The sequence below is a fragment of the Mercenaria mercenaria genome, chromosome 11, assembly GCF_021730395.1.
Source record: "Mercenaria mercenaria strain notata chromosome 11, MADL_Memer_1, whole genome shotgun sequence".
Classification (NCBI taxonomy): Eukaryota; Metazoa; Mollusca; class Bivalvia; order Venerida; family Veneridae; genus Mercenaria; species Mercenaria mercenaria.
This window is the reverse complement of record NC_069371.1, coordinates 8277776-8349864: the sequence shown is the minus strand read 5'-3', so window position 1 is coordinate 8349864 and position 72089 is coordinate 8277776. Positions and strand designations below refer to the sequence as shown.

Genomic DNA, 72089 nt, shown 5'->3' with positions numbered 1-72089 from the left:
TATAGGTCAGTCTTGGAAACACTCAGGAGAGCCAGTTGCCAATTCACATGCGAATAACCAACTGCCTACTGGTAGGCAGTTGTTATTCGACATTATACGGACAGTCATTGTTTTGGTAGTATATTAGAACTGATAAAAAAATCATTCTAACCCTGGTTTTGTTCTTTTATGTTAGTATTTTTTCTTTAAATGCATTCAACAGTCTCAAAATTCACCAGGAGAGCCAGTTGCCAATTCGCGATATGTTTTAGAAAAGCCGATTTTTCAGACAAATATGAATAAAATAATTCAATTTTATCAATTTTACATATATTTTGTTCTTTCGTATCAATATCTGACACTTTCAACGTATAGGTCAGTCTTGAAAACACTCAGAAGAGCCAGTTGCCAATTCGCGTGCGAATAACCAACTGCTACTGGTAGGTAGTTGATTATCCGACATTTTACGGACAGTCATAGTTTTGGTCGAAATGATAAAAAAAATCAATCTATTTCCTTGTTTTCGTTTTTTAATGTTGATATTTATTCCTTTTAATGCATTCAAGAGTCTCAAAATGCACCAGGACAGCCAGTTGCCAATTTGCGATATGTTTCAGAAAAGCCGATTTTCAGCACATATGAATAAAATAATTAAATTTTTAACATATATTTGTTCTTTCTATCAATATCCGACACTGTGAACGTATGGGTCAGTCTTGGAAACACCCGGGAGACCCATTGGTAGGCAGTTGGTTATTCGACATTTTACAGACAGTCTGTGTTTAGGTCGAAAATGATAAATAATTCATTCTTATCCTTGTTTTTGTTCTTTAATGTTATTTTGTTTCCCTTTAAATGCATTCAAAAGTCTCAAAATGCACCGGGAGAGCCAGTTGCCAATTCGCGATATGTTTCAGAAAAGCCCTTTTTCAGACACAATGAATAAAATAATTCAATTTTACATATATTTTGTTCTTTTCGTATCAATATCCACACTTTCAACGTATAGGTCAGCCCTTGGAAACACTAAGGAGAGCCAGTTCCCAAATTTTCGCGGTGCGAATAACCAACTGCCTACTGGTAGGCAGTTGGTTATTCGACATTTTACTGACAGTCATTGTTTGATAGAACAGGGAAAAATTTTCATTCTAACCCTTGTTTTGTTGTTGTTTTATTTAGTATTTATTCTTTTTAATGCATTCAACAGTCTTAAAATGCACCAGAGAGCGAGTTTGCCAATTCGCGATATGTTTCAGACAACCCAAATTTTTCAGACACATATGAATAAAATAATTCAAATTTACATATATTTTGTTCTTTTGTATCAATATCCGACACTTTCACGTATAGGTCAGTCTTGAAACAATCAGAAGAGCCAGTAGCCAATTCGCGTGCGAATAACCAACTGGCCTACTGGTAGGCAGTTTTTTTCGAAAATTTTAAACAAACAGTCATTGTTTTGGTAGACATGATAAAATATTCATTCTAAACCCTTGTTTTGTTGTTTTTTTTTATGTTAGTATTTATTCTTTTAAATGCATTCAACAGTCTCAAATGCCCAGGAGAGCGAGTTGCCAATTCGCGAAAATGTTTCGAAAAGCCTTTTTTTTCAGACACATATGAATAAAATAATTCAATTTTATAATATTTTTTCTTTGTATCATTACCCGACACTTTCAACGTATAGGTCAGTCTTGGAAAAAATTTCAGGGAAGCCGTTGCCAATTCGCGTGCGAATAACCAACTGCCTACTGGTAGGCAGTTGGTTATTCGGCATTTTACTGACAGTCATTGTTTTGGTCGAAAATGATAAAAAAATCAATCTAGTCCTTGTTTCGTTTTTAAATGTTAATATTTATTCTTTAAATGCATTCAACAGTCTAAAAATCCCACCAGGAGAGCCAGTTGCCAAAATTCACGAATATGTTTCAGAAAAGCCGATTTTTCAGACACATACCATAAAATAATTCAATTTTACATATATTTTGGTTTTTTTTCATATCGATTCGGGACACTTTCAACGTATAGGTCCGTTTTGGGGAAACATTCAAGAGAGGCCAGTTGCCAATTCGCGTGCGAATAACCAACTGCCCACTTTTGCAGTTGGTTATTCGGCTTTTTAAATTGACAGTCATTGCTTTGGTCGAAAATGATAAAAAATCAATCTAGTCCTTGTTTGGGTTCTTTAATGTTAATATGAAATTCCTTTAAAATGCATTAAACCCAGTCTCAAAATGCACCGGGAAAGACCAGTTGCCAATTCGCGATATGTTTCGAAAAGCCAATTTTTCAGACACGTATGAATAAAATAATTCAAATTACATATACTTTGTTCTATTGTATCAATATCCGACACTTTCAACGTATAGATCCGTCTTGGAAACAATCAGGAGAACCAGTTGCCAATTCGCGTGCGAATAACCAACTGCCAACTGGTAGGCAGTTGGTTATTCAACATTTTACAACAGTCATAGTTTTGATCGAAAATGATAAAAAAAATCAATCTAGTCCTTGTTTCGTTTTTTATGTTAATATGTATTCCTTTAATGCATTCAACAGTCTCAAAAGCACCAGGAGAGCCAGTTGCCAATTCGCGATATGTTTCGAAAAGCCGATTTTTCAGACACATATGAATAAAATAATTCAAATTTACAATATTTTTTCTTTTGTATCATTACCCGACACTTTCAACGTATAGGTCAGTCTTGGAAACAATCAGGAGAGCCAGTTGCCAATTCGCGTGCGAATAACCAACTGCCTACTGTAGGCATTGGTTATTCAACATTTTACAGACAGTCATAGTTTTGGTCAAAAATGATAAAAAAATCAGTCTAGCCCTTTGTTTGGGTTTTTAATTTTAATATTTATTCCTTTATGCATTCAACAGTCTAAAAATGCACCAGGAAAGCCAGTTGCCATTCGCAATAGGGTTTCAGAAAAGCCGATTTTTCAGACACATATGAATAAAATAATTCAATTTTACATATATTTTGTTCTTTCGTTTTCGATTTCTGACACTTTCAACGTTTTAGGTCCGTTTTGGAAACATTCAAGAGAACCAGTTGCCAATTCGCGTGCGAATAACCAACCGCCTACTGGAGGCATTGGTTATTCGGCTTTTTTAACTGAAGTCATTGTTTTGGCCGAAAATGATAAAAAAAATCAATGTAGTCCTGTTCCTTTTTTAATGTTAATATGTATTCCTTTAAATGCATTCAACAGTCTCAAAATGCACCAGGAGAGCCAGTAGCCAATTCACGTTATTTTTCAGAAAAGCCGATTTTTCAGACACATATGAATAAAATAATTCAATTTAACATATATTTTGTTCTTTCATATCAATATCCGACACTTCCAACGTATAGGTCAGTCTTGGAAACACTCAGGAGAGCCTGTTCCCAAATTTTCGCGGCGAAAAACCCAAACTGCCTACTGTAGGCAGTTGGTTTTTCGACTTTTTTTACTGACAGTCATTGTTTTTGGAGAAAATGAAAAAAAAATTCATTCTAACCCTTGTTTTGTTCTTTTATGTTAGTATTTGTTCTTTTAAATGCATTCAACAGTCTCAAAATGCACCAGGAGAGCCAGTTGCCAATTCGCGATATGTTTCAGAAAAGCCGATTTTTCAGACACATATGCATAAAATAATTCAATTTTACCTATATTTTGTTCTTTCGTATCGATTTCCGACACTTTCAACGTATAGGTCCGTCTTGGAAAAACTCAAGAGAGCCAGTTGCCAATTCGCGTGCGAATAACCAACTGCCTACTGTTAGGCAGTTGGTTATTCGGCATTTTACAGACAGTCATAATTTTGGTCGAAAATGATAGAAAAGTAAATCTAGTCCTTGTTTCATTCTTTAATGTTAATATTTATTCCTTTCAATGCATTCAACAGTCTCAAAATGCACCGGGAGAGCCAGTTGCCAATTCGGGATATATTTCAGAAAATCCTTTTTTCAGACCCCATATGCATAAAATAATTCAATTTTACATATATTTTGTTCTTTCTATCAATATCCGACACTTTCAACGTATAGGTCAGTCTTGGAAATACTCAGGAAAGCCATTTTCCCAATCGCGTGCGATTAACCGACGGGTAGCAGTTGGTTTTTTGAACATTTTACAGACAGTCAGTGTTTAGGTCGAAAATGATAAATAATTCATTCTTATTCTTGTTTTCTTGTTTTGTTCTTTAATGTTTTTTTTATATCTTTAAATGCATTAAAAAAAACACACAAAAAAAACAACAACAAAAAAAAAACAAACAAAAAAAACCAATTTACTTTACGCCTTAAAAATGGCATCAACAATCTTACTGCTACACGTACGCGTCAACATTAAATCGCTCCTATTTAATATACGCACTATTGTTGTTCAAATATACTGACTAAAAGTTAGGGTTAGGTTTAACATAGGTTTTACTAGTGTACATTCAATGTATGCGTAAACCCAATGCGTGAGATTTAATGCCCACTACAAGTAGGTAGTTGTTTTTTTGCACGCCACAGCCCCTCCTGAATGTTTCCAAATGAAAGTGTCCCGATTTTTGATGTGTAAGTACAAACTAAATGTTTAAATGGATATATCTAAAATATTGAATACTTCTATGACTTTCGACCGAAATAGTGAATTTTTGACAAATAAAAATAACCAACTGCATACCAAAAAAATTATCACATGGCAGCAAGTCACCAATTAAAATCCTCGGGGAAAACAAAGCTGCAGGTCAAGTTCAATAACACCGTTCATGAGATCGAGTTTCAAACGTTTCAAGTCATAAATCAAGCTGGGCGAGGAATCTTAGGTCATAAATCGGTTTTTGCTAATGGGGATATTACGCATCGGAATTTAAACAATGTGCAGAGTTCATCCGGGCTGAAAATCTGACCTGGTTAAAATGCCTAATTCATTTCAGGACAGGTTCAAAGGCATTGTAAAATTGAAGATTTTCAGTTAAAGGCCGACCCAAACCAGTTGCTCAACCCACGAGAAAATTAACCTTCCAAATTGGAAAAAAATGTTGAAAACGGAAAAAGACAAAAATAAGGATAAATAAACAAAAAACTGCTTCCTGATAAATGCCGAAAAAACAAACTGTTAGAGAATTTGTAGTCTCATATTGTTATATCCACAAATTAACTACAAAAGAGAAAAAGGGTTGTATATTTTTCATTGATTATTAAACGAATCAGTGATTTTGTTGTATGTATAGTAAATTGTAAAAAAAATCTGATATGCAACCATTCATTTGTACGTGTTTCATTTTTAACCATAATTAAATGTAATTTAATTCACAAGTTTTGGTTAATTTCTTCGATATTTTCAATAACTAAATAGTCGAGTTGAGGTGTTTCAAATTCATGATTTATATATAGTCTACTATATCATAATGAGCTGCGCCATGAGAAAACCAACATGTGGGTATGCGACCAGCATGGATCCAGACCAGCCTTGCCAATTCCGCGCAGTCTGGTCAGGATCCATGCTGTTCGCTAACCGTTCCTCTAATTGCAATAGACTTTGAAATGAACAGCTAGCTTGGATCCTGACCAGACTGTGCAGATGCGCAGGCGGTCTGGACCCATGCTGGTCGCAAACACACTATGTTGGTTTTCTCATGGGGCAGCTCATATAACAATGTTTTTGTTTTACACATTCCTTCTAATTATTTTACCACTGTCCAGTGTAATTACCAAAGTTGACCACTGCCGTAATCTATAGTCCCGCTGCTGAGTGTTAATGTCCATTTTATTGTCTTGGAGTAATATTAATGACATGCATCGTCCCTTTGCAATCTAGGACCTGATATATGATGTGATAAATGCACTTCCGCATTTGACCTATTTACACAAAGACCATAACAACTCTATATAATGAACAATCCACTACGCATAATGACATAAAAGATTATTTATCAAATATCCTCTTCATTTAATTTAATAACGACTCTATTATACGGCATCGCAAGCTTCGTATGAGGATTTTGGGACCGTTTTCTTCTTTTTAAAAAGATCCGCTTTATATAAAGAAGTACTTACTTTATGTAATGGTATTTGAACGAAATCCATGTAAAGAAATATGATTATATATAAGGATGAAACCACTTAATAAAAAAAAAGTTTGCACTTTAAATAATGCCAAATATGCAAGCATTTCTTTGTTGCAAAAAAAAAATTTTTTAGTTGCTATTTATATTTTTCTGTTTTGTTGCTTCTATATAATAAAGTGAATAACGTGTGTTATTGATATTGTCAACCCAAAAACTGAATTTCATCCGAGCCGATGCAGTGAAGGTGTCATTGATATTGTCAACCTGAAAACTGTACTTTCACCCTGAGCCGATGCAGTGAGGGTGTTATTGATATTGTCAACCCGAAAACTGTATTTTCACCCTCAGCCGATGCAATGAAGGTGTTATTGATATTGTCAACCCGAAAACTGTATTTTCACCATCAGCCGATGCAGTGATGGTGATATTGATATTGTCAACCCGAAAACTGTATTTTCACCCTCAGCTGATGCATTGAGGGTGTTATTGATATTGTCAACCCCGAAAATTGTATTTCACCCTCAGCCGATGCAGTGAAGGTATTATTGATATTGTCAACCCCAAAACTGTATTTTCACCCTGAGCCGTGCAGTGAGGGTGTTATTGATATTGTCAACCCGAAAACTGTATTTCACCCTGAGCCGATGCAATGAGGTTGTTATTGATATTGTCAACCCGAAAACTGTATTTAAAACAGGGCCGTAAATATCAATAAAACACTCACTGCCATGTATTATTTAAATAATATGGGGCGTTTAAATTGAATCACAGTTTTCTAGCACATAGTATGATTATTTAGCTATATTAAAGCTCGTCATTCTCGACCAAAACAATGACTGTCAGTAAAATGCCGAATAACCAACTGCCTCCCAGTAGGCAGTTGGTTATTCGCACGCGAATTGGCAACTGGCTCTCTTGAATGTTTCCAAGACGGACCCCATACGTTGAAAGTGTCAGAAATCGATACGAAGAACAAAATATAAAGTAAAATTGAATTATTTTATTGCGTAGTGTCTGAAAAATCGGCTTTTCTGAAACATACGCGAATTGGCAACTGGCTCACCTGGTTCATTTTGAGACTGCTGAATGCATTTAAAGGAATAAATATTAACATTAAAGATCGAAACAAGGACTAGACTGAATTTTTTATCATTTTCGACCAAAACTATAACTGTCTGTAAAACGTTGAATAACCAACTGCCTACCAGTCGGTTAATCGCACGCGAATTGGCAACTGGCTCTCCTGATTGTTTCCAGACTGACCCATACTTGAACGTGTCGGGGAATGATAACAAAAGAACAAAATATATGTAAAATTGAATTATTTCATTTATATGTGTCTGAAAAAAAGGCTTTTCTGAAACATATCGCGATTGGCAACTCGCTCTCCTGGTGCATTTTGAGATGTTGAATGCATTTAAAAGAAAAAAACTAACATAAAAAAAACAACAAAAACAAGGGTTAGAATGAACATTTTATCATGTTCACCAAAAAAAATGATGTCAGTAAAATGTCAATAAACCAACTTGCCTACCAGTAAGGCAGTTGGTTATTCGCACGCGAATTGGCAACTGGCTCTCCTGATTGTTTCCAAGACGACGTATACGTTGAAAGTGTCGGTATATTGATATGAAAGAACAAACTATATGTAAAATTGGAATTTATTTTATTCATAAGTGTCTGGAAAAAAAAGGGTTTTCTGAAACATATCGCGAAATTTGGGAACTCGCTCCCTGGTGCATTTAAGACTGTTGAATGCATTAAAAGAAAAAATACTAACATAAAACAACAACAAAACAAGGGTTAGAATGAAAATTTTATCATGTTCTATCAAAACAAAGACTGTCAGTAAAAAAGTCGATAACCAACTGCCTACCATAGGCAGTTGGGTTTTTCGCACGCGAATTGGCAACTGGCTCTCCTTTGTTTTTCCAAGACGACCTATACGTTGAAAGTGTCGGATATTGATACGAAAGAACAAATATATGTAAAATTGAATTAATTTATTCATATGTGTCTGAAAAAAGGGCTTTTCTGAAACATATCGCGAATTGGCAACTGGCTCTCCTGGTGCATTTTGAGACTTTTGAAAAGCATTTAAAGGAAAAAAAAAAACATTTTAAAAAAAAAAAACAAGGATAAGAATGAATTATTTACATTTTCGACCTAAACACAGACTGTCTGTAAATGTCGAATAACCAACTGCCTACCAGTAGGCAGTTGGTTATTCGCACGCGAACTGGCAACTGGCTCTCCTGAGTGTTTCCAAGACTGACCTATACGTTCACAGTGTCGGATATTGATATGAAAGAACAAAATATATGTAAAATTGAATTATTTTATTCATATGTGTCTGAAAATCGGCTTTTCTGAAACATATCGCAAATTGGCAACTGGCTGTCCTGGTGCATTTTGAGACTCTTGAATGCATTAAAAGGAATAAATATCAACATTAAAGAACGAAACAAGGACTAGATTGATTTTTTTTATCATTTTCGACCAAAACTATGACTGTCCGTAAAATGTCGGATAATAAACTGCCTACCAGTAGGCAGTTGGTTATTCGCACGCGAATTGGCAACTGGCTCTTCTGAGTTTCTATCGATCATTGAGAAAGCTCGTTATTCATTTGAGCGCGATTTGCGAAAGACTGAAAAAAGCTAATATCAAATAATGACAAATTAAAGTAATGGACATCGGAAACTTCCTTGAGCGAGTTCGAGTTGTAATGGGATCGATCACTAGAAGTGTCACAGTCTCAAGATGCTTTAGACAGCGCCATTGTCCGGATGGACGTGTTGATTAGAAATGTCAACAGAATGACTGTAGCCTATCCCGGATGAGTCCAAATAAATTGTACTCGAGAGTTGAATATCGTTATACTTTTTTGTCGATATCCCCCTCCTCTAGGTAGACAACGTGAAATATTAAAATGTAAAATCAGTCTACCCGAGGTCTCATTATTTAGACTAATCCCGGATGTGCAAATATTTTGACCGGCTTGTCAGAAGCCATGGAAGTAGTACAACAGTTAAAAAGGTTTGTAGATTATAATTGTTTTTTCTGTCAAACTGAATACATGGTGACTAGTAAGAAACCCTTCAAAAATGCCCATCCCATCCACAAGTGGCTACCTCTAGATCCGGAGTCTAGAGGTCCGTAAACAACCCGTACTGGGCAGGCTAGAGGTCCGGTAATCAATATACATGTACTATTATAAACTGTAATACAGTACCAGCGTATAAGGTAATTGCTGGTAAGGTAATTTCTGGTAAAAGTTATGATTAGTTGTCATAAAGTTGCCTTTATTACGTTTATTTTTGTAAATATCTTATGTATAATTAGCCCTCACTCGAGTTCGATACATATATTTTGAATATGAAATTTTAACAGCGATTTCCGGTAGTCGCCGTTATTTATTTCCTCTCACTGTTATGCGTTTTGAAAAAGTAGCTAAAAATCCTATATGACAATGGGAAAATCGGAGTCTTCTATGACAAAGAGATATCACTTGCAAAGGCCGTGCAGTCTGTAGTTTAAAGTTCAAATTATGATGTCAAAGAAGTAGTCTTGAAACGTCATGAGCGTATTCCTGAGGCAAATAGTACCAAATGACCCATGCTGAATTTGCCCGAGTTAAACAGCACTTATTTGATAGTTTGAGTACCTTAAAGAAGATTGTTTAATTCATTATATGCTGAGACAGCTAATGTTAAATTAAGAATTTAAAAGGTGTATTGGCACCGAGGCTTCATCCTTTTTACAGGAGGTTCAAAATTGTTGCACAAATTCTTGCACTAAAAGGTCCACACATACAAATATACATGCACGTACGCACGCACGCACACGCAAAGCAAAGCAAGACGGTGTCCAACTAGTTTGTTCTTTGTGCCCACTTGTTTTATTTTTTGTTTACCGCTTTGTTTATGTGTTTCTTGATTATTAGATCCTGAAGTGTGAGGTTGTTCACTGTTCAAGGTTTCTGACAATTTCTAAACGATGTTCCCATTTTCAGCGTGCCTTTTGTCCGTAGAGGTTTATATGTTATGTATATTGTATTGTGGTGTGCACTGGTATACCGACTCCACGTTTAGATGTTGAATAAATATTAGATATTATTAAACATTTTAATTTGAACATTTGGTAAATTTCGTTTAATTTGGGACCAAAGGAGTAACAACGACTAAGCCGTTTTAATTGCCACGTTTTCATCAACAGGCGTAAGACGAATCCAAAGCTAGGCTTAAACAGGCGTAACCTGGTTATAACAATGAGTACAAGTTGTCAAACAATACATGTTTCTAAAGTAGAAATCAATATATTTTGCTAGAATGTGTTTTGTATAATGATTTATCTGAAAAATCTTAAGCCGTATTTTTATTAAAAAAAAAGACCGAACATACACAAATCAACTGAATTAAAAAAATCTGAAAACATAACTTACGTCATTAGAAATATATCGCGACGTTGAAAACAAAAAGTCTTATGTTTTATTGTTTAACCCACGATGAGTAGTCTCAATTCAAATTTCATATTTTTTCTTTGTAATTGCACTTCTAACGTACTAGAACTAAAATACATAATCTCCTGTCACAACTTTGCATTTGTTAGGAAAAATTTTGTGAGACTAAATACTAAAACAGCGAAACTATTTGACACAGCGAGGTTTATTTCTCATGAATGTACCCTTTAAGCGTATATCCGCCATCGACAATCATTTTCAGAATGTGTTGATAATTGTCAAGTTCAAATGTATTATGTAAAGGGTATAATTACGACTTGATATTGAATACATTTCTGTCTGCCCATATTACATTTCGGCCCGTATAAGTAAACAAATTGCACGGACGGTTGTTTTAATTGTTGAAATGTCCTTTTTTACCCATTAAAATCACAGCATCCGGGATCATTAACTCTTTTTGTTCACTTCATTGAAAACAGAATCCGGGATCATTAACTCTTTTTGTTCACTTCATTGAAAACAGAAACTTTTGTAAACGCATCTACCCGCTCGGTTGCAAACGACCTTTAGAACATATTTTATTTTGTTTTCCCATACAAATCACAATATTTTACGGACGAATGTAATTTAGAAATATTATATATTTACGGATAAACGCTGAATAGAATCTCTATTTTGCAAATGCGTCTACCCGGATGAAATTTTATTCATTTTAATTCATATTTACCGGTTTCTATAGCTTAAGTGTCTTGCAAACTATGCAAAGCCTGCAATAGCTGTATCATGTAATGGATCTTGAGTATACATGCAATGATATGTTGATATAAATTAAAACAAATATAGGCTGTAATCCCGGATGAATGAAATATTTTAGTAGAACCTTTGCAAGCAAAGAAAATTATACCAGACTCGATTTAATTAAGTATAATAATGGGAGGTAATGAAATATATAACACCCCTCATGCCCCCTTATACTGGCTTAATCGGAGTTTACGCCCACCTTGCGCAACCAAGCAGACATAAAACATACTTGGTTTAATAAATTCTGACCATGAAGTAATGAAATGTTGTGTACAACCCTCATGCACATGAGTAGTGAATATTTTCTTTGTAATAGGGTTTAATATATTGTTCCCAAGTTTTGCAATAATTATCTTCCTTGAAACAAACTAGCAGTCATTTTGTGTGTCGAGTTTCTAAATATATTATAGGGATAGTTTACAAAATTAGCCAATAACAAAATAGTAAAGATATAAAGACAGTAAGTCTTGGTATAATTCTTTAAACATTTAAAGATTACATACATTATGTAGTAACAATAAAAGAAACTTATTTATCAATCAATAAAATTTCATGGCACTGTGAGGAATTTTTCCCTAATCTGTAGTAAGTTTAAGGTTAGGAATGACCCTCAAAATGGAAGCTTGGAGAGATAATGTTTGCAGTGTAAGAAGCATCTATGCAATGATTATTCCAGATATGCATTTGTCTGTCAAGCAACAACTTAAAATAAAAGATGTTTCTTAACATAACTGGTTATTTAACTGAAATGTTTAAATTCTTTATCAACCCGAACAAAATACTCTAATGTAAAGGATATGAGTCTGCCCTGACCTAGCTGCACGTTTTTTATCATAAATTGTTACTTGAAACCTTGAAAACATAATATAAAGATGGTAAAGGGACAAAGGGTCGCCTTTATATACGTTAGACCAATCTGAGATATCGCCATTAAATGTAACATAGGATCCAAGGTCCTTATCCCACTTGATCCATTTAAGCTTTGTTGAACCGTAATTTTCACACAAACGAATTCGTTACACGTGTGAAAATTTCGTACGAATTCCTCACACACTGAGTGACAAATACGTACGAATATGTCACAAGCAGGTATTGTGAAATTTTCGAGCCCCATTTTTAGCCACCTCTTAGTACCAACGAAATTTTCACAAATATGTCACACATGTGTGAGGAATTCGTACGACTTTTTCACACATGTGACGAATTTGTGTGTGAAAATTACGGTTCAACAGAGGGTCAGAATAGCAGAATAGCAGAACAACAGCAGAATAGCAGAATAGCAGAACGACAAATTTCAAGGGCATATTTGGAGGGAGAGGGGTCAAGGTCAAATTTATTTGTTTATTTATTTAATAGCAACATACTTGGTCGCAAAGAACTGCAACAAGCTTGGTATATATATATCAGAAAGTCGCATATTTGGCATTAGAATTAAGCACACATTTAAAATTGGAAAAAGTCCCATTTTTTTAAGCTGGACATTTTCCCATTTTTAAATTTGGAAAAAAAATCCAGCATTTAAAATAAAATAGGAAAAAAGTCCAATTGGATTTTAGATTTTTTAAAAACAGTTTGTTCTGCCCACAGAGTATTATAATTAACATTTTATGTATAAGAGTATTTATTTTATCATATTAATTACCGCCAGCAATAAATCTGATTTTTTTTCCTGAAAATGTCCAATCGGATTTTTTCCAGCTTTTAAAATGGGATTTCTTTATTTATCGCTGAATTCGTCTCAAACCCAGACAATATTACTGTACAACAGAAAACTTAGTTTAATATACCATTTATTTCTTTGATAAAAATTCGGGAAAAAATCCAGCACGCCGATATATGGGAAAAATGTCCGACTGGATTTTCAAAAACTCCGTTCGGACACCATATATACAATCGGATTTTCGATCGGACAAAATGTTTTAATTGATTTTTTTTTGTACATAAATAATTTTGAAATATTACAAAACTCATTCATTTATTGCTCAATGGTGGCTAAACTACCATCCAAACCAAAATAGAAGTTTCTAAGTCACTTAGAAATGGTAGTGAAGTTTGCCAAAATCCTGGTTTTGCAAAGATATCCTTGTGGCTGTTAATAACTGAATGTGGCGCCAACTGCTTTTCGGCGCCATAAATGTAAAAGGCATTCTGATTGGCTGATCGTAAAATTGGCAACATCACCGGAAATGGAAGATAAAAAAACCGCATGATGCGGTTTATAAAAAGAACGTGCATACTGGAAAAACTAGGATTATCGAATACTAACATAAATTTTCGAGTTAACACACAGGATAACGGGTGTAAACTATAGTTTATTCTCTTGAACCCATGTTTACGTCCGATAAACTAGGTTTCTCGATTTAACTTTAACGTGGATACACAAGTTAATCAAGATGGTTCATCAATACCCTATGATCGCCTTAGTTTGATATGGAAAACCCATAATATCTAACGTTTTGCAAACTTCTTTCCCGCACAGTTTTCATTCAGTGTTTTGTGGTAGCCAGCCTTTCTGTACTTTCAGTACTTTGATTATATCTTGGGATTATACTTTTTTAATAAATTGTCATTGCTCAATAATTTGTAAATCAATTTTGCTCCCACATGGTGCCAGTTTCCTTAGTTATGCTTAAATACATCCACAACACTGTCATCGTCATTAGTGTAATAGTCATCACCATGTGTGTAACGGTATTCTTGAGAAAGCTAATACTGTGTAGAATCAAGTTACATGTAAAGGTAATAATGTATTAATATGATATTCAATTGTCACGGAAATACCTATTAATGGTTGTTGTTGTCTACAAGACGGATAGTAATATTTTTTTCATGCGAATTCATCCACCACTGCCCCGGCATCTTATTCCTTCCACAGGTGAATATTAAGGAGCCCTTAGCCCAAGATACACTCTATTTTCATTCTTTTTCCGACCTATATTGCGCAATAATTTTGACTATCGGCTTGAAAGCCATTCAGTTAGTAAAAACTGCTGATTTGTAATGGGTGTGTTTAGATGTTTCTGCAAATTCTTTGGGTATTTAGTGTATTTTACCTAAATTAGGCATTTGATAAGGGCAGCGGAGACACTAGCCTTTATAAGTGTGGCACTGTATAAAAATAATTGACTTAAATTGAAAAAAGACCAATTTTGTATAATATATTTATTGTGTATTCAGTGAAAAAACTACTATTACCAAAAGTTAATATAATAAAACAAATGTTCATATTTTTCAGTGTGGTTTATTTTATTCATCTTAGAACTATACTATTCTATGGAAGGTTTGGAATGCACTGAACACATTTGATTTTGTAAACAGTGCCTTTTCCATTTGATATGTTAAGGAAAGTTTGTGCAAGGACAGGATTTTCTTAATTTGCATAATGCAAATGGTTTATATTTATGCGAGGATTAATGTTTGCGGGATGAGGGATTTGGCTAATATAGCAAAAATTAAATTCTCGAGAACATTTCTGCTTTTACAGTAATGTGCTTATCAAGAATGACAATCTCAAAATAAAACAGGTCGCCATACTAGTGTGTCATTACAGTAACGTATTATGTGTTACATTATTATAGATACAACACTTTACGTTTTTGTCCCCACCCCCGGCATATAGCGATTGAGCTGTCCGTTCGTCTGTATGAGATTTTCAGCCCATATTAATGTCATGCTCACACTCAACAATCCTTATAACAATACCTAGAAACTAACCTATATATAAATGACCTTGACCCTCATATGACCTTCACCTTCAAACCTAAAACTGTAATCAACATTTTTGGTACTGAAGCCCTCATAAATGACACAATTTAGTTCATACTCACATTTAGCAAACTTTGTAGGAAGACATACAGACTGACCTATATATAGATGACATTGACATTTGTATGACCATCACCTTTAAACTTTAAACCTAAAAAAAACAACAAATGTTGTCATACTCCAGAGGGCATGCTTTTGCATTTTGAAAACTTAGCTCTTGTTCTTTTAAAGACTTTTTTCAAATTTCATGTACTTTCTTAATTTTACATATCAATAACTTGAATGAATATCAACAGTGGTATAACCAAACATCCATATTATGTGATAGCACATCTGTATGTCTGTCTGTATGTCTGTCATATTATGTGGCCTGAATGTACTTCAGTAACCATTCAATGTATTGGCTTTAAACTTGGCATATACGTAGGTGGGGATGAAACAATGTGCGGTTCGCAAAATAATGTCGCTAGGTCAAAGGTCAAGGTCACAAATGGAGCTCAAATGTCAAATTTATCCTTCATATTTTGTGTCCGGAGCATAATTCAATAACCATTCAAGGTATTGACTCCAGTCTTGGCTTATACCTAAGTGGCAATGAGATGATGTGCAGAGCGCAGGAACCAGGTCGGTAGCGTCATTTTAAGGTCCTCTCTCAAATTTGTTTGAAATGGGGGCGCTTGCCTCATTTTTAGGGGCCGGTCAAGCTTTAAATAGAAATACCTTAAACCGACTTCTTCCGTTGAACTGCTTCAGGGATCTTCATGAAACTTTAAGCATCATTATAATGCCCAGTTTGTTCAAAAGGGGGTGTGTGGAGTGTAGGGGTTCTGCTCCTTGTAGGTATCACTAGAGCTAAAAATGGAAATGGACTACTTGATGGATCTTCATCATATTTGGTTTCCAAAGTTTGTTCAAACGGCGGCGTTTGGCCCGTTTCAAGGGTTACTGATCCAGGGGCAAAAATAGGAAAACCTTTAAATGACTTCTCATGAAGTGTTTGATGGATCTTAATGAAACTTTGTCTTTAGCATTATTGTATGACTCGGTTCCCAATTTGTTCTAATGATTTACACTAGGCCACTTTTATGGGCTACTTGTTTATAATAAACACAGCTCTTGTCATTCATGATTCAGTGTGTCATACGTATATTCAAGGTCAGACAGTCAAGGTCAGGTAAGTGACATTGGGCCACTTTGGCCTTCTGGCAAGCTTGTTTTCTTTATTCCCATTTCATTTTCTTCTCTAAATTTTTAGAGGCCCCTTCCTCACCCTCGCCCTCACCCTTTCCTGCACGCATGCACGCACAAGCGCGCGCCTATGCACATTTTTAAAAAAAATATTTTTGATGCCCAGTTTTACAGTCAGTCCCATTCTTCTTGCTGATATGCGTATTCTACCCTGTTAGGTGGAGCTCTTGCTAACATTTTATGCAATGGCTTTGAATCCAATTAATGGAATTTAATGTGATTTTACACAATGTAAGATTGCAATGACTTGGAATAAAAATCAGAAAAAAAGTTCCATTGCCCCACACCCCCTCTCTACCTTACATTTTCGAATATGTGAGAGTACGTATATTTGGTCATTGTCGGTCTGTTTGTCGGTCCGTCATTTGGAAAAACATTTTGTTTTCAGTTATAGCAAGAGAGTGCCAGATCTAACAATGGTCCTATTATTTGGGACAGTAGATCAATGTTCAAGGTCACAGGGGCCTCGAGACTGAAACTTTTCTGCTAATGCTTTTGCTGCCGATCTTCATAGGTCACAGCATAAAAAATACATACAAAATTTCCTCTGGCAGGCAATTATATGATTTACAAACAGTCCATGTAGTACTTAAATTTTCACATTGTTTTCATTGTATAGTTCATGACAATAACTTAAAATCCAGTAAAGGAAATTCATAGTTTCTTGATAAAATGGCAGATTTAAAGCAAACAAAAATATAAGCAAGAACCATATATTTTACTTGATCTTGGATAAATATAAAATTATGCCCCAGACTGAATATAAAAGGTAAAATGAATATAATTCAAAAGGTACAATATGAGTGTTATTCCATTGCCAGCTTTCATAGCCAATTTTACATTGTAGTTTCCCTTGATTATCTAGCAATTCGTGCATATCTGGATTGTTTCCCTTAGGTCAGACCAGTGGATTAACGTGCTACCTGGTGAAAATCGATATTCTGTCAATGTACATATAAGGAATTAGCAATTTACCCTAAGGTCATTAGCGCTGACACGTGATTAGGTGCGAAATTATGCTTAATTGTATGTTCATTGCACCCAAGTCATAACTTGCTAAAGACTGACTGAAAGTTTCAACGGAAAAATAAAGTCATATCTTAAAAAAAAACAACAATAAAATTTGCCATATACAAGCATTATTCTTTGAGAAAGAAAGAACCCCGATGCGATACCCTAGATTTTCTCTAAACAATAATAATAATAATAATAGTAATAATAACTGTCATTTAAGAATGATAAAAAAAAGTATAAATATTTAATTTTGGCTTTCAGATATATATTTACTGTCAATTACTGAGAAGAAGAAAAAATAAAAGCGCAAGTTTATTTTCAGCATATTTTCGATGCGCATGACAGATATATTCAGTCAAAGGTATGAAATATGACATTTTAATTGCATTTCACACCCAAATCCAATAAACAACTTCCATCTTATCTGCTGCTTATCAGCGATTATGTAACATTAGCTGATTATAGGGCAATTAGCACAGCAGGGTCCCAACTAGACCATGAAGATGTGTGCAGTGGAGATGAAAGAAATTTATTTTCCTTCCGTAAATGTGGCATAATAATAATAATAATCATAATATAAGAATGATTTTACGTTTCATTGTGACGCTCTTTCTAAAGCAGCTGGACGTGCCCTGGGAAGCATAATCAGCAAGATACATAACCTCAAAGACTTCGGTTTCGGCTCATATGAAAAACTGTATCATTCATATGTAGTCCCAATATTAGACTATTGTTCTTCCATATAGGGTTTTAAGCAGTACCAGTCATTAGACAATATACAACACAGAGCCCTACGTTACTGTCCCGGAGTGCATCGTTTTACGCCTGTCTTAGCACTGTACAGAGATGGTATCGTAGATGGTCTAATGTATTACGTTACTGGAATCGTTTAATATGTATGGATAATGACAGATTAATTAAAAGTATATTTGACTATGAATACTCTGTCAACAACAACAATTGGAACAGTGACGTAAAACAAATCATTAACTCTTTAGGTCTGGTTGAACACTAAAGGTTAAAGGTCAGTAATTCAAATCCTTCTTTGTTTCATATAAAAAACGACAACTTCAGATCGTCGTTACGTATCTTTAGAGAACATCACTTTTTCCTACACCGATTTTTCATGAAAGTTCTATCACAAATTAGCGAAAAAATGAAAAGAAAATAGGGGGTTATGTAGTTTCTAGTGAAATGCCAGTCAGTTGTGGTCTGCTACCCTAAAAATGGCGCATATTTGCTCTCGTCCGCGCAATAAACACCTACTTCCGGTTTCGATCTGCAAAACTTGCCATGTGGGGTGTATGAACATGAAAACCGTCTCACTTCATGCAGAATATATTCTAGTAGTGAAACGTGGTGATTAAAGTATTCGTTCTACACGAATTTGCGCAAAAAATGGGAAAATTAGGATCTATTTATTATGGACTTCTTTCGACTACACCACGGACGCACATTTTCGACCGAATTACTGGCCTTATTCCTATAAGGTAGCAGGGTACACTTAGATGCGAAAATTTTGGGCACGGACGGTCGCAAGCGAGTCGCAATATTGCACTTCCCTTATGGGCAGAATCAGGATGGCCATTTTATAAATTGTGTGCATGTTTTGTGCTTTTAATTAATGGCAAGATCAGGATTCTCATACAAGAATAAAGAAAGTTATCAAAACGAAAGGTTTACACCATCTATGAAAAATAGTATGCCAAAATCATCAATTTTGCACTTTTTGAACAGCCTGCAATGATCCCGCTGCAGGAACAATGCCCAATTTTATTGCATTTCTCAATTTAATAGTCCTTACTGAACGTCATGATATAAACGGAATGGGGGCCCATCCAGCTCGTTTTTTTCACAAAATAGCGAAAATGTTCCTGAGTATCATTCAACAAGCACAGAACCCTTCCGTGATTTGAATTTTTCCGCGAAAAGGCGTCTCATTGATCATACAAAGCTACCAGCAGTTAGTTTTCCAACTGACATCAGAATGTTACATGTATCGGCTGTATAAATTTTCTAAAGAATTAATAATCATTATCTCTCACCTTTATTTACAGATATCCAAAATCACGAAGTTCTATTTATAACAAATATTGAGGGGGCCAAAATTCGAAGTGTACCCTGCTACCTAATAGTAAAACGGTTATTAATCTCTCAGTTGTAAAGACTTTATCTAAGGAACACTATGCACAGAAATGGTCACAGGATATATTGTCAGTGCCTAAATTGAGAACATACAGAGTGTTTAAAACTGTTTTTAACTGTGAAGAGTATGTCAAGATGAACTTAAGCAAGAATGAGCGATCCCTTTTATGTCAGTTTGGGTCTGATATATTACCACTAAGAATCGAAACAAGGAGATATGTTGGTGAACCCCCCTCCCCCCGCCCCCCGAAAATAGACTGTGAATTTTGTGATCTAGGCACAACGGAAGATGAAAAACACTTTCTATTAGACTGTCATTTATATAGAGAGATTAGAACAAATATATTCGGTGATATTATAGCTAGCAATACATTTATCGACATGTCAAGTGACCAGAAGTTACAGTCCTTGTTGTGTAATTGCCCTAGAAAGACCGCTAAATTTGTATATAGAGCTTATAACCGTAGGCGAACAGTGTTGTATTCGTAAACATTTCTTCTCATTTCATCATACTGACTATTGTTGTAATTTGATATTGTATGACATTGTTGATTTAGTGTTCAAATTTATATTACTTAACACTATCTATCTAACTGCCATACCATTGATACCAATATAACTGTAACATACGTGATTTAAATGTGATATATTTAAAGTTATTTCAGTCAGGTGACATATAGGTCCATTGGGCCGGGTACTGTAACTTTGTTTTGTCATGTTATGAAATAATATTTGCTGTTTTATGTACATGTCACTATAATAAAATACTTACTTACTTACTTACTTACTTACTTACTTACTTACTTATAAGTAATATAGTAATATAATATAAAAAAATATAATGATTATAAAACTCATGTATTATAGTGAAAACTCAATGAGTTCGCGGTGTTGACAAACAATATCTTATAATATCATATTTTTATAATATCTTATAATATCATAATTATAATAAAACAAGAAATATCTTTAAAAATGATGGTCGGCGAATTGTAATAAGGAAAGAAGTTTATGAATTTTTCATCTAACATTCATCTAACATTTTTCAAATTGCAAAACTAAACACCGCACTTTAACAATTTAAATGGTTCTCTTTTAATTTTTCGCAAAGGTTTCGTAGGGTTGCAATTTTGTTTCGTTTATCCTTAGACGAATAATTACAGCAGTAGTTTGATGAAGATTCATGAAGCGGTTCATGAGAAGAGGTCATTAAACGTGTTTATATTTTAGCTAAATTGGTCCCTATCCCCATTTGTAACAAAATAGCAGGAGACCTTACGATATTGTTACACATCGAGTTTGATAAAAATCCATTACATTTTAGTGGTTAATGCGAAGAAAGGCATATCTACTTTTAGCTATAGTGGTCCCTAATAGGGCCCAAGTTCCTATATAAATAAATTTGGAAGAGGACCTTATAATGATGCTCCAGACCAAGTATGACAAAGATCCACCAAGCTGTTCATGAGACGCTGTATAAAGGCATTTCTAGTTTTACCTCTAGCAGCCCCTAAAAGGGGTCAAATGTCCCAGCTGAACAAAGTTGGCTGCGGGCCTAATAAAGATGCTACAAATCAAGTTTGATTAGAATACATGAGAAAAAATCAATTAAAGGATTTTTTTATTTATTATTTTTATTTATTTCTAAAATAGGCCAACTGGTCCCGCTTTTAACAAAAAGCATATTCGCTATTCATGAATGTTTGGACAATGACGTCACACCTATAAAAATGTGAAGGTCAAGCAAAACATACAATTGTAATTATTTCAATATTTCTGTTTCATAAGCACAGTTTGACCGTAGTCATATCACATAGATAAACTGTATGCAGCGCGTACCTTCATTTCAGTGTAATGAGATTCAGTCATTATATAGCATATATATAATAAAACAGATTTCAACTGAGTTCAATATTTGCATACCATACTAAAGAAAAATATTCATATATAATAAATCAGTTAAATAAATTATAAGAAATATATCAAAGCAAACAAGTACTCATTTTAATATGCAATCTGAATAAGTGACAAAAGCAAGAAACTTTTTCATATAAAGACGACAATTGTAACAAGGAAAATCTTTTAAAAAGCACTTCTCTACATAAAAGACTCTTATCACACCCTTATTCATGTGATATGCAGACCGTATTCAGCTCTTTCTTTAATTTGATATATGTTGGTATTTGAACAGGTTTTTATCATATTTATTAAACTTACTTATCATTTTGAGATATATCAGTATTCTTGCTAAATATACTGAGCCAAAGTTAGCTTTAAAACTGTGAACAGCGTCGTTTAGGATAAACGCTTTGTCTTCATTTCACTCAGCGTAGCACAATCAACAGAGTGAAAGAAATTGACACTCTCGTCCAATCAGGCAGAGTGTTACATAAATCTTCCATTTTGATAAATTATCTATAATGCGTTATCAAGTAGTTTGATTTGCAAACTGAAGTCACGTGGCATAGGTAACGAAAACGAATTTAGACGGCGTCGCCGAAAAAAGTCATACCGGTGAAGGTGATCCTTCCATTATATTTATAATAGAAAACCTACAAAATAATGGGAAAATACTTTTCTCATAGTCATGCAATCACCATTATTGGAATGTAATATCACTGGATAAAATCAAATCGATTTCAATAATAAGTTGCCTAAATTGTACTTTCAATCTTAGCCAAATGTTATTTACAATATTCTCGAATTTTAACAACTGAGTGAATGTCACAATTTTTCTAAAATATCAAATTTGAATATGTGAACATCTCCAAATAAAACATTTCTACTGGTAAGAAACTGAGGAAACGCCTAAGGAAACATTTAAATGATTCTATTTCCTCCATTGTGTTCCAATCATATCGTATTAGCCCATTCTTTCAATTTGTCGCATTATTTTCACAGTTTTTCAAATGCACGATAAGTTTCTTTCGCTCAATTAGTAATTCGGTAATTGGTTGCACTTGTTCTTGTCTCTTTAACGATTAAACATAGCAAACAATAAAGAAATTTAAAAGATGATTAAAAAAAGAAACAAGTTTTAGATGAAAAAAGAAAAGAAAAAAAAAAACAACAGAAAAATGACATACAAGATCAAACACAATCATATTGTAATCGACCAGCAGTATACTAATACATGTAATAGGTCTAGCCATGTAATACGCGTTTAACAAACCCGTTGAATGGCCAGAAAAGTTTAGTTTTTTGCTAAAACATGACTGATTTAAATTAATCAGGGAAGCATTAAGATCATGATAAATTTCATTTTTAAAAACACCATTAAAATCTTCATACTTTGTAGTTTGTGCACATACATGGATAAATTTTGTACTAAAATTATAAAAGTACGAAACAGGCCCGTGTCCAGGATTTTTTTGCTGGGGGCCCAACCTGGGGTGGGTTCGGGATGTCGAAAATTTTTTAATATGGCACATGAAAAGATGCATTTTCCTGCTACCTGAAACACCTTTAAGGATGCATGAATGTATTATATATTTAAGGAAAAGTCTACTTTTTTAATCATTTCATCAAGCCTTTTCAATGTATGTATGATTGTACAGTCACAGTGTATGGACTTCATTTTTCTGTATGATACCCAGGTCTCAGTGTATTGTCTCTGATATCTACCAATCCAATGTATAACCAGCTACCAGTAATAAAGAAGCTAGTGGTTTGAAAATCAACTTTATTTATCATAATAAAACAAACTATATTATTGTCAGCAATAACTATACTACACTTTAATCAATGAATAAAATTTTATTAATTCTACCCTTTTCTTTCAATCATGATATAAAAAACATTTTTCTAATTAAAAAAAAGTAATATGTGTAATTTCACTAAAAAGAAAGTTATCAAAAACTGCTCAAAATTAATATACAAAATGACATGATGTGTAGAAAAATGATTTACTAAGTTCACAAATAAATATTAGTAATAAAATAAATAAAAACACAAAAATATTTTTTGAACTTTTTCTGCATTTCTTGTATTCTAAGCAAATATAATGAAAAAAAATTGTTGAAGTTTTAAGATGATTGATATATTTGCAAAATGGCCAAATGTTTTTAGATTTCCAACAAAACAAAGTATTATGACAATTACTATTTACATCATAGATTTCAAATGACAATGAACTCTTAACTGTACAAACTATAACATCACAGCACATATTTTTATGTATAAAACCCCTCATAAGTAACGAGTTTTAGATGCGTTTTGTAAGATTTACTGAGAAACTACTTTAAAAACCATGAGAGTCTTTAAGTAAGATTATTGGAACCAAAAGAGTAAAACTGATACAGTAGTAATACAATGCCGTACAATCTCATGTATCGGGCAACCTCATTGGTCAGTTGTTTCTCCACTACCCAGTCAAGTACCGCGTTTAAAAAGCGAGCGATCATTGAAGCATGTACAGATAAACTTTTACCTGTAACATGCCTGGGGCTAATTTACACTACCGGACACGGTCTTATGGCCTGTGTATTGCTGTCAAAGCAAGCCAATTGCGCTGGTGTATAGATTTGTTAATTGAGAGGCCCATGGTAATAAAAATCGTGAACTAGCCAGCCAGCTGGGGGGGGGGGGGGGCTGGTCCCCACCTGGGCACGTGCCTGCGAAATATCTACTTGAAAAATGGTCATTTATGAAAAATGACTCTTTTCCCTTCTGTTTTCTATTGTGGGAATAGGGAGTGAAAGTATCAATTTTATAACGAGTAGAGAAACATTAAGTTGCTATGAAATTACAAAACTTTATACATCATTAAAATAATGAAAGTTTAAAGTTTGTGCTCATACGTGGATAAATTATGTGGAATAAAAAAGAAAAAAGTAATTACAATTTAAAAAATCATTTCCTATATATATCTCTATAGTAGCAAAATCAATCGGTTAGGGAAATCGATAACGCCGATAGTATTTTCAAGGGAGACAGTTTCATCGATAAGCCAGCGATTTGGCTATGAAAGCTGGCAATGATTATCATTATAAACTTTGACCGTGAGTATCTTTAATGTATATATTTTGTAACCATGGTAATACTAACCCTAACCTTTAGTCAGTATAATATACATACTATGCTCTAAATGCGTGCAGACATGCATCTATTTGCGTATTTTTGCCGTGCGGGTCAAATGATAATCACTTCCGGACATGCACTGCAATGAGCAACATCGATAAAACTTTTCAAATTACGCTTTAACAAACGCAATCGAACAACCTCTAAAAGATATGTTATAATATAGCGTTACAGTGCCGCATTTCCATGTCTTTTATCAGAGGTAATTAGACAAAATATCATAATAAAGACTTCTTTATAATCCTTTAAAATAAAAAAGAAATCATTTTCTCATAATAATCAAAGGGTGCAAGGGAAAATTATTTCATTAAGCCAAAACAGTAATATATGTGCAACTTAGCTTGAAACGCTAACAGTAGTATAATAGAAGTAGTCCGAACAGATTGTATTCAAAAATAACCTTTAAGGGTCATCAATTCCCAAAAAATCATTTGAGATGGACACGCAGACCATATGCAAAAATTGCTGAACAAAGCAATCAAAGTTTTATTGAAATCAGGCCGGTTTGTTATGACCGGGGACAAGAACTTCTTTATGGATTGAACATCTGACAATCAAAGAGCCATAACTTCGTGAAAACTGAATGAACAGCAAATTCCAATATAAAGGTGCCCAACTAGGCTTGGAAGTGATTTCTCTATGAAGGTTCATATAGATATGCCACTAATGATACGAACAACTTGTAGACTTAATGAATGGTAGTGAACTATGCATACTAAACATACGCCTCTAGCATCACAACTGTTATACAGTATCATTTAATGGACTTCCAGATTTAAAGGAACGAGAAAATATAAACCACTGAGTCCAAGTATAGGTAACCTATTTGAATGAAAAGTAAAATATACAGTATATAGAACAAGTGTTATGCATGTTAAATGGCACAATTGCGTCTTTTTCTCCCTTGTACCCGACAAAAATGTCTTGTAACTCAGAGATCTGTCTTCACATAACTCTTCATTTACACGCACTGTATTATGTTTGTTTTATCACTCAAACATTTGATTATATACAATACTATAAATAGTAAAAAGCCGATTAAAAAGACCATTAAATCCGCTGTTGACGGATCCAAAAGGGTTCAGTATGCCTCACGCGCCACAATTATATTGACCTCAGGTAATCGGAACGTCCACTCGTTCTGACCTGGACGTCATGTACCAACATCATTATGGCTGAATCGTTTCCAGATCGATTATCAAATAATGATGTTATTGTTGATGAGAAAAGCAATAGTATCTACATAAAAATTGCGGAAAACATGAAGAATGAAAATACCAAGATTAAAATGAAAACAAGATAGACAAATGTGTAAGCAAAACCGAACTGTGTGAGAGTTGCACCACTAACATAAACCATTTCTCGTGTGGAACAGTTCATACATTAAGGTCTGTTTCGAAGAGTCAGAATGATAGTCATGTTTAGTTTTCAAATTTCTTAAAAACTCATTTCACTTTTATTCGTAAAATACAACGTTTTTATTTCATTGCATACATTAAATTTTGTTCCTTTGACTTTAAGCTAACTCAAAAATATAATAGCACAACCTCTTGCAAAGAACAATATTTTACAATCAGAACTGTGAAATGCTATAGTCACGTTTACAGACAGTCAATATGCTTTGTGAATTCCTTGCCAGTTTCCAAGATCTTCACTTTTACAAGCAGCTCAGTATCTCCAAATACAAGTGTTGCCGTGATGCGTCTGTCTTTTAAATTTTTGCCCTCGGAACTGCTTATCCTGATTTGCCCAAGTAGTTTGCAGTCGTCGTCCGTCACGTACTTTGGCTTTTTGTTCGAGGATCTGAATACTCTCAAAGAAGTGTCTTTAGAAATATCTGATGCTAGTTCCATACTTGAACTGTATTCTTGACCCAGTTTTATTTCTTGTCCAGCTCTTACATTTACTTGAAAAATATCCGTTGCCTCATCCTTTCCGTTATCAGATTTTTTCTTTGAAAGTATGTGCTTTTTTTCATCAAATGGTACCCTTACTTTTATCCCATATGTGAATGGCATTACCCTTGCAGTGATGATATCTGGAATATGGCCAAAACGAACCGCTCCTTTCAAAACTACCAAGCCGGCTTCGTCCGGGAAAATAATTCTCTTATTTTGAATTTTCTTTCTCATTTCTTCGTGTACTAGTTCACTTTCTGCGAACCCTCCAACTAATACAATGGTGTCGACATGCTTCATTTCTTTCTCTGATAAAACCTCTTTTACGTGTGCGATCATGCTATTCACGGGTATTTCAAAAAAGTTAATAACGATGGACGCATCAATTCTCAGTTTGTCTCCTATGAATGTAACCATTTTACTCAGTCCCATATTGGCAACGTTATCCTTTAGAGGTATTCCAACCACTTCTTGGTAGATCTCCTTCAGTGATGCTGACACTCTGAATGTAATTTTACCTTCAGATTCCAATGAAATGTTTCTTTTCTTTGTCTCGAATTCTCTAAACAAATCAAAATAATCAGCCATTTGCTCTGTCTTGAATCGATCCATTGTAGTTTTTCCAAATATCTCCGTAAGCCAATCAAAGTAGTTATTGTCTACGGCGTTTCCTCCCCATGGACCCCCACTTGCTTTATGCAGCTCTTTCAATGAACCGTCAATCAGTTTTTCATGAACAGAAATGTCAGCTGTTCCTCCTGAAAGATATTAATTGTTACTTTGCAGTTAATTGGCTGCTGAAAAATGTTTATGGCCACTAAATTATGTTTTGAACAATAAATTTCAACGTTATTCAGTCCATTACTCATCATTATAGGGTTAAAAAAACCTAGATAAATATCTGTCTTACCATGCATACCATACGACAAAGTGTAGTCTAAACTCAGCTTCATATATCAAATACTGTGCATAATGTTACATTTATTCAATGAAATGTTCAGACATTAAATACATTGTTTTGGCCTAATATGTATTACAGTCAATTTGTTAGTAGATGCGTTTATTTCGCATTTTGTCACGCAAATCATGTATAATTACCATCAAGGAAATAAAAAAAAGAATACAGTTAGTCTGTGGCGCGTCTTAAAGCCCGTAAAACTGTCACAATGTCAATTAGTCCTTGAGGCAGCGTGTTGAAATTTTCCTAGACATTTAAAAACTGTCTTATCTATTTTTATTGCAGATTGTCTACGATAAACGAAAAGATGATGTACACTTGAAAATTCACATTTGCTTCCTTGTTCCTACTGAATACAATCAGTCAAAAATTAGAAAATAGTGTAATGATAACCTTACTGAATTGAACTTATACCGGAGTAACCCTTCTAACACTTACCGCCTAGATCCACAACCATATACTGTGTTCCAGATTTTGACAATGTTGCCTTTGCATCAGTTGATATAATCTGACACCAAACAGAGGCCGATTCTGGTTCCAGGCAGAGTTTCAGACGTGAGTCATCTATGCCAGCCTATAATTAAAAGTCTTAGTTTTAAACTCGTCAAAAATATGATAACTATACGTTCACTGTGTTGTAAACTATACAGTTTGAATTGTTCTCTAAGGCTTGGAAAGAAGCGTTGCTATTTACACAAGCAAAACAATTGAAATCCGTCGTTGCAATAAACATCAGATCTGAATGCCAATGACTGATTAGGTGGCTGGTCTATAGACCGATTGTGCGGTGGCCAGTTGACGTAACACAGACTGATATATAGTTAAAAGTAGAATTGCATGAACTATTAAACAAACCGACACAACTAAACCTTCAGACCGTGAACCCAGATACGCTGTAGCATCACTGACTGTACTTGTTAGTATTATAATGAAAGCAACGATTGTAAAATGAGTGCGACAAGATACTAATTGCTGGGCAATTTAGATTAAACGTTAAACTTACCTCAACAGCTGCCTCTCTCATGAACTGCTTCGCATTGTCGTTCCATATGGCTGGTACTGTAAGGACATACCGTAAGTCTGTTTCTTCTACACCACTCGTTTGACTTGTTACTGTTTTTATCAAATGTTCCCTCAAATAGCGGATGGACATGGAGAAAATAGTCATGGCAGACATTGGCACCCCACTAATATCCTCAATAATTGTTTCTCGAGATAAATTCTGCAAATGTAAGGTTAAACATTGTTTTATTTGAAACCAATTTATCAGTCAAAGACAAATTCATTTTAATCAATACATTATGAATACCTAAATACTCTGATAGAGTAACAAGTGTGGTCTCTAGCTATTTTGTACGAAAATATCGTGCACAAAATCAGGATCAGGTTTTTACTAGGAAATTATTGTTTAGAATATTATGACCGTAATGCTAGCCTTGTTCCTATGTCTCGTAGTTTATCATGTAACTGCTTATGCAAAGTGCTTAATATCACTTGAGTTTCATGATAAATAGAATAACAGGCATTTGTCTTTTGATATCAATGTTATTAGGCTCGGCAGATATGGGCGGAAGGGGTTCAATGAACCTCACCCTTTCCAGTCCATATCAACCTCGACCTGATAACATTGATATCAAAAGACAGTATCCTGTTATTCTCTTATTAGTCTGGCAATTTATACCACAAAACACAATATCTCACTTTGCAATATTTACAATTTTATTCTATAACGTGAAATGGTTGACTGCCATAGAAATATGCATTTCCGTTTTCTATTTTAAGTCTTAAACAAGAGCTGTCACTATTAGTGACAAATGCCCCCGACGCGTGCCCAAGAATGCTACAGTTGTCTGCGCAAAGTATGCCAGAATAATTTAGGTATGAATCATTTTGTACAAAAAAAGTTCTCAAACGATAACCTTGAACTTGGAGCAAGGGTCTGGGTCTTGCGCATGACACATCAACTCATTATAGGGAACAATTGTGCCAAGTAATTTTAAAATCCCTTGATGAATGGGGACCAGAAACAGACCCAGTTAACATTTGACTTCTAAGTGTGACCTTGACCTCGGAGCTAGGGTCTGAGTCTTGCGCACGACACGTCATCTCAATATAGGGAATATTTACGCTAAGTAATTTTAAAATCCGTTCATTGATGGCAGAGTTATGGACCGAACAAGATACAGAACATTTTAACATTTAACATCTAAGTGTGACCTTGACCTTAGAACTAGGGGTCTGAATCTTGCGCATGACACGTCGTCTAATTATGGGGAACATTTACGCCAAGTGATTTCAAAATTCCTTTATGAATGACAGAGTTATGAACCGGACACGAAACAGTACCTGTTAACATTTGACTTCTAAGTGTGACCTTGACCTTGGAGCTAGGTATCTAGATCTTACACAAGGCACATTGTCTTATTATGGTTAACATTTATGCCAAGTTATTTTAAAATCCCTTCATAGATGGCAGAGTTATGGACCGGACACGAAACAAACAATGTTAACGTTTGACCTCTAAATGTGACCTTGACATTAGAGCTATGGATCTGGTCTTGCGCATGACACGTTGTCTCATTATGGTAAATACCTATGCCAAGTTATTTCAAATTCCCTTTATGGATGGCAGAATTACAGACCGGACAAGAATTTACACGCACGGACGCACGCACGGACAGTGCGATTTTAATAGGCATAAAATGTTGTACATAGGAACGAAGGAAACCTTGAGATTGCAACATCTTTCCATGCTAAAATTGCGCCGACCATTCTTTTTAAAGGCATTTTGCTCATAAGACTTAATATTGTCTGTCTATTCGGACAAGAACGTGGTGCTGATAATTACCTCGTTGTCATGGAGAACCATCTTAAAGCGCCGGAATAATAACCACCCTTTGTGTTGATCATCTTCTGCAAGATTAGTGTACTTATTCTCCGCCTTGAATCCGAATGAATGGAACTTCCGGTCTGGACTCAGAAGGACACATGTGGGTGTCTTTAACGATACGATATAAGTTTCTCTGATCCTGCGTTCCAGCCATGATTGGTTTGAACTTTCTGCGGGTCGTTACGGAAAGAGAATGCATAGCCGCTGTATGTGGTTCCGAAATCAAACGCTGCCACTAGAAGGTGTGATGATGCTGATGCTGATGTAGCCATTGTAATAGTATGTATATAGTAACCTGATCCAGCAAGCCTGGAAGAGCTGTGTGCCCTTCACCTATATAATGTAATGCATGCTTTATCTGGGTCTCACTTGAGTTTAGCAAGGAACTACTACACATTAAATATAGTTAGAGCTCAGTCGTTGTCTTTCTATTTATTACTCCATCATAGTAACATAACATGGTGTAAGAAATAAGGAATTATTGAACTCACAGCCAAAGGATAAGAAATTTTTAACTTTATGTGCATAGTGCATGGATTTTCCGTATGAATTAATTTGAAACCGGATTAAATTAATTTGTGCAAGATGGATCTCAGTGGTATTCCAACTCCACACATGGACTGGAACTGTAGCAATCTGCCTGAGGCATGGAGAAAATTCGAAGAACGCTGTGAACTTATATTTAAAGGGCCTCTAGTTGAAAAAGAAGAAACTGTTCACATTACATATTTGCCGATGACAAGAAAAGACAAGAAAAGTTTAAAGGCAATATGTGAGGCAGTTAAGGTACACTCGGTACAAATTCTATCATTCTATCATGAAGTACAGGGAGAAAATACATTTGAGGAATTTATTACAAAGTTGAGACTGCTTGCAACAGACAAGGATGAAATGATCCGAGATAGGAGTCAAATCATTAAGAATGAGAGAAAAACTGATAAATGAGGGTGACAAATTGACACTTGATAAAGCAGTGGAAATATGTCGGTCTTTAGAATATGCCCAGGAGCAACTTCGTGAGATGAACCAAGCACAGGCCACAGGCTCCACTGTCAATGCAGTCAGAGCTAGGAGGAACACACAGGAGCTACTGGATACTGGTCACAACTCCTCAGTTGTCCAGCTATCTGGTCATAATACCTCAGGCCAGGGGGTGGGGGGGGGGGAGGGGGAGGGGGAGGGGGAGGGAAGGGATGGTAGATTGGTAGATTGGGCGTCAGGGAAGACACCGCCAATGAAAGCCCTGCAAAAGGGAAACAGTGTATTGACCACTCCGTAACACCAGTAGTCCACCCACCCCGTAAAGTCCCCATAGCATTACAAGATAGAGTCAAACAGGAGTTGGACAGAATGGAAAGTTTAGGTGTTGTTGCCAAGGTTAACGAACCTACAGACTGGGTAAGCTCCATGTTGTGGCAGAGAAACGCCAGGGACATATAAGAATATGTCTTGACCCGAGGGACCTGAACAAAACCAGCGTCCGTCCTCATTATCCTATGAGAACTCTAGATGACATTCTGCCGCAACTAGAAGGGGCCAAATATTTTACAAAGCTTGATGCAAATCAGGTTATTGGGCATTAAAACTCACTGAGCAATCATCCCTTCTTACTACGTTCAATACTATGTTTGGCAGGTACCTAAGACTTCCATTTGGGTTGCGCTCTTCTGGGTGTGAACTCATTCGTAAAATTGATGAATGCTACCAAGGGTTAAGTGGGGTAGTGGCCCTAGTGGATGACATTCTGGTGTATGGGAAAACGAGAGAAGAACATGACAGAAACCTTAGGCTAGTTTTGCAGAGATCTCTTGAAAAAGGTGTTAGGTTCAATAAAGATAAACTGGTAGTAGGGGTTACCCAGGTCGACTATTTTGGTCATTAACTAACTTCAGAGGGGCTCAAACCTGACACAGCCAAGGTTTCAGCTATCAAGGAAATGCAACCCCCACGTAATAAGGCGGAAATTGAAACTATCCTAGGTATGGTCAACTACCTGTCACGGTTTGCACCAAATTTATCTAAAGTCACAGCTCCAATAAGACAGCTACTGTCTAAAGATGTTGATTTCTGTTGGGAAAAAACCCAAATGGACGCGTTTCAATTGATTAAGGACACAATCACAGAACCAGGTCAGGTCGTTGCTTATACGATCACAGCAAAACGCTGACTTTGCAAGTTGATGTCGGCAAGAAAGGTTTAGGGTCTACCCTCCTTCAGGAAGGAAAACCAATTGCATATGCATCTAAGTCTCTCACCCCTTCCGAAATGAATTATGCACAAATAGAGAGAAAATTTTTGCAGTTTTATTTGGGTGTAGGCGCTTCCACCATTTTACTTATGGTCGGAAGGTTGATGTGCAAACTGTTTGCGGCCCCAGCTCGCTTGCAGCGCATGCTCCTTTAGTTACAGAGGTATGACATTGTGCTTAAACATTTTCCTAGCAAGGAAGTTCCTCTTGCAGATACCTTAAGTAGGAAGTCTCTTGAGGGCACACGCCCAGAACTGTCTGAGGGCATGGACTTGTAAGTGAACACGGTAATTTCAAGTTTACCAGTCTCTGATAGAAAAATGCAAGAAATAAAGTCCTTAACTAATCAAGAGAGCCAATTGACCCTATTGAGTTCTGTTATACTTCAGGGTTGGCCAGAAGCCAAAGATCATTGTCCACCACATATTCAGGCCTATTGGAACTACAGAGATGAGTTAGCTGTAGTTGGTGGCTTAATCATGAAGGGCAATAAAATTATCATGCCCAAAGTAATGAGGTCAAAGATGTTAGAGTTAGTTCACTCAGTTCATATGTGGGTAGAAAAATGTCGTAGGAGGGTAGCTGATGTGATGTTTTGGCCAGGTATTTCTGCAGACATAACAAACATGGTACTTAATTGTAGCATATGTCTGCAGCATAGGAATTCAAATCATAGAGAGCCTTTGATCCTTACAGAAGTGCCTGATTACCCGTGGCAGTTCATTGGTACAGATCTATTCACCTGGGAAAATAAAAGCTATTTGATTGTAGTTGATTACTACAGCAGGTACTTTGAGGTCAAAGAGATCCCAGACATGAAAAGCCATATAATCATTAACAGAATGAAATAGTGCGATCAATTCGTAACAGAAAATGCCAAAATACTTCAGAAAATGGGAAAAGCACCAAAATTGGCACAGCTATTTGTTAAAGCATTAAAAACATTTTTTTCATGGGACCCATTTGATATCTGTCAAGATGGCCGATATGGCGGCCATTTTCCAAAATGCCCGCCAAAACTCAATATTTACCTTAGAAGATTCTAATGAAAGGTCATTATATTTACATTCATCCCCAAAATGCACTAAATATAAATGTATATAATAAAATAAATCCTAAATTTGCATCAAATGCAAAAATGAAAATTCAAATGATCTTAGTTTCTTTCTGTTTCCATGGTAACGGCTAAAATCTAACCTTTAAAACTTAGTTTAATATTAATCATTGTGTAGTTTTCATATTTTAAAGGATATTTTGTTTTACTATATGTAATTTATATTATTTCACTTGCATTCCCTCCACAGCAGCATATTGAAATATTGTGTTATTCCCTACCAGTATTTAGCCAGAAGGGCTTATGGGTTGTCCCTGTATGCATGTCATACGTCGCCATGCAGAGTGGGATACTGCAATAACTTAAAACTACAACAAAAGTTTTCATGATACGTGGTACATGGATAGATGGTAATGTAAGAATGCCAATGTTACTTAAATTTGTCCTATGCAACAAATGTTGTTGCTATGGCAACAATAGTGCACGAATATGACAAAAAGTGTCATCCTGCATTTCTTCAAACAAGGAGGATTGTTTCTGAGAAATTTTACATAGACAGAGGGACAAATTGAAAACATGCTTGTTATCTATTTTCTCCTTTTGTATATCATTTGTCCGTCTGTATGTTGGTCCATCATTGCAAATGGCGGATTCTTCAATTAATTTCAAATTGCAAATTCTAAAGACTTCTTTATGAAACCTTGTTTATAGATGGTAGGTATATTGAGAATGTGAAGTCAATTAACTTAGTTTCTATATAAAATTGTAGTTCCTATGACACCAAGTAAGACAACTACCCCTTTCAGTTTGGACTTCGAAATGCAAGAATAGATTATAGGGACGGGCTATTAGGATCAAATGAAACCATGTTCCTTATAATGCACCCGCAGTCACAATGTCTGCGTAATAACTGTGTAACAAAGAAGAGTAAGGCTGAAGATATAAAAGTTGCTTTCATGGACAACACTTAATAGTAACTATTCTGTGAAATATATTACTCTGAACAGAGAGCTGAAATCTGAAATAAGGTACATGTCAGATACTCTTGTCAATACACACAAGCACGAGATAACAACTTTAGTTAACTTGCATAAGGCAGTGCAGAGCATTTCAGCACGTTTGACCAATTACGTCTTCCTCGACAAACTTTATCGAGGTTAGGTTGCAAATGCACTTGAGGAGCTATTGGTACGAGACTCAGGTACTTGAGGCAAAAACTATTGGAAAGGTTCCAATATATCAAAGATCTCTCTGGTCAGCCTTATTTATCTTGACTTGGAATTTTAGGAAAGTGATAAAACACCTGACCCCCATATGTGCCCGACCTAATGGGCAACCTTTTTAGTATGTTCAAGAGGTGTAGCAGACGATGCAGGAATGCACATTATAGCTCTAATCTATATGTGAACAGATGGTTGATCAGTTACTTGACATGTTTTGCTGTCAAGAAGAGTATTGAAAGCCTCCATTTATACCACAGAAATATAATACGAACAGGTTGTTTGTAGGAAGGTGAAGAGTATTCTATTCTTACCATAAACCTACTTTGATTGCAATTTTCTGGGGGCGTAGGTTCAAACCCCACCGAGACCAAATTATTTTTTTCGTTATTTTCTTTTTTCTGGTAAGTTTTTACTTCTTTCAAGACCTGTTATTGATTTATTGTATAAAAGTGGGGAAAAATCATTTGATAAGCGATTTCTTGCTGTTCAAAGTGAATTTACCTCTAAAACAGAAGGGATAGAGTTAGACATCTTTAAAAATACTGAGTTACATGCGTTCTCTATTTTGGTTTCATTCCTTTTATTACATATTGTGGAAGAAATGTAGGTAGGTTTTACTTCTGCCCCAAGGTTATTTTTGAATGAAGTAAGCAAAATTCAAAACAGACCAGCAGGATGTGTCCTTATTTTTTCAATATTGGAGTTGGAATTCAGTCTGATTAAATCCGTTTACTCGAGGCACCTTAGGAAAAATTTAAATTGGTATTAAAATTGTGTTTCGAATGTACATTGTGCTCATTAGAAAAATCTTCAAGTACTCACATTTAATTTTAATTTCAGTAAAATGTCCAGAGATAGATATTAGAGCACATTTTTTGTAGAAATGATAGATTCTGCTCTTAATTTTTACCCCCGTTACACTCAGCCACGTTCCCACTATGTCGTAAAAACTAGCAGGACGCAGTAAGAACTTGTACAATGTAGAAGAAATACAGTTAGACATCGATAAGAACATGATAATTATGATCTCCATGAGTGTAAAGAACGCGGTCGAACTTTGGACATGTTCAAAACAAATGTAGTGATGACGCGGTCTAATCAGGAAGCAGGAAGAACTTATAAGGACGTAGTAATGATGTAACTAAAACCTAGTAGGACATAGTACAAGCGTGGTGCGGACGGAAAAGACTACATGGCGTGCTCACTGCGCTGTCGTTGGGTTATCATTGCGTTCTGAATTGCGTTTCAGATTCTGAAAACTGAGTATGAATACTGGATCCAATTCCTTATCACTTCGTTTTCAATCAGCAATGGGTATCGAACATCATCAGGAATTGCCACATAATCATGGACTCAGCAGCACTGGCAGCTTGTAGTGGACTTTTGGACCTTCGTATATCCTTCACGCTGCTTTTGCTTATTCCACCGCAGTCTCTTTATAAGACTGCTCTGTTTTCTTCGTTGGGGTGGAGGATGTGTGAGTGTGTGTGTGTGTGTGGGGGGGGGGGCTCGTCGTTTATTGTAATTTATGGTTGTTGAGTGTAGATGCGGACACAATATAACTTGCAGAAGGAATGAAAAAGAGGCGCATGGCGTAGTATTTATAAGTAGCCGACGAATGCAGTGAGGTGATAAGCATATGGTTAAAACATGGTAAGCGGGAGATGCAATCTGACTGATCGTACTAAGAATGTAGTAAGAACACACTGGACGTGAAGATGCGCGTGGTAAGAAAATTAGTGTGAACGTGTTAGACGCCGTGAGAACCTGGCAAGGATGTTGAAAGCGCACAGTAAGAACTTTAGGACTGCACAATTTTCGAGTTTGATCCCCGTCCACACCGCGTCAAAATTTTCAGGACGCAGTGTGGTCTTCATGGTGATCAGGGCATTAGTGACTGTACATTATATGCTTATGACATTAAACTATGAAACCATTGTTATGGCACATTGTCCTATAATTTGACAAAAACAGAATATTATAGGAACATGCAAATGTGAATCTGATTACGCTGATCAACCGGCAATAACTTTTTCCCAAAGAAATCATGATGATCTGACAGGCCAGGGATGTTCACATGGTCTATCACACTAACATAGTTAATGAATTATATAGTTTTATTAAGTGTCATTAGTTCTCTTAGTGTAAATAAATTGAAATGAATACAGCAACACTTACAAATTCTGAGTCACGAAAACTAATGACAAAGTGAAACACATGTGAGCCGTGCCATGAGAAAACCAACATAATGGCTTTGCGACCAGCATGGATCCAGACCATCCTGCGCATCCGCGCAGTCTGGTCAGGATCCACGCTGTTCGCTTTCAAAGCCTACTGGAATTAGAGAAACTGTTAGCGAACAGCATGGATCCTGACCAGACTGCGCGAATGCGCAGGCTGGTCTGGATCCATGCTGGTCGCAAAGCCACTATGTTGGTTTTCTCAAGACATGGCTCATGTAATTTATTCACTAATACACATTACAGACAAACTTCGTTTGCTCAAACTCTGATAATTCGAACAACATTCTTCAACTGAACCTATCATCAGGTCCCAACCAAATTCCTTTATAATATATTTTTCGATCACTCAAACTACCGATAATTCGAATAAATTTTGTCGGTCCTGATGGGTTCCAGTTACCGAGGTTCGAATATATTTATAATAATTTACAATTGTTGTAAAGTTCTGCACAGGACTACTGCCATTTTAAACATTCTTGATATGCCAGTTACCATTATATACTTAATTTTGATTCATATAAATACATTATGACTTTTCTTCTGCTTAATAGCAAATTTTATCCAAGGGAGACAACTTTTTTCATTTTTGTTGGAAGAGCGCTATTTTTGTTAATATAATATGTTTGAATTTATTCAGACAGGTGATTTTAGCTTATTATACTGATGATTGTAAGTGTCTATAGAAGTTTTATAGATAATATTAGGTATTTTTGAAAATATATACATACATGGTGGCCATCTTGGATTTTTCGGCCATATTGGATTTTTCGGAGTGGGTCTCATGCTCATTTTTAGTATTTTGCCCTAAAGTAGTTATGTACCAAGTTTTATGCTTTTCCCATTTTCTGAAGTATTTTTACACCATTTTACTGGACTAAAAGCTATAATGGCCAGATGGGGAATAAGTGAAAAGGTTATATCTGACAATGGGCCCTGTTATAGCTCACAGGAGTTTGTAAATTTTGCAAGGAAATGGGACATTAAGCATGAAACATGTAGCCCATACCATAGCCAATCAAACGGTCTAGCTGAAAAATATGTCTCTATTTGCAAAAGAATTTTGACAAAAGCTAAGGCAAGTAAAGGGGATCCACTAATAGGAATTTTACAGTACAGAACAACCCCTCTAGAATCGGGTCTCTCCCCTGCTCAATTGCTTATGGGAAAACAATTAAGGTCTGTACTACCCACCTCAAGAGATAATCTCACTCCCAAAATTCTCTCTCCAAATCTGGTCAAGGAAACAACTAAAATTAGCAAAGGGAAGTGGAAATCTTTCTATGACGGGCAGACTAAATCCCTAGAGCTTCTTAGTATAGGTCAAACAGCTCGGATACAACAGCTGAATAAAACTTGGCAACCAGCAGTTGTAACTGAAAGGCACAATGACAGGTCTTATTCAGTTTGCACTCCAGATGGTGCTATTTATAGACGCAATAGACGGAATCTGCTCAAAACTAATGAACCCAGTCCGGAAACAGGTGCTCTAGATCCTGAAATACAAACACCCTCTTATACAGAGGAAACACCTTTGATGTCTGAAATCAAAGAAGCAAGTGATTCACAGGTCCCTGCTAGTACAGATTCAAACAGATGTGTTACCAGATCCGGAAAAACAGTGATACCAACGATAATTGAATCAATGTAATAGAACACTCTGTCTGTCAACCTACAGGATTTGGTAGTCAGGTGATAATGATTATGAAGACCTTAATGATCTTTGATTTACAAACCAAGTTCATGGACAATGGTAACTACAGGATAAGGGTCATTTGTGAAAGGAAGTAATGTCTATTAAATCTTGGAGAAAATCTGTTTCTAACTGCATGGTCATTATAGATCAATGAACCTATCAGCCTGAATAGCTGTATAATGGGTCTTATTGACAGAAGTGTGTCATAAGATTTTGCATTATTTGTTCTGAATAATTATATATGTATATGTTGTTTACTTAAAGAGGAGAGATGTAATAGTATTTATTATATACCTATATAAATTCTGTAAAAATTCGGCTTGTATTTCACAATTAAATATGAACAGACAGACAAAAATTCCGTATTGTACCTTCAAAATTCCGTATTGTACATTCCGTATTGTATGCTGCCGGACTATTTTCATAAATAATATGACCTGACACATTTCTATAAATAGCGCACATAAAAACTTCACTTAGTTCCATTTAATGTCAATAAACTTTAAATTTTGTTCAAGAACGAAACAAGAATCAAAATGGTAAAGATATATAATAAAAGGGTCATTATAACAGTAGCTAGATCTGGGACTTTGTATTCGGCTCTCGTGGATTTTGCAAGGTCGGATCACACTCGGCGCTTGCGCGTCTCGTGAGATCCGATCTGGCAAAATCCACTCGAGCCGAATACTGCATCCCAGATCAAGCTACTGTTATAATAACCCTATTGTTTATAGTAACCTGATTCAGCAAGCCTGGAAGAGCTGTGTGCCCTTCACCTATATAATGTAAAAACAAAGAAAAATATCAAACAGGAAATGCCACGCACCATGCATGCTTTATCTGGGCCTCACTTGAGTTTAGCAAGGAACTACTACACATTAAATATAGTTAGAGCACAATCGTTGCCGTTCTATTTATTACTCCATCATAATAACATAACAGCCATTATAGCACTCTTTTAAAATAAAATAGAAATTAAACTTTATTTTACTCTCTGCGACTTGTATGTTAAATATATAATTACTGTGTTGTATTATGTACTTGGAACACGCTCAACAACATTTGTTGGGTCGTCCTATCGATAAGGTGAGATGGAGCATATCTGTTAAAACATGTGAAGATTCAACGAGTCGCTAGCTGTAATGCTCAGAAAACAGAAATATCTTAAATGTGATGAATAACAATTTTGGTGAAATTTGGAATGAGTTATTTTTTATGATAATTACTGCTCTGAAATGTGTATAGACATTAGTTTTGAATTATGACAGGAGATATGAGTCTTTGAAAAAAGATAGCTTTGCAAATTGCGGAACAGCTTTTTTGAAAGGCTAGTTTGGTAGAAGCCACACCATTGTATGGTTTGATGAATGTTTAATGAGCGAATAGCTAAGGGAAAATCAATACCAGTGTCTGACCAAAATAACTAAAGAATTTTGTCATAAAACAAGAACTCATTCAAGATTTAGTTTAAGTAGTTTTGCCGAGGACATTGTATATATATATATATATATATATATATATATATATATATATAATATCAAGCATTTTAAACAGATTATAGAGGTGTCTTCTAAATGTAACAAAACATGCTCACCATAATCATTTCGAGCGATGGGCGGGCAAATTCATGTCGCTTTTATAATGAAGATCATATTTACTTTGGAAGAATTGATGTACGTGTTCTAGAAAAACGAAAATTGATTAGTGGGCCGCTCGATTTGTTAATGAGAATTACAAAATCTCACATTTGGGTCAGGTGAGAGACCACGCATTCGTACTTAAAGCTCAAATTGCAACTTCTTAACATTTTCCAGAAAAAAAAAAACAACACTGAACCAAACCAACCCCTAGAACACTTACCAGAACAATAGAAAAATGTAAATAGACATTCAGTTATCAAGCGTGTGTACTTGGAACTAAACATGATCAAGAAAATTATTTAGCTGGTAATGAATTTTGCCTTTCAAAAATAGAATAAATGCAGTTATTACGTATTGCTTTTGATTGGTAACAAGAATGTAAATGGGGATACTGCAATAAGTTTTTTTGCTACATTAAAATCTTACGCTTTTCTCTGGTTATTAGTGAAATGCTTATATTTCTGGACAAAATCCACAATTCATTTATTTGTATTGTATAATTGTTTGGGAGTGTGTGTGTGTATGTTGGGATGGGGTGCTGGTATTTACTTTTCAAGTAAAACAGGAAGCTGTTATTTGAAGAATGGAAAAAGGTTAGAAATCGTGGAGCTAGGTCCTTTGATCCTTTTAAGCTACATCTTACAATTTAATGGGTATAAAAAACTTACACCGGAAAAACATACTGACAGTTTAACTTTATTAAGTCATTGAAGCCAATTGAATAAAACGCTTGGGTGCGTTTTATTTTGATAAACAAAATCTCATTTTACATAAGGTTTTACAAATATTTATGACCGAAATTCGCCTGCTTTTCATTTTGTTGTTGTAAGCAATACAATGTAAGATTTTTAATCCCCCGCCACAAGTGGTGGGGGTTATAGGAATGACCTCCGTCCGTCCTTCCGTCCGTCTGTCCTTCCGTCCTTCCGTAACATTTTGTGTCCGCTCTGTATTTCCTAAACCCCTTGAAGGATTTTCATGGAACTTGGAACAAATAATCACCTCATCAAGACGATGTGCAGAACTCATGAGTCAGCCATGTCGGTTCAAGGTCAAGGTCACAACTCAATGTCAAATGTTTGAGGCTACCATTTCGTGTCCGCTCTGTATCTCTTAAACCTCTTGAAGGATAATTATGAAACTTGGACTAAATGATCACCTCATCAAGACGATGTGCAGAACTTATGAGTCAGCCATGTCGGCTCAAGGTCAAGGTCACAACTCAAGGTCAAAGGTTTGAGCCTTCCAGTTTGTGTCCGCTCTGTATCTCCTAAACCCCTTGAAGGATTTACATCAAACTTGGGTCAAATGATCACCTCATCAAGACGATGTGCAGAATTGATGAGTCAACCATACCAGCTCAAGGTCAAGGTCACAACTTAGCGTCAAAGGTTTGAGCCTTCCATTTTGTGTTCATTCTGTATCCCCTAAACCTCTTGAAGGATTTACATTAAACTTGGGTCGAATGATCACCTCATCAAGAACTCATGAGTCAACTATGTCAACTCAAGGTCAGGGTCACAACTCCAGGTCAAAGGTTTGAGCTCTGTATCTCCTAAACCCATTTTAGGATTTTCATGAAACTTGGGTCAAATGATCACTTCATCTAGTCGATGTGCAGAATTCATGGGTCAGTCATGTCAGGTCAAGGTCAAGGTCTCAGCTCAAGGTCAAATGTTTACCCTTTCACTATCCATAGCAGTGGCGGGGGATTTAGCTGTCTTTCAGACTGCCTTTTTAAATTTTATATCCAGAAGTTGAGAGAGAGAGAGAGAGAAAGAGAGAGAGAAAGAGAGAGAGAGCTCTTAAAGTAGATTATTCACAATTTATATTTACCAGAAACGAAATTGTAAAATGTTCAATTCATACGAGTTGTTCACATATACTTTAAGCTTATAAAATCCAGTCAAAATTGTGTCCTTTAAAATGTTAATGTCAATGTATGTGAAACTTTAAATGGTGTACCTATTTTATGTGTTCATGTCATTGATAAATATTCACAGTCAATTCGTATTTTGTTTTCAACAAAAAAGTTGATTAAATATTACTATTTGTAATGATATAAATTCTGAACACTTCAGCACATATCTAACACAGAAAACGTTTAAGATTCATACCTTGATGAATATTATGATCAATCCATAAACAATTGCCTAACAAGCCTTGTCCGATAAAGCATTTATCCGTATGTAATAATGTCCTATTAAACTTTCATTACTTTGCACAATCGTACGTGTTTTCAAGCGATTTGTTAAATCTGCAAGGTAGTTAACTATCTCCAAGTTCGTACCTTCGCTAACCTTTTTCTTCAGGTGATTTTGTTTAGGACTACTCTTTCTAATGAAGAAGATTCAAGCGAATATTTTCTTTTCAAATAAAAACTTTACTGTAAATTATTCATTATGTATTATAAGAAAGAAAATGTAAACCATCTTTTCAGTTTCTTCTAGGAATTTAATAATATATTTACTTCCTTTTCGAAAAAAAGAGAAGAAAACTTTAGTCAGTTAAGCCAATTGAATACAACGCTTCTATGCGTTTAATTTTGATAAATAAATTATGATTTTGCATAAGTTTTGCAAATATTTATGAACGAATTCCAGTCTTTAAAATGGAAATCTCTGATAGTAGATTTTCACAATTTCCTTTTTACCAGAAATGATATTATGAAATGTTCAATATACACGAGTTCTTCACAAACACTAAAGGTATATCAAATTCAGTAAAAATCTCTATTTTTCAAGATGTATGGTATAAAGGATTAATTTCAATCTAAAGGAAACTTTTAATGGTGTACATAATTCATGTGTTCATGATAAACATTTACAGACAATTCATAAATCCTTTTCTCAAAATATGATGAAAAATTACACGTCAGTACATATCTAACACAGAAAACTTTTAAGTTTCATACCTTGATGAATATTATGATGAATCCATAAACAATTGCCTAACAACCCTTGACCTAAAAAGCATCTATCTGTATGTAATAATGTCCTGCTATATTTTGAAGACTTCAATTACTTTACAAAACTGTATGTGTTGTCAAGCAATTCAATAAGTCTGCAAGGTAGTTAACTATCTCATTTATGTTCATGAGAAACTCCAAGTTCGTACCTTCGCCAGCCTTTATTTTTAGATGATTTTGTCTAGAATTACTCTTTCTAAAGAAGAAGATTCAAGCGAAGTATTTCTTTTCAAATAAAAACGTTATTTATTCATTATTTATTATTAGAAAGAAAATGTAAACCATCTTTTCAGTTTCTTCTAGGAATTAATGATATATTACTTCCTTTTAGAAAAAAAATAAAATTGAAGAATTTGGTTTCTTATAATTATTACATTATATCATTTTAATAATTAAATATTCCATTAACACCTGATATATTTTGCGAATCAGTATACCCTCTTCATACCTGAGTTATTGTTTAGTAAACTCAAGTAATGTAGACATACCTTAGTGAAATCACCGTAACCATCATACGAAAATATGTTAATGTCGGTAGACTGAAACTGTGCTTGTAAACATATATGTATGTCGTATAAATTTAGATCAAACGAAACAGCAGCAATTTTGTTGTCCTCATTAATTTTCCCTCTATTCTCTTCTGCCGTTTATAGCTGTAACCCTGTTTAGTGTGTGGGATACGCACTATCAATTGATCCTGCTCTAGAGCTTGGATGTATCTTGATGGATCCTTGGAACAAACAACCATAAAATGTAAACAATGGCTAGTTCGTCTAATTAAGGATAATTGTTCTTTTATGAAATATATACAAAATTATTCCATGAAAATTTTGGAGGTTTTATAACTTTTTGTATCTTTCATGCTGAAGCAAAACTTTAAGAAAATTTGCCGATAAATTTAATTTGTCAGGAATTTAATTCGTTCTTGGTTCTCGTAGTTGATTACAAATTTCAAATTGGTCATGCACTTATTTTGACGGATATAGTGACATGACCAAATGCGCTGAAAGTGTATATATTGAAGTAAATATATATATATATATATATATATATATATATATATATATATATATATATATATATATATATATATATATATATATATATAGAATATTTAAAACATCTGCTCATGAAAAAATATTCAAATAAATGTCTTTAAGTGCATGCGATTATGGTTGGTTAGGTTTTTCTAATACTAGTGTTATATTTACAAGAACATGTCTGTAGTTCATTTTGTTATGATGGTGGGATTAAAAGTGATGATTTGTGTATATATTATACGTTTATTTTATAACTAGCCGGTCGTGGTTTTTGATAATGAGGACTCGAAAAAAAATCCAACTGTGTTCCTTTATTCCCATGTTTCTGCTTATTAAGTCCTAGTTGCCTATTTGTTTTTTTTTTGGTGCATGAACAGGCTCAATAAAGCCGAGCCTGCAACATATTCGTTTTTGTCGTGATGAGCGACCTGTGGAGTTTCCACTTTTTCTATTTTATATTTACGTTCATACATGTAATGCTTGTCGGAGGCTGCTATTGTTCTTGATGGTCTCTCTTCCGGTGTCTCATATATGAAATACAATTATACCCCTTCTGACAGGGGACTTAAATTAACTAACGTTCTTGGTTTTAGGTAAGTTAAGACCTAACCTTATTGCTTGTATCTTGTTTATCTTAAATTAGCCGGCACTGGTGTTATCCTCCCTTAAATCTGTATGTGCAACAGGTGATACCACATCCAGCGCACAGAAGAATCTCAAATACCAGTATATGCAATAGTTCCCAAGTAAAGCATCCCATTTCGCCCTCTGATGGGGTCTAAGTATGAATGCTAAGCAAACGTGTACGGCATTTTCCTACTCGTATAGCTCTGTAAACAACAACAACAACTACAGAAATGGAAAACATTACATTTGTATTCAGATGAAATATGTTATTCATTTAGTATACGAAATTTATGTAGGTGGGGAAAAAGGTTAAAGACCTTGGCAGTTGTAAACAACTAATTGTATCCCTGACAATATCCGGCCATTTTTCACAAATGTATAAGCCATGCTTGTTACAATCAACCGACCTTGAAGATATTTTCTTACGATGGTCACGGTGATTTAACTCGGGCGCACAGCATCTATGTTTACTATAATACAGCTTGGTATATAGATGGTATCCGACTTCGCGACGTATGTGTAATATTTTAAGTTAAAATTTTAGTGGATTATGCTTTAAACTGATTAATTTAGATATAATTAAAGTATCAGGTTTGTAGCACTTTTAAGTTCGTTAGGACTGCTGGCAATCGTTGTGTCTAATTTTAATGGATATAGTCAGAAATTATTTTTTTTTATTTTCGTTTCAGTGATCACGAAAAAGGAAGTTATATATCATATTCAATTCATCGAAGGATGAATCAACATTGTTTATATTTTTTTGTTGTTCTTGGAATGAATCTGCCGTTTTAAGTAATGAGCAGATGCGGATTTGGGATGATGGTTGCGATTTTTATATGCTCCACGCAACGTATTTAGCAGAAACATGTTATATTTTAGTAACTGACATATCAACGGTGTCCGAAATTTCAGTTGTAAAGCACTTATTGTTAAATTTAAAAGCACTATGCAAGCTGTTTTGGTTTATTCTTTATCTTCTCCCAGTACAAGTGAGGTATTGTGATCGTCCAGTGTCCGCATATTGGCAAATTGAAATACTATTTCTGTTTTTCATCCCCCCTACGAAAATCTTATAAAAGAGTACTAACCCGACCTTAAAATGATTTCAAAAATGTTTTAGAGGTGAACCTCAACCATTAGTGTTCAAATGATTGCGATTTTCCGTCCGCCCGCAATTTCGTGACCGGTCCATAACTCTGTCATCCATGAAGGGATTTTAATATTACTTGGTACAAATATTTCCCATGATGAGACAACGTGTCACGCGCAAAACCCGGACCCCTACCTTAAAGGTCAAGGCCACAATTGGAGGTGAAAGGTCAACAGGGCTTTTTTTCCTGTCCGGTCCATAACTCTGCCATCCATGAAGGGATTTTAATATTACTTGGCACAAATGTACCTCATAATAAGACGATATGTCATGCATAACTTTCAGACCCCTACCTCAAAGGTCAAGGTCACACTTGGCAGTCAAGTGTTAACATGAACAGGGTCTGTTTCGTGTCCGGTCCATAACTCTGTCATTCATCAAGGGATTTTAATATCACTTGGCATAAATGTTCCCAATGATAAGACGACGTGTCATGCGGAAATCCCGTACCCCTGGCTCAAAGGTCAAGGTCACAATTGGAGGTCAAATGTCAACAGGGTTTTTTTCCTTTCCGGTCCATAACTCTGCCATCCATGAAGATATTTTAATATCACTTGGCACAAATGTTTCCCATGATGAGACGACGTGTCTTGCGCAAAACCCGGATCCCTAACTCAAAGGTCAAGGTCACAATTGGAGGTCAAATGTCAATAGGGTTTTTTTCCTGTCCGGTCCAAAACTCTGTCATCCATCAAGGGATTTTAATATAACATGGCATAAATGTTCCCCATGATGAGACGACGTGTCACGCGCAACACCCAGAACCCTAGGTTAAAGGTCAGGGTCACACTTGGAGATCAAAGGTCAATGGGACATTTTCCTGTCCGGTGTATAACTTTGTCATGCAAAACAGGATTTGAATATTACTTGTCACAAATGTTCACCACTATGAGATGGAGTGTCATGCGCAAGAATCTGGTCCCTAGGTTGAAGGTCAAGGTCATACATAGAAGCCAAAGGTCAGATACAAGAATGACTTTGTCTGGAACATTTCTTCTTCATGCATGGAGGGATTTTGATATAACTTGGCATAAATGTTCACTACCATGAGACGGATTGTCGTGTGCAAGAACCAGGTCCTTAGGTCTAAGGTCAAGGTCACACTTAGAGGTCAAATGCCAAATTCAAGAATGACTTTTTCCGGAGCATTTCTTCTTCATGCATGGATGGATTTTGATCTATCTTGGTACAAATGTTCATCACTATGAGGCACCCTTGTTTTCAGAATTATGTCCCCTTGTTTTACTATAAATAGCTTATATTGTAATTTATTTATTACAGGTCGTAGGGAAAAATCGAGACCAGTTTTCTGTGGTACAACATGCATGTTACATCCAATTGTTAGGTGTATTTTGACCTATCTCTACGTGGTAAAGAGTTTCATGTGTTTTTTTTTACTATAAATAACTTACCTTCTTGATAATTGGCCAAAAAATGCTATATGAAAACAACTATAGGTTTTTATATATACAAATTTTAATCCAAGTGTTTTGTTATTACATATTGTATATATAGTACAATATTGTTTATACATTATTGACAGATATCAGTTCATTATGTTATACTGCAGTAGAGAAAAGTAGGTGCCTTCCAGTAGGGGACTTTGTATTGCATGGCAATACTTCATTCACTTGTTTGATCTGTATGTATAGTGGAACCTTTAAAAAATTTCTTCTTTGTACCTGCAGGCCTGATTTCAAACTAATTTAGTTCTTCACTGTGTGATCCTTTACAACAATGGCTCACGCCGTCGTGCTTAATTTTGTTAACAGACGGCAACCATGTTTCAACTGCGAGCGATTTAGATTTCTAATATTGTAACAGAGTAATTATATATTTATCATGTAGCATGCTAAGAAGTAAAATAAGAGTTAGGTCGTATTTTTTATATCTTAAACAGTGATATTATGGAAGCATCAACTTCATCACATCTTCTAGTGGCTGCGTTTGATTTCGGAACCACATACAGCGGATATGCATTCTCTTTCCGTAATGATCCGCTGAAAGTCCAAACCAATCATGGCTGGAACGCAGGATCAGAGAAACTTATATCGTTAAAGACACCCACATGCGTTCTTCTGAGTCCAGACCGGAAGTTCCATTCATTCGGATTCAAGGCGGAGAACAAGTACACTAGTCTTGCAGAAGATGATGAGCACAAAGGGTGGTTATTATTCCGGCGCTTTAAGATGATTCTCCATAACAACGAGGTAATTATGATCGCTGCGTTCATCTTCCATTCTTTCATAGATTTCCCCTGCTATTCGTTCTTTTTCATGCAGACTGATGGACCTTAGAAAAAAAACATGTGCCACATTCGCCGAAAGATCAAACAAATGGAACGCACGATTAGAAAAAACTTATATCTTGATTAAACTCTAAAACAATTAAATGAAATAAAACAGAAAAAAAAAATGCTTTTTACTTACATTTGCAGAACTTATCTCGAGAAACGACTATTGAGGATATTAGTGGGGTGCCAATGCCTGCCATGACTATTTTCTCTATGTCCATCCGTTATTTGAAGGATCATCTGATAGAAGCAGTAACAAGTCAAACAAGTGGTGTAGAAGAAACAGACTTACAGTATGTCCTCACAGTGCCAGCCATATGGAACGACAATGCGAAGCAGTTCATGAGAGAGGCAGCTGTTGAGGTAGGTTTAACCCAAATTGTCAAGTAATTAGTTACTTGATGAATTAATTTCATGGTTTTCGTTATAGATATAAGTATTCTTTTCAAACGTGCATTACATTAACAAACAGTGAGCTTCATTAGGCGTTGCTCATCAAGATTTTGCGTTAAATCCCCTTTATGCCCGTTTCGAAGTTGTAAGTTACGTACGTGGCGGTCGCGCATCCGGCATTCTGACAGACCGACCGACCACTGATTTAATATACAATGTCATTTATACGTGCTCTGAATAGGGCTAAAGGAACTTGTCAATTTTGTCAATATTTACCAGTATCGGTTACAAACTTCGCTTTTGTAGCACCAGAGAACGTTTTTTTTATTACAACAGATTTAACTAATATTGCATAATTTCATGAAATTTAACCTTTTAGACATGTTCTTATAGGCTGGCATGGATGAATCACGTCTGAAACTCTGCCTGGAACCAGAATCAGCCTCTGTTTGGTGTCAGATTATATCAACTGATGCAAAGGCAGCACTGTTCAAATCTGGAACACGGTATATGGTTGTGGATTTAGGGGGTAAATATGTCGGCCATTTTCTAAGTTTAGACTTACTATACGTAACATATTGATAAAAGGTAATTTTATTACTAGTATACGATAAAGGTGTTAACATTTAACGACCGCCTCATGGGTTTCATGGAAGCTAGGGAAAGACCAGACGCTTAATGTAAAGGAAACAATATTTGCAGTTATATATATTAACAGACCTGACATACTTCAAAATAATACTGCCGATTCTCCAAAAACTCTACTATATAAAGCAAAATGTACATTGACTATTATTTCGTTGTCATGTTGTGTATGCGGCGTGACCAAAATACTGGGTATTTTTACTTACCATTTCATTTATTCAATTAGTGCAACATAACTTCCAAAACCTATACTTATTAAGAAGTTTTGAATCATACATAAGTCGACAGTGAATTGACTACAAAATATGTAACCGGTCATTTTTGGACCGAAAGAAACTAAATATGAAAGGATTTAAGTCCATGACTTATTCTTTTTTTTCTTGACTGAAAAATAAATATGAAATAAATGCAAAAATATACTTAAATAATTTGATCTGAAAACTATTGGTATCATGGATTTAAGCCATCATATCATAATTGCTTAAACATGACTTTAGTTGCTAACAACATGGTAAGCGAATTATAGTTTAATATATTTCAGGGGGAACAGCCGACATTTCCGTTCACGAAAAACTAATTGACGGTTCATTAAAAGAGCTCCACAAAGCGAATTGAGGCCTATGGGGAGGAAACGCCGTCGACAATAACTACTTTGATTGGCTAACGAAGATATTTGGAAAAGACACAATGGATCGATTCAAGACAGAGCAGATGGCTGATTATTTTGATTTGTTTAGAGAATTCGAGACAAAGAAAAGAAACATTTCACTGGAATCTGAAGGTAAAATTACATTCAGAGTGTCAGCATCACTGAAGGAGATCTACCAAGAAGTAGTTGGAATACCTCTAAAGGAAAACGTTGTCAATTTAGGACTGAGTAAAATGGTTACATTCATAGGAGACAAACTGAGAATTGATGCGTCCATCGTTATTAACTTTTTTGAAATACTCGTGAATAGCATGATCGCACACGTAAAAGAGGTTTTATCAGAGAAAGAAATGAAGCAAGTCGACACCATTGTATTAGTAGGAGGGTTTGCTGAAAGTGAACTAGTACACGAAGAAATGAGAAAGAAAATTCAGAATAAGCGAATTATTTTCCCGGACGAATCCGGCTTGGTAGTTTTGAAAGGAGCGGTCCATTTTGGCCATATTCCAGATATCATTACAACACGGGTAATGCCTTTCACATATGGGATAGATATTACAAGACCCTTTAAAGAAGAAAAACATGCACAGTCAAAGAAAACTAATGTTCATGGAAAGGACATGGTCAAGGACTTATTTGAAGTAAATGTAAGAGCAGGGGATGAAATAAAGTTGGGTCAAGAATACAGCTCAAGGTTTAAACTCTCAGAAGATATTTCAAAAGCCACATCAGTCAGAGTATATAGATCTACAAACAAAGAGCGAAAGTACGTGACGGACGACGACTGCAAACTCCTTGGGAAAATCAGGATAAACAGTTCCGAAGGCAAAAATCTAAAAGATAGACACATCACGGTAACGCTTGTGTTTGGAGATACTGAGCTGCTTGTGAAAGTGAAGATCTTTGAAACCGGCAAGGAATTCACAAAACATATTGACTGTCTATAAACGTGATCATATCATATCAAAATCATAATTATTGTTGACTATAGTATATCGAATGCAAATAATTCTTTACAAGGATGTTTTCATTATATCCCTTTGTAATCTTAGTAAAAAGAAATACAAAATGAAACAAGTTCAAGATATGCATTTACACAATAAATACAAATACTCCGTATTTTGTAAATAGAAGAGAAATTGTGATTTTACAGCAAATACCTAGACTAGTAAATTTATATTCCCTGTCGAATATGATGTTTGGTGAATGACGAGACTATATTTGAAAGATATAACAATTAAAAGGCAATAACTTTGCAGTTACTGAAGACATCTTGCCAACATAGTAATCGTGTTGGCATCACCGTAGTTATCTATATGTGTATTAAGTAGGGATGGCAACGAATAGCATTTCATAATAATTCATCAATGATTTACTTTGTTTGTGGAAATTTATGAATTTTAAAACAACTAAAGGGCAATAACTCTGCATTTATTGACGAGATCTGACGGAAGATTTACCTGCACCACCGCCCTATTCTGACGAAACTTGCGCGTGCACCACCACCTTGTAGTGGTCTGTAATAAAGGTAGCAAAGACAAAGGCGGCTTGGCTTTCTTCAAAGGAAATGCCCGTTTTTGTCTACTTCAGATATCCTTAGTACACGGATTTTGTCTTTCACGTAATATATGAAAATAATTAGTCTTTAATGAGAAAAGTTATGTAAGAAATCCCAGAAAATGTGGTTAATTTTACTCTCAAGGCGAGATTTCTAGCTGCATAGGCATGTGAAGGAAAGGAAACTATCATAAATGTTAACAAAACCCCGGTCTATTAGCTATAAACTGTTAGTAGAAGTTTTTGAATATTTTTTGATAAAGTTGTTGAATCTTATAAAGAATTTCTTTTTATAACATGTATGCATGTAGTATCTATGTGACTTGAACATATGTTGAATACTTTTATCAAAAGCTGGCGGATGGCACTAGTGTTGAGTATTTAATTCTGTAAATAAAATAACTCATATTCTCGTTAATTTTAACATATTTTTCTCGGTTAAATACAAACAAAAATAAATTTCACACAGCTTATGCCCAGAGGTTTATGTGCATCTGTATAGATATTGTTATCAATATGACGTACTAGTAGGTGGTTTAATCGTTTTTTACAGGATGCTGTTCAAGAGAGTAATAATTGAGCGCCTAGCACTGTGGCCACAGGAAAAAAAAAGGAAAGATAGAAAGCTGCAACTTCAGTGAGAAAAGAAAACAATCAGACTGAACTTGGATATATAATGAGTTTAAATACAGACAGTAATTCATTTTAATAGGATTTAATCAGTGACCGAAAACAGAAAAATAGATTTATAAATGGCTGGAATAAATATTTGACATGTTGTAGTGATGAAATATTCCGTTATATTTCTTCAGGAAACTTGCAAACAAACTTTAAATAAATGTTAGATTTATTCTTGTTAAATGTTAAAACAAAATCACAATTATTTGAAGATAAAATGTGTACTAAATAATTATAGTTTTAGCCTATTTTTTCAAATTCGTAATCGTTGGAATAGCGTTGGCATCCTTCTTCCGACCAACAAAGAAATACAGTTGGTCCAACGTAGGACCAACCATGATAGACGAAAAAATGTTGTTATACATAAGTGTAGGATACCAGTAGTTGGCCCGATGGAGGGCCAGCGATAAGTTTAGGATACCAGTCGTTGGGCCAACGGTGTACCAACCGTTGGGCCAACGTTGCGCCAATTAGCAAAATGGCGTTGGGCCAACGAAGAGTCTGCAGTTGGCCCAACGTTGGGCCAACGCATGTCTGCTATCTGGGTATGCATCACTTAATTGATTTGCAATGTATTGTCTATACAGATGGGCTTTGGTCATTCAAATGGAATTTATTTCCATTTTGCCTTGGTTGTAAAAGCTTTGTTATTAAACAAACACTTACTACTATACCAGAGCATCTATATTATATTCTTGTGTTTGTACACACATTGTTTTGCCTGTGGCATATATATTTATCTTGTGTTTTATCTGAGATTTCTTCACATTAGATATACTTCTGTAACATTACCGTTACAGGTAATGCTACTATACTAGAGCATCTATATTACATTCTTGTGTTTTGCCTGTTGCCTACATATTTAACTTGTATTAAACAAACACTTACAATTATACCAGGACATTTATATTATATTCTTGTGTTTGTACATACCTTGTTTTGCATGTTGCATACATATTTAATTTGTATTTAATCTGAGATTTCTCCTCATTTAATATACTTCTGTAACATTTCCGGGACAAAGTAATGCTTTGAAGCTTTGACCAGTTATATTTATAAACTGGCGACTTTACGTATGTAATTGTCTCTTGGTTAATTGTGCCTCTTTGAAATAATGAAATCATATGTATACAAACAATTTTATACTTGTGTCAACTGTATTACAAGCAATTGGCAGTTTTTGCAGTATTCAGCAATATATTATTGATAAAAGATTAACGTCGATGTTTTATTACAGATGTTTCTGTAAGGCGCTTCTTGTTGAGACTAGTTTTACTAAGTATTTTGATTCACATTATTATAACAACCTTGTCTGTGCACAATATGATTTTAACGAAGCATATTGATATAGCACTTTAATTGATACCGACATATAATAGTAAATATTTATTCAATGGTAAGAATTGTACGGTTTTCCTTCTGCAGTTTATACATACCTGGATAGCACATGATTGCTTATATAGAAAGAAAGTGCAGCTCATATTTATCTGGCAGGGTTCACTATTAAGACTGTGTATTCATTTTAGTCATTTGAAAGACTGAATTCAGTTCGAGAATGACCTGCAAGTCTTGTGTATTAAAATCATATGTAAGTACCATATGCTTGTGGTCTAAGTTTACATTTCAGCACGGCTCCAACAGTTGCATTAACTGGCGTGAACACACCAAAAGAAAAGTAAATATACAAACGTGAAAGACTTTATTTATGAACAGAAGACCAAAACCCTCATTAGAAGACGAACATGAAAAGTGAATGAACTTAACTTTAATGGAGATGACCACAGTGTAAAATAAGACTTTGCTGACGTGCTCATCCAAGCCTGCCTACTGGACCAGTTCAACAGACACCAGAGGGTATACACAAGAGAAAATATTATGTACGCTAGGAAATACAAATGGAAACATGTAGAAGTAGTTTTCAAAACTATAGAGTCGCTTACATTATACATGCTTTAGAAGATGTAAATTGTCTCAGATTCTGATTCTGATGATGATTAAGAATTTTCCAATTCTGAGAGCAATTCCTTCAATTACTTACCAAACCCATGAAAATCAGCCTTTAGAATTAGGATTTTTCTTAACACAATTAACTGAAGTTGTTTCCATGATGGTCAAAGAAGACATTAATATGTTAAAATAACACTTTAAGTTTAAGATGACGATAACTATTGATTTACTAAAATTAGTTCAAGCAAGTAAACAAAGACACAACTGTAAGGGCACAACATACAGAAATGTTCAGCTCAACTAGGGCATTTGAAAAGGACTTCCTATGTTGTTGGTTTTACCAAGTGGTATAGTCAATGTTAAAACTTACCACTTCTGCATATAATGCTGGCCCATAACTAGTCATTTATTTTCATACGAGATACACCTTTGCTGACAAACTCTTGATCGCCATTATATTAAGAAAAGGTTACTAGCCATGTAATAATAACCTAATTATCCTGATGAAAGTTCTAATCAAAAACTGGTCATCTAATGAAAGTTAATCCAAACCAAGTCTAAGTCAGCGTTGAAATTATTTCAACACTTACAAACTGACATCTAAAGTTATATCTCAAATGTTGATGAATATTCACATTCTAAGCTTGATTATCACTTTCATTCTGTTTCTCTTGAGATGCAGGGCAACTAACTCATTTCACCAAATTCCAGATATGTCATAACACATTAATAGATTTTGGTACATCTCTTTAAGTCTTACCGTATTATCCTGGCCGCTTTTTACACAGGCTGTGGTATCATCCATGTGATACAAGCATTATTTCCACATCCCACAAAATGATTCTACTGTTTCCTTAGAGTACTTATATTTTTGCTTTTGTTTTTTTGGAAAGACAACAACTTCTCATTCAATTTTTCTCATATAGCTTATATTTTATGTTAAGAAAGACTGCAACTTCTTTTCATTCAAACAAGCAGGGATGTTTCCCTATCAAATTAATTGATCATCTCTTGCAACGGTTGACTGATTAACGGAATTGAAATACAATATCAATGGCTGCAAGACTCTTTGTAGCTCTTAAACACATGTAAAAGGCGGGAACAAGTTTAGCCATCGTTAATAAGTACAACACTGAACGGACACACCTTACTGTAAATTGTGACATTCATATGATATACTACTTTGAATTAATGAACGCAAGTACTTGTGCCTTTTTTTCGAAGTATTTGATAAAGGACAGGACACTCAAAAGCGTACAACAGGAAAGGTCACATTCAAAGAAGAGCACAGGATATGTGTAAATGTAAAAATTACACAATATTTCAAACCGGTAGCCTGTCACTCTTGCAGTTTATCCTCTTTATATGCGACTATCTCATAACAGGCATAGCTTAAATGCACTCATAAATGAAACATTGGCATAGGAAATTGACAAATCTAAAAAAAAAAAAAAAATAATAAGAAATCCAGTACTTCTAGATCAACTACGCACAATGATTATTGACTGCCAATCACTTGGACAAGGTTATGACCTTTACTTTTTCATTTTATTCAATTAAAGTGCAAACATTTCATGAGTATGTCTGCTAAGTAATCCAAAACAAGTAACACAAATGCGAACGAGGTTCTTCACGAGTAAACAAAAAATATCGAAGAACCGAAGAACACACCCATCAACATAAGATACAAGTTGAACATGGTGTAGTGTTGTTACTTTATTGATACCTTCTGTCAAAAACAGGTTATGTATAAGATACAGTCCACAACAATAAAAGCTTCCATACAGATCAAGTATTCATTTTTTAAATAAAGAAGATATAGGTATATTTTCACATATTTGATAACACTTCGGGGTATTATATACTTAGGACTGAAATTTGCATTGATGTGCTAGAAATGTAAATGCATTACTTTTGGACATATCAGGATGTACATTAATAGTACTAATGACTGACATATCCGGGTGTGTGTTAGGTCGCTAACATGTGTATTAACTTAGCTTGTATACTAGAAGTTATTGTTGTTCGAACGTTTAGTCTTTACATAAGAGTTTAATTCAGTTTGGAATATTCAAACACAGTTTTCTATATATTAAACTGTAAGAAACAATTATTATAATTATATTGAATGTAATTACAATACATGTATGTACATAGGTAATTTCTGATTGTTACTTACTACAATACAGTATGTACATATGTAGTTTTTGGTGCCTGGTACTTTTCTCACATGTTATCATATATTTGTTTAGGTACTTGTTACATTGACTACTATTTTCTGTTATCATAAGGTACTCTGTTAAAGTTGCATATAAAAAAATAAAACAAGATACAGTTAACAAATCAATTTGTATGGGATATGATCTAAAATAAAACAATAAGTTTGAATATATGCTATGAATTTCAGTATACAAATAGAATACAGGTACCATATTGGAGAATATACTATACAATACTATACAGATAAGGATGTGTGTTACGTAATTCAGCTATGAGTAACATATCGGGGTGTATGTTATGCAGCTGTAATGCATTTCACAGAACAGTAATATGGTATGCAATTGTAATACAGTTAACCCGTCGGGATGTATATTGTACAGTTAGGATGTATGTTATATGTGAAAACTACTACAGATAACATATCGGGGTGTATGTTATACATTTAGAAATATGTTATGGTTTTCAATAACATCTCAAGAAGTACCAGATTTGTAATTATCAGATGAGAATCCGAGCTTTTATTATTGCATTTCCATGTATTGATACTAGCCCGTAGTTTTTCTTTAGCGATCTATTTTTTGTATGTTATCACTGTTTATGATGTCACTATATACACGGGTAGTTGTAAAGGTTATCATATATTATTGCATAACACTGGTAATATGTTTTTGTTTTCTATCATGGCGTTAATTTCTGTTTCTCGTTCCTTCTTTGGTTGGACAGAAAGGTGGTTTTTGTTGTCCAGCTTTGTGTCATTTGTCTGATAACATGTATTTTACTAAATTGTTTAATATTTTCTTTCTCCCTTACCGCCCCACCACCCACCAGACTACTGACATTAACTTTGTAACTTTAATATTATGTTTTCCTTTATAATGACAAAACGTTTCCCTATTGTTTGACCTAAGATAGAAATATGTTTGTTAATATTGTTGCCTGGATTATATAAAATTGTTTCGCTTTCTTATATAAGAGGTGTAAGCTTTAGATTGTGCAACATTTCACTGATATATACAGTAATTTAACATTAATACATATCAATTTAAAAATGTGATCAGAGTAAGTTTAGTGCATTGTTAATCAAGAAAGTTAAGGGGTGGGGACACCCTTCTGTTTGCAGCATTGTGAATCCACTACCTCCCCCCTTTGCTGTCCTAATAATACAAACATAAAAATAAATGAAAAGATGAAGGTAACGTTAGGGTTGGGGCAGCCGGCTCGTAGTTTTCTTAGCTTTCTTGAATATTTTAAATCATAAAATTAAGGTATATTCAGGAATGTTAGCCTTTTGGTTCAAGGTGCTTTTTATATTTTTGTCAGCATTATCATATTGTCATTTGCTGTTCCAACTTTTTGTCAGTTCCCTGATCTCATGTAATTTTATACAACTGGTGGTTTTTGTTGTCCAACTTTGTGTCATTTGTCTGATAACATGTATTTTACTAAATAGTAATTTGATCTTTCTGATTTATTATTTGATCACACGTTTATACTTAAAATACGTGTTATGAAAATAAACACGTCTGGCATCCCCAGACATTGTCAATCAACTGTGCGTTTTATGCTGAGTTCAGTATTAGATCAACCAACTGACATTTAGTGTGACACAAATTAGCAAAGAAGGAACTTGATACGGACCATTGGCAAATATAAAAGATGTTTTACTTTTAGTACCTTTGAATTAGATACTTATTGTGTAGACAACTCTAAAACGGTATTAGTGATTGGACAGATATATTTCATTTACTATGTGTTTAAATTTGACTTCAATTATGTCAATGCTGTGTTATGGAAAAAAACCCAAACATTTGTAAATGTGACCCAGAGAAACAACTTTAAACCTTCTCTTCCGCAGTTGTACACTCGGACTTTTTTCAGTTGGTTTTGTATATGTTAATGAAATCAGATTTATAAAATCTAAGCTGTCAGAAATAAGCAAGAGAAAAAAATATTGGTTTAAATCTTGAAGAGACTTCTTCTTTTAAACAACAATCAAAATCCGATTATTTTATATAAATATTTGAGGGAAAAAAACCCCAATCATTTTCATGTTTTCGTTCTGTTATGTATGATATAAGCCATACTGTAAAAAAGAAAAATAAATTGAACTCGCCTGTTCTTGAACCCTGTTGCTTTTGCATTACACGCTTATTCTAGGTAGGGCAACAGTTTTAAGGGCAAATATTGCCTTTACAAACAAGTCTTGTAAAGTTGACTCCGTTATCAATCTTTCAATAGGACTCTATATGAGATGCTATAAAATGTTTAGGTACCATCTCTATTTGGAGGTGTTTAATAATTATAAAGAATTGTTTTTCATTTAATTCATGCCATGAATCTGTTCATGAGAGGGAATGGCGATGTGCTACACACTACACGCTCTCATCGCCCCTATAAACACTGGTTTAAACCGGAATCTATCATAAAGTAAAATTGAATAGGGCCAGAATTAATAACAACATGGCTATAAAGTCGGCGGGAAGAATGGACTTTGGTTAATCTTGGTATTTTATTCTCCCACTTTCCATTGGGTTGAAAAAAATACCCTGCGAAAAATATACAACAGAGTATAAGATGCTTTGAGTTTTTGTGTACGCATGACACATGTTTCCTGTGTACTATTTGCATTTTCGTATGTATATATATATATATACAAAATAGTTCGTTTAGTTTATACGGCTTCGTATGTCTGTCGTTCAATCAAGACTATCTGGTCAGTTTAATAAGCAGAACATAAGACTTCCAATCAGGAGATCGTAGGTTCGAATTCCGGACGAAATGTTCTGCGTGATGACTACCTCCTCTTCCCCTGGTTTACTATGATGAGGGGAAGTTTTATCTACTTGCGTCTAAATGGTTACTATGTAAATGAGCCTGCTGAAACAGGTATATTATTGAAATTAAAACAGGGAGGTCTGAAAGACAGCTTAATCCCCCGCCACTGTTATGGATAGTGAAAGGGTAAACCTTTGACCTTGAGCTGTGACCTTGGCCTTGAATTGATATGGCTGACTCATAAATTCTGCACATCGTCTCGATGAGGTGATCATTTGACCCAAGTTTGATGAAAATCATTCAAGGGGTTTGGAGATACAGAGCTCAAACCTTTGACCTTGAGTTGTGACCTTGACCTTGAGTTGACATGGCTGACTCGTGAGTTCTTGGTGAGGTGATCATTTGACCAAGTCCAGTTTCATGAAAATCCTTCAAGGGGTAAAGAAGAAACAGAGTGGACACAAAATAAAAGCGCAAACCTTTGACCCTAAGTTGTGACCCTGCCCTTGGCTGACTTATAAGTTCTGCACATTGTCTTGATGAGGGTAATCATTTGTCCCAAGTTTTATAAAATTCCTCCAAGGGGTTAAGGAGATATAGAGCGGACAAGAAATGGAAGACTAAAATCTTGACCGTGAGTTGTGACCTTGACCTTGAGCCGGCTTGGCTGACTCATGTGTTCTGCACATTGCCTTGGATAGGTGATCATTTGACCCAGGTTTGATATGAATCCTTTAAGGGGATTAGGAGATACAGAGCGGACACGAACTGGAAGGCTCAAACATTTGACCATGAGTTGTGACCTTGACCTTGAGCCAACGTGGCTGACTCATAGCTTCTGCACATCCCCTTGATAGGTGATTATTTGACCAAAGGGTGATGAAAATCCTTCGAGGGGTTTAAGAGATAAAGAGCAGACACAAAACGGAAGGCTCAAACCTTTGATCCTAAATTGTGACATTGACCTTGAACCGGCATGGATGACTGATGGATTCTGCACATTGTGTTGATGAGGTGATCATTTGATCCAAGGTTTATAAAAATTCTTCAAGGGGTTTAGGAGATATAGAGCGGACACAAAATGGAAGGCTTAAGCTTTTGACCTTGAGTTGTGACATTGACCTTGAGCCGACAAGGCTGACACATGAGTTCTGCACATCGTCTTGATGAGGTGATCATTTGATCCAAGATTCAAGAAAATCCTTCAAGGGGTTTAGGAGATATGGAGCGGACACGAAAGTGCTACGGACAGACGGAAGGACGGACGGAAGGACGGAGACCATTCCTATAACCCCCACCACTCGTGGCGGGGGATTAAAAAAATACAGACCTATAAAAACTATAAAATTACCACAAAATATTTCATTTTCTTACATATTTTACCCAAGATTTAGATACTTCAGGCTTTCCAAAGTTACAATACAGACTATAAGCACGAGACTTCCATGCATGTGTTTATATAAAGATAAGAAACATTTATGACTTTAATGACACGTCACAAAATAACTGTTTTCTTTTGTATTTCCATTATACATAATTTACATGAAAACTTTGAGAACTACAGGTATCTAGTTACAAATTGAAATTAATATTAGGCCAAGATAATGTGTTTTACGTGTAAACATTTGATTGAATGAATATAGAAGTATGTAATGTAGTTTTGATATATTAAGCTGAGTTAAGTCTATGTTCATAAAACTACACTGAAAAAGACTGACCAAATTCTCAGATGAAGTTTTGAAAGTACATTAGTTTAGGAATGGCTTGAATTGTCCACAAGTATATAGCTTAGTTTACCAGTATTTTCAGAATGATTTTCACGAAATCTGATCCTACAATGCACTCATGGCTACGCCACTCGTGAAAATATTGCAGCTGGTAAGATATTTCGACCTTACACTGAAACAAATAAATATCATCTGTATATGTGTGCCACTCCCACTCTAATCGAGAATTAAATAATTTGATATTTCACGTATTATTGATAGATTTGAATTTGTCATACTTGTATCTATTTACAGGATGAATACTCGTTGCTAACATTTCATGCGGAGGACAGTTCTATACGATTGTTGTAGTTTTTTGTTTGCAGCTTATTAAGAATATAAATTATTCATTTTTGTCTAGAAAATAAAATATGATACATCCGGTAAAACTATTATTTTCCAGGGACGCTTACCAACAGGAAACTTTCACTTTTTGTTATGGGTCTGCGTAAACAATTAAATTAACAAAGTTATTCTAAATTTAGTGACCTTTTTTTGAATTATTCATGTTTAACTCTGTGGCAGGAATATTTCTAAAGAGAGTGGGATCAACGCATTTCCTACCTTTCAACAAGTATTCGTTTAAACTGAATATTTCATTGATCATGTCAAAGAATAAACAGTTTATATGATGCACTAGTACTCATATGAGAATTTTCTTATTTTCCAGGATTGAATTTCCATATATTATTTGACAGTGTGTGACCGTTCTCTGTTGCAGTTTTCCGTTATGAACATATTTGGGAAAATGATAAGCATATGAATGAAAGAAATCAAAAAGCCAGGCAATCATCCTGAGAAAGTGAGAAACAGTTTGGACATATCACAATGTACTTACTATTTTTCATTATTTTTGTATGTCTTTTTTTTCTTTTTTTTTTTTTTTTTTTTTTTTTGGTGGAGTATGGACATCTTTTTACAGATACAGCATGTTTATTATGGTGAAAACGAATCCCTCGATGAGTATTAAATAATGCAAGGACTACATTAATAAGCCGTGCTATGCGAAAACCAACATAGTACATTTGCGACCAGCATGGATCAAGACCAGCCTGCGCATCCGCGCAGTCTGGTCAGGATCCATGCTGTTCGCTAACGGTTTTTCTAATTGCAATAGGCTTTGAAAGCGAACAGCATGGATCCTGACCAGCCTGTGCTATGCTGGTCGCAAATGCACTATGTTGGTTTTCTCATGGTGCGGCTTAATTATTATTTTTTATTGCACTAAAGGAAATATCCGTATGTAAATGGAAAAAATCTAAGACAAAAGCGGCAATTCATTTTACTTTATATTATAAGACTTTTTTTACATTATGTTGATAAAGAGATCTAGAAATATTTTTTTTAAAACATGTTAACCCGTGCCAGAGGATGTGAACGGTAGCATGCATTTCCACTACCGTCCATGAAAAGGCTCCATCAAACCAAGCCTGCAACACTTTTAATTTTTATCGCGTTGAGAGACCTGTGGAGTTTCCATTCTTTTCTATTTTACACACACAGGTTTAAATGAATTCATAAATATTTATTAAAGTAAAATTGAAAGTGCAGTATCAGTGGCAGATTATTGAGAAAAGTAGGGAATACAGTATGGTCACTGCAAATACTAATACACTTGCACAACTTGCATTGTCAGCTTAAAATAGCGAAAGAAATACATTATTCATAGTATGCAACTGAATTCATAGTAAAGCTAAGACTTGAATATGTATAGTTTGTGTCGTGGGGTGCAGCTATACTATGTATGTATTGAAAGATGTAACCGACTTTGAATAATGAGTACTGCTTTGTTTAGTTAATGTGCAGATGCTTCTGCAAGTATAGCACCAGCTGTACTTTAAATTCAATTAAGAATGAAATACCTGCAACCCATCGTACCATGTTCTGCAAGACAACTAAACCCGGTACACTATACGGCTATCCTCGGTACAGTATAGAGCAATCATTTCTAATGGTATATCTTGGTCAGTCTGAAAATTACATGTCATATTGACCTGTTTTCACACTAATGATAGATCTACTTTGGCTACTGCATGTGAATTCGAAAGATTAGGAACTTTCATTTAATCAAAATCTTTCTCATAGTAACGATATTCATCGTCACACTACGATTTTCGAGATGATCATCACTGGCATTAAACAGTACGTCATAACACAAATAATTCATTTAATAAAAGGAACTTTAATTTGTGGACGCAGCAGATAAGTGTTATTAAGACAAGATTTTACATTTGACGTATAAACATGACATTTATTTATTGATCACTTCTGTGATCATATCCGACGTACGTTCCCCCACTGTGGATATTGATTAAACTGTTTTTCTATCACAAAAGAATTATTTAATGATAGGTGTTTTATTATGACAACGTAAATTAATGAGAAGACCAGCACGCGCTTGGAGCGCACTCTTTCTCGCTGGCTTCCAACGAAGGTAGACGCGGTTTTAGTGCTCTGTCAAACAATTTCAATTTAAGTCTATAAAGAAATAAACGTTTTCAGTTTATTTTTCATCTGGCTTTGGTAACTAGTGGAAAAGAGTGCATCGATATATCAATATTCGTTTTTCAGTTTTTATAACTTTTCAGTGTGTTAACATAATGTCCGGACTCGCGGTAATTGTACTGTGCGCAATATTCTCTATAAACTTGGGAAAAGTTCAATCAAATACTTGTGAAAATAATAAACCATTCCAAATAAAAAAGGAACACTTAAATAAACGTCTTGTTGGACATTCAATATATGAAAAGAGTGTGGCTGGACACCACGACTGTGCAAAAGAATGTTTTGCCGTTGCGATATGTAAGTCGATTGATTACGACATTCCGGAAAAGTCGTGCAAATTGAATGATGCAGACAGTTCGACTGTGGAGCAGTCTGAGTTTGAGGTTAAAGGTCGAGCCATTTTCTCCGACATCACAGAATGGCCAAGTGTAAGTTTAATTTTTCTTTAAACTAATATAAGGTGGTGGACCCAAAATCAATAGTCTCCGTGCGATTACATATTCCCGTAATGAGCGGCTTTCCATAGCAGATAGGGAATGTCTTCGCATTTGGAGAATTCGCAATCCAATGGAAATTAACGATTGTCTTACAGACCTGTTTACACGTATAACTGTTTCAAATTTATTTTCTAGGCAAATGTTTCAAAAACATGCATTTCTAGGCAAAATATTTATAAAACACGCAATGAGGTTAAATGAATTTAATAACTACATTGGAGTATGTTTTAGACTTCCGGGGAAACGTTCTGAACTCACAGAGATGTTGAGATTGTACGCGTGCGTGTAGTAAATCTCTGTACATTCAAGTACGCTTCTGCTAAAGATCTGATATTTGAATGTCTCCTTACACATAAGACTTCAGATATACATTGGTGTAGGAGCGAATAAAAAGTTGGAGGGGCCACATGAAGGTGGTTGGGGCGGGGAGGCCAGTTAACCTTCCAATATTTTCCCTGAATCCCTGAAAACTTTTGGACAACAAAAACACAGGCAAGAAAACAAAAATAAAAAACCCACAAAAACAACAACAAAACAACAACACACACACACACACACACACACACACAAGCTAACAAACAAAGCAAAAAAAAAGTTCTTCCTCTTATTTACGGTAGAAATTACATCCAAACCAAATCCTTATCCGTGCATCTACATGCTCTCTAAAATTGTTTTTTTTTCCTGTAATGTACTGTTATTTGTAAGAAAAATCTGTCTTTTTTTATCAAAAGTTGGAGTCTAAGTCCCGGAAAGGAAATCGCAACTGTTTTGTATTATGATACCACGCACGAAAGTACACCGATACATGTATGAAATCGCAACCTTTCTATTATAATCGCCATTAAAAACGCCACAGATTCAGTTAAGAAACACTGCAATGCCTATGCTTTTGTAAACTTTGACAAGACACAAGGAAGATCAAGAACAATATTATAAATAGTTATCCTGTCATTTGTTACTTTATCAGTATCTTAAAATTTACTGAAAGCACTTTTCTGGAAATTAACATAGTCCCTGAACAATATGTTGTTATAAAATTTCAAAATTTCAGTAAATTCAAACTACGGTATCAAATAAATTTACTTATTGTAACGAGTTCAACCCATGTTTTTGAAAAGTCATATAAATACTGTAAAATTTTAAAAAATTTACATAGTAACGGAAAACGGTATATGGGAAGAATATGACAACAGCAACAAAGTCACGTCGTGCCTTATTGGAAAAGAGCATTCAATATCTGTGATTTTTAACCATTTTCTAGTAAAAAATCAAAATCCTTACCTATGTAATCTTATTAATGGTATTCGCTCGTTTTCTGAAAACACAGCTATTATGTGAATTTTTGTGACTTTGTAAAATTAGGTTGTGGCAGTAAAATGGATATGATTATATCTTTGCGTCAATTGATATTTTATTTGAAATTTTGATGTTCTTAACAACACGTTCGTCTAAATATATGCTTAATTAAAAATATTTCTACTTATAGTTTAGCAATTGGCAAAATAGTACATGGCAAGTTAGCTGTTTGTTCAGTACATTTCCAAGAGCGATAGTAAAACGCTTGAATACAAAATTACTTTCCAGTGTATTCTCGCGAACAACACCGTCGTTGTTTGCCATTTCTAACAAACAATTGGAGGCAATATGTTGTGAATGGCCTTTTGCCATAAAATATGTAAGGCTGTATTCTTTTTGTTGTAGTCAGGGTGTAAATAACTGTATTAGAGATAATATAATCAAGAGACGGGGAAATTCCACAAAAAGTTTTTCTTACTTTTCGAACCCAAAACCATATTTAAGAAACAGTTACATGTACATGACTTTTCACTTATAAGTAAACGTCTTTTCATGATTTAGAACAGAATACCTTAACCCCGTATGCAATACTTACCTTTTCTAAATATAAGATACATAGGTTTTAAGTTTCATTTGATTCACTTTATATCCTTTGAGTGGACATTTTCTATTCTAGTAACAGTGACCTTGACCCCATGACCAATGTGCAATTGATATAAGCTTTCTATAGATTAAGTTTTATATGTATTCACGTTATTCTTACTTGAGGGATTGCACGGGCACCGACTTACTTGACACCCTTTTTACAAAAAAAAAAAAAAAAAAAAAAAAAAAAAAATCATAATATTTAAGTTTGCTATTTAGGTGTCACATTATCTGAAATTAAACGTCATTAAAATTTACGCCTTTGGTGAGCACAGTTGTAAGCAAGAAACAAAAATCGTGCGTCTATATTCCATAATAGATGTATAATTTAAAAAGACATAATTTTGATTATCATGTTAATTACCACATAACAATGATAGATTTTCAAAGCGTCTTATTTTTATTTAACAGGAAATGCCAGTGTTTTGTTCGCTCAAAACAGTATCTATTTGTATATTGACTTGATGTTTGTAAACTGTGTGTCCCTTCATCACAGCTTCGCACTGTGAGTGAATGGGACGAATGATCGGAATTTAGAATCTACCTGCCAGCTCTTTGAAACGGTCTTGATAACTTAGTACATAGTACACAAAATCTATCTCGCATATAAATGGGTTCCCCATGCCACTTATTTAATGTTCGTACGCCTAAAATGCACATAATGTTAACCTCTGTCGAAGGACTCCATTTTTATGAAAACGCAAACTATTCATAGAAAAGAACGACACTAACAAAGACAGACTTTTGATACAAAATAAACCAGGTAGGCGGGTTGTTGTAACATTCTCGTTGATGTGTTGAACAAGCAGTATGGCGTTTGTGGAACAGCGCTGAGCTGGGTTGATTCCTATCTGCGGCCCAGAAGTTGCCGTGTAAGTGTCAATATTCAGCCATGTCCTTTCCACGCCAGTTACATTGTAGCGTTCCACAAGGGAGTTACTTAGGACCGTGGCTCTATTTCACATATGCTGGGACACTGATGTTATTCCGCCTTTGATTTCAGTTTACGGCTTTGCGGATGATCACAATGGTAATAAACGCTTTAAACCATCATCTTCAACAGTGGAATCCCAGGCAATAAAAGAACTAGAACAATGTGCTATAACAATCAACAACTGGATGAATGAAAATAAGCTCAAAATGAACACTTCCAAAACCGAGTTCATCATGTTTGGTAGTAGGCAACAGCTCGCTAAGTGCAAAACCGACAAAATATGCATTGTAGGTGATGAAGTGAAATCAGTGAGCTATATTCGATATCTAGGTGCATTCCTGGACGAAAACTTGAATCTAAAAGAGCATGTAAAACGAAAGTGTAGAACAGCGATGCTGAACTACTTCAGAATAAATGCATTCGGAAATATCTAACCAAAGGTCTGCGGAAACCCTTGTGCTGTCATTGGTGATATCCCATTTAGGTTATTGCAATGTCATTTTGAATGGTATTGCTCAAAGCGAGGTAAAGAAAATGCAACGAAATCAAAACATGTGTATAAAACTTGTCCTTAATCGAAGAAAATATGACAGTTCCACCCAAGCGCTCTATGATCTTCACTGGCCACCCAACAAAGCCAGAATAACATTCAAGATGCTCACCTGCATGTATAATTGTTCAGTCGGAAATTCTCTATAATATCTTTCAGAACTTCTCATAAAACAAACTCAGACAAGGAACATGCGTTCTTCAAATTCCGTTAATGGGTGCTTCGTTGTTCCTTTTAAAACAAGCACAAAACGTTCAGTGACAAAAGTTGTAGTACTGTTGGACCTAAACTCTGAAACGAATTGCCTCTCGAAATGAGGAACTCAGACACATTAGATGTTTTCAAAAAGAAGTTGAAAACTCATTATTTTAGAAATTACTTTGCACTCTTTTTGAGCCTGTGACTGTGGTTTTGCAGATATTGTGGTAACATGAACTGGATGATTTTTACTGTGTAAATACATCCGAATTTGAACATTTTTTATCACTGTTGTAGTCACAAGAGTACAGTTGTTTGTAATAACTTATGGACATGTCACAATAACTCACTTTTACTTACTTACTAACAAAACAGCTATCTTACTGTATCTTAACATTCTAATATTTTATTACTCTTACCTGATGCCTGATCTTTTGTTTAATACTTACTAAATAGTTTATTCACAATGATATGCATTTTTTTTCTTACATCTTTAAAATATCTTAATGTTTAGATGTAAATTTTTTTATGTGTTTGTAAAACGCCATTGAATATGTTTTACATAAAAATAGGCGTTTAATCAAATAAAACAGTTTCAGTTTTCAGTTTCAGTTTCATAATTGTTGTGTGTTAATAGACAACAGAATCAAGCACCATTGTATGTTCAATAGTTAAGGTATTTCAAAATATGGACATGTATTTTGTGATATACAAATTTACTTACAACTTGGCTTCTCTCGCCAAATAACTGTTTTATACGGGAAAACCGAAGGTTTTTCCGTCTATAGATAATGTGTACGTGTATATATGTCAAAGTAAACCTATATACCGTTCAACTTGGGAATATGTTCTATACCTTTACCGGTTTTGTTGTTGTTGTTCTCCCATAATTCTACCGGACCTGCTGCCGTGCTTGCGCAGTAAATAATTTTCAGGACGACATTTGATAAAATAAAATTTCTTATGAACGATCGGGCGCCGCATTATTTAAACAAATTATTCTTTCCAGTTGAAAATTCGCGGTATCAATAGAAATCGGTGTTATTCGGGTTTCTTCATGAAACGAGTTTATGGATGATTCAAGCGGCCCGCTTTTTGTTTCCAATAATGAATTATGATGTAAGCTACATTACTGCACTTTTTGAATAACAAAACCATTGTTTATTTATTTCTATGAATGTAGAAAAGCCAATAATTTCAAAAATGTCAATGTAAAACGAATATAGACACGCTGTCCTAACAAAATTTATTTATATACATAATTTTATCACATATTTATGTCACAAGTCACTGTGGTCCAGTGGTTAGCGAACATATTTTCCATGCGCGAGGTCCGAGTTCGAATCTCGTTAGGTGCTTGATTTTTTTTCTTTTTTTTTTTTTTTAGCTTAGGGCCAATTTAATTTTTTTTTTCTTTATATTTATCACACTGTTTTCAATTACTGGAACACAAATCAATAATAAGTATAGTTAACCAATGTTCTGTCTGTAAATTTGGAACAAAATATTCGAAGGCATGGAAAAGCATATATCGATATTGCTTATCTCCCCTCCCTTCCACAATCTTTCACATACATTGCAGCTACTTTCTAAAAGTCAATTCATTGACTAGAGTTTTAGTAAAATTACACTTGGAAAAAAATGTTGGCTATAAACTTGAGAGGCTCACTACGATCACTATCGAGCTAAGAAATTAACCTTAATCATATTCAAAAAAAGGTCCCAGACTGTTAGCAGTTAGGTAAATTAAATTGAATTTAGACCAAGAGTGTTTGTGTTATATATAAAATTCTTGTCAAGAACATTTTACAATGAATTTGAAATAAAAATTTCACAAGTAAATGGTGTTTGTCATTCTCACATACACGAGTTTTACCATAGCTGTATTAGTGGAACACAATTTGTCCTAAAAGAGTGTCATTTGACAATAATGGCATTTAAAAGAATTAAAATAGTCCGTGTTTAGGATAGCAGGATTATGTAAGTTCCGGTATCTATACTACAAAAGAATATCAGAACAAGATGATATTGAATGTGATGTTACGCAGGCATAATGTGTAAATTGTTGTGTTTTATTTTTTGGATTGTTTTGTCGTTTTTAGAAACTATTTTTTTGTAACAAATGAACTGAAAAGAATATGTGCATTTCCAGATTCAGAAATTTGTATTAGAGAAACAAATTGATAGCAAAGGCATGTTCGTTGTAAACAGAAACAAAATTGGTAATATTATGTATAAATAAATGACTTGCATTTATCTGTATATAATAAAATATTTATCCAAAACTACTGAGGAAGAGTGTGTTTTACGCATGCTCACTGACAACACATAAAGGCCTGATATTGGGTCACTTTTGAATGACTGTTGCATTATATATAATACTATGAGGAAAATTTTGTAAATGACAAAGTGTTCGAATTTATCAATGTTCGTACAGCCCCCATTTTACATACCCCTTTCCGTGGCTCACTTCGTGTGAGTTAAAATTTGCTTACTAGATATAAATTTGAATTATGTAAAGTTTTCAGCAAAAGCATTATTTTGATACCAATAAATGATAACAATTTGCAGAAATAAAAAAGTGACAGGTCAAAAACCCGCCGTTATCTGTCCGGGTTTATGCAACAGTTTCGTTTTTGTCGTGTTGAGCGACATGTGAAGTTTCCACTTTTCTCTATTTTATCATCAGTACAACTAATGGTGCGTTTTTGGGAGTAGATTCTGTGCACCCAAATATCACTATTATCTTTAACTCATGAACACTATTTTCCATTGTCTGTCTAGTCTTGATACATTTGAAGAAATGATTAGATCCATGTTCATTTAAACAAAACTTTTTAAAACATTTCCCCTTCTTATTTTTATAACAATAGCAAAACCATCAGGCTTACTGTCAAAACTGAAAGCCAAACAAAAAATATCAGAAAGAACAATTTAATGCAGAAAAAAAGAAAGAATCCGTATCACTATCACTAGGTTTTCCCGTCAGATAGGCAGCGCCTAATTTCATATTATAAAATAGTCAAAACAAAACATTTAATTTAGCCTAAATGGCACATTAACATTCAGTATATGATTATAAAAGAGGCCAATACAAAACGTACCTGTGTATTGAATCACTATCATATAAATTATCATTGTTTAGACTTATTATTTCTCGGTATTGAATAATCTCTCTGTTGTGCAATTTATTTCGAAACATGACAGGGTACAATTATAAGTTCACTCAGCGGAAGTCATTCATTCTGAATAAAATCTGTAAAAAGATCCCTTGGAAGCAAAGAATGCAACCAAACAGAATAATAGCAGACTCGGTTTGATTGAGTCTATTCATGAGAGGTAACGAAATGTGCAACATCTCTCATAGCCCCGAGCACCGGTTTAAGCGGAACTCTACAGGAATACAGAAAGTTATCAAAACGAAAGTTTTACACCATCCATTAAAAATAATATGCCAAAATCATCAATTTTGCACTTTTTGATCCCGGTGCAGAAACAATGTCCAATTTTATTGCATTTCTCAATTTTATAGTCCCTACTGAACTACAGGATATTAATGGAATGGGGCCCATCCATCTCGTTTTTTTCACAAAGTAGCAAAAATGTTCCTGAGTATCAATCAACAAGCATGGAGCTCTTCTATGATTTGAATTTCCCGCGCCAAGGTGACTCATCGATTCATACAAAGCTAGCAGCAGTTAGTTTTACAACTGACATCAGAATTTTACATGTATCAACTGTTTAAATCTTCTAAAGAATTAACAATCATTATCTCTCTCTTTAATTTACAAACATCCAAAATCACGAAGTTCTAATTATTACAAATATTTACGGGTGCCAAAATTCGAAATGCACCCTGCTACCTTAACAAAACTTACTATCAGGTAATACACATAAAATGTACATCAGAATACAATACCTATTATAATAAACACATCAATCTCTTATTCTGACAAATGATAATATAGGATAAAACATATAGTTGTGTGTAGTGGCACATTGCTGTTATTAAACACAATACTTCAGACATATAATTGAAATATATGTAAACTTACATATGCATTAAAAGTATACAATTACACATTATACATGTACATAACAAAACACATATATGCTTACCAAGTTGTGGACTTCAATGCACCAACACAAATAACATCACCAGTGCACCACAACAAACTCATCACTGAACAATCTCTTTGTGATCCAGGTTAATGGTCTGCAAATGACTAAATTGTTAAATGTGTAATTAAAAATGAGACAGAGATATGTACGTGAGAATTCTGCCATTTATGAAACATGACTACTCAAAATATACTAATCTGTCTAAATCAGAAAAGTCTAAAACTGTAAAGGTTAAAATCATT

At 34.8% G+C, this 72089-nt stretch overlaps 5 protein-coding genes across 7 annotated transcripts; 4 read left to right on the top strand and 1 right to left on the bottom strand.

Moving 5' to 3' along the window:
- Positions 1-21448: 21448 nt before the first annotated feature.
- Positions 21449-43558, bottom strand: LOC123531999 (heat shock 70 kDa protein 12A-like). 3 transcript variants are annotated; one of them, XM_053518490.1, is made up of 5 exons: positions 43307-43558; positions 30250-30624; positions 28405-28623; positions 27840-27975; positions 21449-27201 (listed from the first exon to the last, which is right to left on the bottom strand). In XM_053518490.1, the coding sequence occupies exons 2-5, from the start codon at positions 30268-30270 to the stop codon at positions 26147-26149; spliced, it is 1431 nt and encodes a 476-aa protein (XP_053374465.1). In that variant the 5' UTR covers positions 30271-30624; positions 43307-43558; the 3' UTR covers positions 21449-26146. The 3 variants fall into 3 exon arrangements, with proteins under 3 accessions (XP_053374465.1, XP_053374464.1, XP_053374466.1); XM_053518489.1 differs by lacking the exon at positions 43307-43558 and adding an exon at positions 42510-42816; XM_053518491.1 differs by lacking the exons at positions 30250-30624; positions 43307-43558 and adding an exon at positions 42510-42817.
- Positions 31214-33390, top strand: LOC128546957 (uncharacterized protein K02A2.6-like). The gene is made up of 3 exons (XM_053518386.1): positions 31214-31421; positions 32184-32425; positions 32929-33390. The coding sequence occupies exons 1-3, from the start codon at positions 31214-31216 to the stop codon at positions 33388-33390; spliced, it is 912 nt and encodes a 303-aa protein (XP_053374361.1).
- LOC128546956 (uncharacterized) lies at positions 37946-38707 on the top strand. The gene has a single exon (XM_053518385.1). It carries the CDS (start codon positions 37946-37948, stop codon positions 38705-38707), a length of 762 nt encoding a protein of 253 aa, XP_053374360.1.
- Positions 43559-48080: 4522 nt separating the features above from the next.
- On the top strand, positions 48081-51276 carry LOC123532814 (heat shock 70 kDa protein 12B-like). The gene is made up of 4 exons (XM_045314403.2): positions 48081-48387; positions 48615-48833; positions 49257-49392; positions 50050-51276. The coding sequence occupies exons 1-4, from the start codon at positions 48085-48087 to the stop codon at positions 50121-50123; spliced, it is 732 nt and encodes a 243-aa protein (XP_045170338.2). The 5' UTR covers positions 48081-48084; the 3' UTR covers positions 50124-51276.
- LOC123532305 (heat shock 70 kDa protein 12A-like) lies at positions 50196-51276 on the top strand. The gene has a single exon (XM_045313712.2). It carries the CDS (start codon positions 50196-50198, stop codon positions 51102-51104), a length of 909 nt encoding a protein of 302 aa, XP_045169647.2. The 3' UTR covers positions 51105-51276.
- Positions 51277-72089: the final 20813 nt, after the last annotated feature.

Bases quoted from the DNA above. Each gene is read 5' to 3' on its own strand.
- LOC123531999 (XM_053518490.1), bottom strand. From the start codon at position 30,270: ATGGTTCTCCATGACAACGAG. The intron at 27,976-28,404 runs GTAAGTTTAACG...TTTTAATTATAG, and splicing joins TGAGAGAGGCAGCTGTTGAG to GCTGGCATAGATGACTCACG. The intron at 27,202-27,839 runs GTAAGTGTTAGA...AATATCTTTCAG, and splicing joins TATGGTTGTGGATCTAGGCG to GAGGAACAGCTGACATTTCT.
- LOC123532814 (XM_045314403.2), top strand. From the start codon at position 48,085: ATGGAAGCATCAACTTCATCACATCTTCTAGTGGCTGCGTTTGATTTC. The intron at 48,834-49,256 runs GTAGGTTTAACC...ATGTTCTTATAG, and splicing joins TGAGAGAGGCAGCTGTTGAG to GCTGGCATGGATGAATCACG. The intron at 49,393-50,049 runs GTAAATATGTCG...AATATATTTCAG, and splicing joins TATGGTTGTGGATTTAGGGG to GGGGAACAGCCGACATTTCC.
- LOC128546956 (XM_053518385.1), top strand. From the start codon at position 37,946: ATGGCCAGATGGGGAATAAGTGAAAAGGTTATATCTGACAATGGGCCC.
- LOC128546957 (XM_053518386.1), top strand. From the start codon at position 31,214: ATGAGAGAAAAACTGATAAATGAGGGTGACAAATTGACACTTGATAAA. The intron at 31,422-32,183 runs GTCATAATACCT...AACTAACTTCAG, and splicing joins CTCAGTTGTCCAGCTATCTG to AGGGGCTCAAACCTGACACA. The intron at 32,426-32,928 runs GTCGTTGCTTAT...GTTATACTTCAG, and splicing joins CAATCACAGAACCAGGTCAG to GGTTGGCCAGAAGCCAAAGA.
- LOC123532305 (XM_045313712.2), top strand. From the start codon at position 50,196: ATGGATCGATTCAAGACAGAGCAGATGGCTGATTATTTTGATTTGTTT.